The sequence below is a fragment of the Oncorhynchus masou genome, chromosome 30 (assembly GCF_036934945.1).
Source record: "Oncorhynchus masou masou isolate Uvic2021 chromosome 30, UVic_Omas_1.1, whole genome shotgun sequence".
Taxonomy (NCBI): Eukaryota; Metazoa; Chordata; class Actinopteri; order Salmoniformes; family Salmonidae; genus Oncorhynchus; species Oncorhynchus masou.
The window spans coordinates 25,464,482-25,524,803 of record NC_088241.1 but is presented as its reverse complement, the minus strand read 5'-3'; the positions used below and the strand labels follow the sequence as shown (position 1 = coordinate 25,524,803).

General features: G+C 46.0%; 1 protein-coding gene across 1 annotated transcript; it reads right to left on the bottom strand.

Annotated features, from left to right (window-relative positions):
• Window positions 1-10,952: 10,952 nt before the first annotated feature.
• LOC135522426 (forkhead box protein O6-like) lies at window positions 10,953-48,719 on the bottom strand. The gene is made up of 2 exons (XM_064948658.1): window positions 47,189-48,719; window positions 10,953-12,725 (listed from the first exon to the last, which is right to left on the bottom strand). The coding sequence occupies exons 1-2, from the start codon at window positions 47,687-47,689 to the stop codon at window positions 11,043-11,045; spliced, it is 2,184 nt and encodes a 727-aa protein (XP_064804730.1). The 5' UTR covers window positions 47,690-48,719; the 3' UTR covers window positions 10,953-11,042.
• Window positions 48,720-60,322: the final 11,603 nt, after the last annotated feature.

The window sequence follows — 60,322 nt, the reverse complement described above, 5'->3', positions numbered from 1 at the left end:
GCCACCCTTTGTCTTTGTGATAGCTTTGCACACTCTTGGCATTTTCTCAACCAGCTTCACCTGGAACGCTTTTCCAACAGTCTTGAAGGAGTTCCCACATGCTGAGCACTTGTTGGCTGCTTTTCCTTCACTCTGCGGTCCGACTCATCCCAAACCATCTCAATTTGGTTGAGGTCGGGGGATTGTGGAGACCTGGTCATCTGATGCAGCACTTCATCACTCTCCATCTTGGTAAAATAGCCCTTACACAGCCTGGAGGTGTGTTGGGTCATAAAATATATTTTGATTTGTTTAACACGTTTTTGGTTTCTACATGATTCCAAATCTGTTAATTCATAGTTTTAAAGCCTTCACTATTATTCTACATTTTTTAACTGATTTTGGGGATACCTAAAGGAGTACAATGATCAACAACCAATTTGACAGAGCTTGAAGAATTTTTAATAATAATAATGGGAAAATGTTGCTCAATCCAGGTGTGGAAAGGTTTTAGAGACCAAGGGGAAAGGGGGATACCTAGTCAGTTGTACATCTGAATGCATTCAACTGAAATGTGTCTTCCACATATAACCCAACCCCTCTGAATCTTAGAGGTGGGGGGGGGGGGCTGCCATAATCGACATCCACGTCTTCGGTGCCCGGGGAACAGTGGGTTAACTGCCTTACTCAGGGGCAGAAGGACAGATTTTTAGCTTGTCAGCTTGGGGATTTGATCCAGCAACCTTTCAGTTACTGGCGCAACACTTGAGCCAGAACCACTTGAGGTGCTTCTACAAAGTATTAACTCAGGAGTGTGAATAGGTATGTAAATGTTAACTTATGTAAATTATTAGATTTTCAATACATTTTCAAAATGTTTTATAAACATATTTTCACTTTTTCATTATAGGGTATTGTATGTAGATGGGTGAGAATTTATTTTTATTTAATCCATGTTGAATTCAGGCTGTAACAAAACAAAATGTTGAATAAGTCAAGGTGTATGATTACTTGTCACTGAGAATGGATGGGATAAGGAGAGCTGCAACAGGCTAACCAATAACCATTCAGTACAGTTAGAGGTCAGGCCCAGAGGGATCCCATGATTGGTTCTCCAGAGAGCGGGTCACGCTACAACATCTGGCAGTGAGTCCATCTCCCCTCCCCTCAGACACTCATCTTGTCTACCCTCAGACACTCATCTCCTCTACGCACGCACGCACCCACGCAACCCCCCACACACACACACACACACAAACACACACACACACACAAACACACACACACACACACACACACACACACACACACACACACACACACACACACACACACACACACACACACGGCGAGACGACCTTGAGAGTGGCTGCCGGATTTTCTCTTTTCTCTCACTGAGCAATTATCACTAAAGGGAGAGAGCGAGAGTGCTCTGGGGAGGTTCTTGGCAAGGGAGAGAGAGGTAGAGAGAGTGAGAGTCCTAAGTCAGAGAGAGAGATAGCGTGGGCAGGGTGGTTGGCTCTAAACCTACGGGGTCAAGGCCTCACACAGACAGCACTACTCCTTACGCACTGGAATAGCTTTAGCAGAGCGCTCGGGAGCTGGCCTGGGGCTAGGATTACTAACTCACGGCTGGGGCTTGGGGAGAGAGAGAGGGGTCAGAGGGGTAAGTGCGAGGGAGGGACTGTGTGCGCGCGGGTGCTGATATAAGCAAAGTGTAAATGGCGTTGGCTGGGAAAGGAGAGGGAGAAGGGAATCTGATCTGAGGACAGGGGTGATACATGGACACATTTAGAAAAAGGGTTCTCAAATGGTAATTTGTGGAGATTTAGGATTCTACATGGGACCTTTTTCATCTGATGAGCCCTTTCTGGTTCTATGTCGCACCTTTCTTTTATAAGGGCTCTATTTTAACAAAACTAACACAATGGTCATTCTTAGCGCTAGTGGTGCCATTATAGGTTCAGGTGTGTGTCAGAAATATTTGTGCTGTTTTCACATTTATTTGATGAAATAAGTTGTGGGTGTCGAGGCTTGGCCCATCACTGACCAATCAGAATGTGCTCCATGACTAAATATGTTGTTTCTTCAAGTTGTGTGTTTATCAAATCAAATCAAATCAAATGTATTTATATAGCCCTTCGTACATCAGCTGATATCTCAAAGTGCTGTACAGAAACCCAGCCTAAAACCCCAAACAGCAAGCAATGCAGGTGTAGAAGCACGGTGGTTAGGAAAAACTCCCTAGAAAGGCCAAAACCTAGGAAGAAACCTAGAGAGGAACCAGGCTATGTGAGGTGGCCAGTCCTCTTCTGGCTGTGCCGGGTAGAGATTATAACAGAACATGGCCAAGATGTTCAAATGTTCATAAATGACCAGCATGGTCAAATAATAATAAGGCAGAACAGTTGAAACTGGAGCAGCAGCATGGCCAGGTGGACTGGGGACAGCAAGGAGTCATGATGTCAGGTAGTCCTGGGGCATGGTCCTAGGGCTCAGGTCCTCCGAGAGAGAGAAAGGAGAGAATTAGAGAACGCACACTTAGATTCACACAGGACACCGAATTGGACAGGAGAAGTACTCCAGATATAACAAACTGACCCCAGCCCCCGACACATAAACTACGCAGCATAAATACTGGAGGCTGAAACAGGAGGGGTCAGGAGACACTGTGGCCCCATCCGAGGACACCCCCGGACAGGGCCAAACAGGAAGGATTTAACCCCACCCACTTTACCAAAGCACAGCCCCCACACCACTAGAGGGATATCTTCAACGACCAACTTACCATCCTGAGACAAAGCTGAGTATAGCCCGCAAAGATCTCCGCCATGGCACAACCCAAGGGGGGGGCGCCAACCCAGACAGGATGACCACATCAGTGAATCAACCCACTCAGGTGACGCACCCCTTCCAGGGATGGCATGAGAGAGCCCCAGTAAGCCAGTGACTCAGCCCCTGTAATAGGGTTAGAGGCAAAGAATCCCAGTGGAAAGAGGGGAACCGGCCAGGCAGAGACAGCAAGGGTGGTTCGTTGCTCCAGAGCCTTTCCGTTCACCTTCCCACTCCTGGGCCAGACTACACTCAATCATATGACCCACTGAAGAGATGAGTCTTCAGTAAAGACTTAAAGGTTGAGACCGAGTTTGCGTCTCTGACATGGGTAGGCAGACCGTTCCAAAAAATGGAGCTCTATAGGAGAAAGCCCTGCCTCCAGCTGTATGCTTAGAAATTCTAGGGACAATTAGGAGGCCTGCGTCTTGTGACCGTAACGTACGTTTAGGTATGTACGGCAGGACCAAATCAGAGAGATAGGTAGGAGCAAGCCCATGTAATGCTTTGTAGGTTTGCAGTAAAACCTTGAAATCAGCCCTTGCTTTGACAGGAAGCCAGTGTAGGGAGGCTAGCACTGGAGTAATATGATCAAATGTTTTGGTTCTAGTCAGGATTCTAGCAGCCGTATTTAGCACTAACTGAAGTTTATTTAGTGCTTTATCCGGGTAGCCGGAAAGTAGAGCATTGCAGTAGTCTAACCTAGAAGTGACAAAAGCATGGATTAATTTTTCTGCATCATTTTTGGACAGAAAGTTTCTGATTTTTGCAATGTTACGTAGATGGAAAAAAGATCAGGGTCCAGAGTAACGCCGAGGTCCTTCACAGTTTTATTTGAGACGACTGTACAACCATTAAGATTAATTGTCAGATTCATGTGTATGGTCTTTTATGTATTGCATTGTCATCAACTCCAATTTGAATGTTGGTCCGTTATAGCCTAGTCCCTTAAATAGCCTGCCCAATATTTGCCAAATATGTTGAACATGTTTGCAGTCTACATCGTTCTAATTGCGTTGCTTTAATATGGAAAATGCCCATGCGCCAGTTTTTACATGACAAAATTGCAAACTAACATGCGTTTGACTCCTTAGAGCCAGATGAAATTAGAGCCCTAAGAGTGCAGAGATTGAACGCCTAAAAGCCTGGCTGTGAGATGTATACGAACAGATCCAAGAACGGTCTGATAATTGACCAAGATTAAATGACCCGGCTATGAAAAAAAACAGATCTGAGTACAGTCTGATACAGGAACAGATTAAAAGTTATATAGCAAGAGATCTTAGAACAGTTGATACAGTCACATATTAAATACCCTGGCAGTGAGAGACACGATAAACAGATCTGAGGCCAGTGTCAGAGGTGGAGAGAAGAAGAGACGGGCTGTGGGCTGCAGCACTAACGAGTTCGAAATTTATTAAGAGTGAAACAGTGGTGTGTGAGTGGTGCGAGAGAGACAGAGAGAGACAGAGAGAGAGAGAGAACTAACTGTTCGCCTGAAGGAGGATCAAAACTATTATTGCCATTATCATTGTCTCATTTTCGCTCTCTCCCCCTCTCTCTCTCTCTCTCTCTCTTTCTTGCATGTACGCACACACGCATGCACACACACTCTCTCCTGGCGGTAAGACGGAAGACAGGCCGCTAGCCCAGTGGAGCTGTAGGAGATTCTAATGAGATGTCTATCGCCTCAGTCCAGACTCTCTCTCCTCTCAGCGAAGAAGAACCGACGCCACAGCCGCCTACGAGGGGGAATTGCAAGAGCCTGCGTGAGACGAGATATAGCAGTGTGTGTGTGCGCGCGTCGGTGAGTTTGAGTGTGTCCGATGCGGCCTCACTGCCTCTCAATATTGTGATGGATGGCCTCACCAACACAACTCCCTCCTCTACCCACCACCGATACACACACACACACACACACACACACACACAAACTGCTCCCCACCCTACACACACATCACTGTAACTGCCTGTTAAGGTATCCCTAAAAGGCTGACATAAAAATCTGCCCTCCAAATTCCACCACCCTTTCTCCCTCTCCCTCCACCCCCACCCAAGACCCTATACCCTCCCCTCCGCCCCTGCCAGGCTGGCCCTCAGTCGGGCACTACCACCAAAGAAACCTCACCCGTGGCAAAGTCATGACGACAGCTATAGCTGCATCGGTTCCCGTGCTCACCCCTCTCTGCTCTGACCTGATTCAGTATGAACACTGCTTCATGTCAACGCTCATTCATACAGAGAACCAAGGCCACACGAAGCACCGTTGTCTTCCGCAGTTATCGTCCAAGCCCTGGTCAAAAGTAGCACACCATTTGGGACACATAGCATGAATATTTCCACATGCACTGCTATCTTTCATTTGAGTTCAACAATGGAACACTTCTATTTTGTTATTTTTAACAATCAGTTGCTTGCTGTTACAGTGGTCCATGACTCCACATTGTCTGTGGAAGCAGACTCTGTATTGTTTGTCGACTGGTTGTTGACGGCTCGTCCCCAGCTGGTCCTTGATAAGCTGCAGCTTTTCTCTCCAGAGGGAGGGATGTTGACTTCTCTCTCTCTTCCTCTCTCCTGGGTTTTAATCAGTCACTTTCTTGCAAAGCGACTTCTCTGGTAGTCTGGACGCTTCTGTGTACACAAACTCTGTGGTGATTAAGGTAGCGGGAGGGAGGGAGGGAGGGAGGGAGGGAGGGAGGGAGGGAGGGAGGGAGGGAGGGAGGGAGGGAGGGAGGGAGGGAGGGAGGGAGGGAGGGAGGGAGGGAGGGAGGGAGGGAGGGAGAGAGATAGGGAGGGAGAGAGATAGAGAGAGAGAGAGATGCTGAGAGAGAGAGAGAGATGCTGAGAGAGAGTGAGAGTGAGAGTGAGAGTGAGAGTGAGTGAGAGAGAGAGAGAGAGAGAGAGAGAGAGAGAGAGAGAGAGAGAGAGAGGGACGCTTGTTAGCAGCCAGGTTGAAGTGCTGCTCCAGTTACTCGGAGTGAGAGGCTCTGCTTTTTTTTTCACTTTCACTCTGTCTCTCACTCTCACTCTTTCGTGTCTAGCTCTCTGAGGTCCTTTGGTACCAGGTGATGCTTACTGAGGGTCAGGGTGGACTGAACACTGGATAACGCAACACACACACACAGAGAGGGCTCTCCACTGCAGGCCTATTAACTACACTATGGCTGCCCTTGATTCAGAGCCTCTCTGTCTAACACACACAGCCTCTCCCTATTCCTCTCACTTCCTCAATTCAGTTCATTCAATTAAATGATCTCTCTGTTACTCTCTCTCTCTCTCTCTTTCTCTCTCTCTCTCACACACACACTCACACCAATGATACATGAACTACCAACCTGCAGTTGACCCCTCTCTCTGAGCTCCGCAGTCCCCAAGCCCAAATCCAATCCTCCCCTACAGCGTCACATGACCCGGTATTTAAGCAGCAGAACTGTCTCTGATCCAGAACCCATGTGCCTGCTCTTGCCCACGGGAGGCTAGTTGAAGCGTCGCTATCTCCTAGCGATCAACCCTAACATTCCAAAGCCGCAGCCATAAGCAACACTCGCTAATTACTGTCTCAGTGTCAGCCCGTAATTCTAGACACCAATCGGCCCTGTTCCCCAGAAGCTAATGCTACGCCAGTGCTGCGCTAGCTGATTCAGGCTACCGCACTTAACGCTTAGCCCCCATGTGGGATTAGGCCATGTGTGATAGAGAAGGGGGTGGGTGAGGGGGGATGGAGATTTGAGAAGGAGGCTCAGGGGTATTTACTTGACATTAATTGTGTCATCACCTCTGTAGCCCCCCCTCCCTCCCTCGCTCCCCCAGCCCCCACCTCCTCTGGATGTCTGACTTGGGATCTGCAGTAGTATTAGTAGGCTACAGGGAATAGCTGACTTCATCTATATTAACCCTTTAAACCGGGTGAAATAAGAACAGCAGGACAGCATGGACCTAAGTCGATAGGGCAATTTACGGCAGACCAGGACCGCCATTCCATCTGAGCAGCTGCATAATGTATCCTGATGACAGTTATATTAGCATCTACAATGAGAGTGAAATAAAGCTATATTCTATTCTAAGTAGAAACACATGGGCTCAGCATTAAATCAAATGTATCTGTCTTCTGTATTATATTCTAGTATTATATTAACCTATAGGTCCTGGTAAGCAGTGCCCTCCCCTGACAGCCTTTCGCCCTGTGAATGTTTTTCTATGCTATACCATCACCGGGCTCAGCGAAGCAGACCTGCATTGAGCTGTTTGAGTGGGAGAATAATGGCACCAGAATGTATAGCCTCTCTCTCTCCGATAGTGTGGCAACAGAAGACTGGTCCATCCCTGAGGCACAGCGCCTGGGCTGGGCCGTCTGCTTTCTCTTCTCTCCTCCTTCTTTCCTGTCTTTCTTTCGGTCTCTCCTCTCTGGCTTTTCTCTCCGTATGGTCCACCACCTCCCTCTTTTTCTCGCTCTCCCTCCCTCCCGAGAGCCTCTGCCGAGTGGAGTCAATTAAAAGCGCACATTTCAGTGAGAGGAGAGTGTGTGTGTGTGTGTGTGTGTGTGTGTGTGTGTGTGTGTGTGTGTGTGTGTGTGTGTGTGTGTGTGTGTGTGTGTGTGTGTGTGTGTGTGTGTGTGTGTGTGTGTGTGTGTGTGTGTGTGTGTGGAGGAGGCTCCCATGGGGCCTGGCAGTATTGCGCTGCAGCGCAGCACTCTCCTCCTGTGACAACGCCTCCGATGGGACTGGGACAGCTGTGACCAACCTACAGCTTCAGCGGGGATGACAAGCCTTATTAGACACTCACCCCCTCATCACCCACCCCCCGCCCCCATATCTCTCTCACACACAGGCTAACACGTTTTTGCTTTCGCACATACAGAAGGAGACACACTAGCATACAAGTACACGCTTTAACACCGAAGGGCACACATGCACAAACACACACAGACAGTACACACACACACACACAGACAGTACACACACACACAGACAGTACACACACACACAGACAGTACACACACACATTTCCTTTATGCACATACACCCATCAACATATGCATACACTCTTTCAAACTGAAAAAAAACCTGGTCGTTCACAAACACACACTTTGGAAGCGACGTGAGTCTGTGTGTGCTGCATGTACAAAAAGAGAACCTTGTTGGACAGATTACCCTTGGATAATATCAAATGAAAGACCAAATTCATATGCAACACAACACATGCATTCGCTCACACAGGTATACGAAAGAACAAGGACTCGAGGACACACCAGCACAAGACAATGGAAATGTCATCACACAATTGTGACAAATCCTCGCACGGAACCACACAAGCGTAGAAAGAGCATGAAACAGATACTTTCTTTTCATTTCATTTATTTAACAGTCACCAGATAAGATACATTCGCTTTAAAAAAAAGAAATAGACGACAAAATTCATATTTTCTTTTTGAGTTTAAAAACTATTATACAATATCCTCAATATATAGATTTTTGTACAAAAGAAAATCCTTACGACTGTAAAGGAAGTGTGACGCGGGAAAAACAAAGACCCCAAAAAATGCAAAGGAAATTGGAGTTGGCTCACAAACTACCACACTCAGGGTTGACAAAGACCCACCTCTTTCATAAATAAATATGTGTATGATAACGTTTGACATTATATATAACTCTATTTTCCAATATCGGGGCATCACTAAAACTTTTTAGAGCAGGCTAAAACATAGCCCTACCAAAGGGTCCTTTCGCCAAGACCTTCCACACATACTTCACAAACTGAGATTGAACAAGAGACGACATCCTAGAATAAGGATGTTGATCTCGAAGAATAGGGCCTGCTAGTCTGTGCCATACTTGACCTTTGGCTGTAATGATATGCCCCTTGTACGGTGTCCATGTTAGGAAATCCCCGGTACGGTGTACATTTTAGGACATTCCTGTTAGAATTATTCAGTACAGTCCACAGCAGAGTGTGTCTACTGAGGGAGACAGGAGAGCTGGTTCATGTTCTTTAGGCATCAAACAAACAAAAACTAACTGAATCAGAGTGGGACAACCTGGACTTTGTCCAATAAGAAACACACATTTTCGGTTTCCGTTGCAAAGCGCTTTAAGGTGGTTCGCAATGGTGTGCGGCGTGTGGCCTAATGAACATGACCCATGGCTCTCTCCTGTCCCGAAGCTTTGTATGGTGGCTAGAGCTACAGTAAAGAGACCGTGGTCCAATTCATGGGGGCTGGTGTAGCCTAGCGTATAGGGTGTGGATCCGGATGTCCGCCTTCACACATCACCATGCCATATACACCCTGTCCCTGAATGTCCCTTCAGAGCGTCAACATTTCAACGACAACAAGAGAGAACGACGAACAAAGGAAACGCGCTGAACGTGGACATGTGTGGAAGGAAGGTAAAGAAGGAACAACAACCCTGTTTGACAGAGATTAATGCCAATCTGATTGGCTGATTGTTTTCATCGGACTTTTCTACCCCTCTCTGCCTATATGTACAGTACCTTATATCAGAGAACCAGTCTCAACTCAAACTCCCAAAGGGCCCAAAACACAGCCAAGACGACCTCGTAACATGTGATAGGGAACACAAGATACAGATGATGACAACGATGCTGATGACTTACAACACAAACACACTACCCGTTGAAGACACGCGCCCAGAAGGGACGGGGAAAGGGACATGATCATGTGATTATATTGCTGTCGACCTACTATCAACCTGCGTTTACTTATTTTTTGTGTTTTTTTTTTTGGTCCCCCGCCTCCCCCCCCATCGGTGTCCTTTCCGAACAGACAAACGCGGACAGTGTTGTCTCCCTCCGGCCCAGGATGACTAGGTGTTAATCACGGCGATCAGAACAGCACATTTACGTTAGCGACAACTGCAGCGGTGAGAGAGAGAGAGAAAGAGGGAGGGGAGGCTGTTGCGTTTAGATCCCCGATAGTGATGCATGGCTGCAGCATCACTTTGGAGATTAAAAGCAAGGCGCTGAATTTCAATCAAGCACAGTTTAATGGGTCGGTCTGAGGGATGATCACTTTGTCTCTGTTGGTGGTGGTGGTTGGGGGGGGGGCAGAGACAGAGAAAGCAAAGTTAAAGAGAAAAGCGGGCGCCACAAAGGAAAAAATAAACCCTGGTTGAGGCAAGGTGATACGCCATTTTCCATTTTGTCTTCTGAATATTCCAAAGATTAATTCAATGAACATAATGCGACCAACTAATATAACACACTTTCACTTGCACAGTAAAGTAAAGCACCAGATTATAGTTTTCAATTAGGTCAGTGAGGAGGCACAGATCATTGTAAGTCTGTCCCAAAATGTATAATTTGATTTGACCGAATACGAGCCAACAACAAGGAGGCCAAATAACCAATCAATCACACATTTTTGATGACATTTTCGCTGCTTCCCACTGGCAGTAAACATATCAGCATATCAACCCCCATTATAAACATTGCAGCATAGCAACCCCCATTATAAATCTATGCCACAAATGTATCTATAGATCCGGATTCTTGCACTTTCTTGATTTGTTCAACAAAATGATATGTCAAATACCGTACCCACATCGCAAACAGCCAAACTCTGCATGAGATTGTCTGCTACAGTACGTGACAAGACCTGGGTCCAAATAACATTTGAGATATTTCAAATACGTTTAGCGTTTGCTGCAGTCTGCCATGGAGTGCAAGATAGGCGGGGTTTGCACGTTTGCGACAATTCTATTGGCTCCATTGCGCCAGGCAAACTCAATCAAGCCCAGATAAAGTGTCTGAAACGATTTTGAATAGTATTTGAACCCAGGTCTGTATGTGAGTGAGCTGTGGAGTCTGACCCACTTGTTTTAAAGTGCTTGGTGAGTTCAGGTCTCATGATAGTAGATGAGAAAGGGACATGGTGGGGCAACAACACAGTTGAGATTGTCATCACAGTATACAGCTGATGTGAGAAAAACCAATGTGACATGAGCTACAGTCTCCAGAGAGAGTCCGGGTAGGGAGAGATAGGACCGGGGCATTTTATAGCACAACACAGAAAGGTATGGGGGAGTGAGCGACTGAGTGTTTGTCCCATCTCCTCTGTTTTCAGTCCAGGAATGACACAGTTAAGCACAGTGCCCCAACATGTTAGTGAGGAGGGGTGGAGTCTGTCTATCTGAGGGGCAGTGAGGGCTGGCCTGCAGCACTCTCTGTCGTGGAGTCTTTTCTGAGGCCTGCCCTGAAGCACTCTGGGAAATGTCTCAGCCGGGCACCCAGCTCTGGTTGTTGTGGGCTTGCTGAGGGCCTGCCAGTCCACTCATGCCCATGCCAAGGCCCACCCCCATGCCCATCCCGATGCCCAACCCCTGCGCCAGGGAGCCGTCAAAGTTAAAGTCCATTTCCTCTCCGGAGTCCATGATATCGTGGAGGAGGATGGACTCCACGTCACAGTCCAAGCTCCCGTGGAAGATATCCAGGTCCAGATCGGCTGGTAGTCTCTCGTGGGGGTGAGGCTGGTGGTACGAGCTACCATGGTAGCTGCCTCCTGTGCAGCCTCCTACCATGCCCAGTTGGTGGTGGTACAGTCCACTGCCCATTCCCTGGTGTTGGGGGCTGGGGTAAGTGTTGTGGCAGGGGTGCGAGGGGTGGGGGGCAGTGGCCAGATGGCAGGAGTCCTGGGGCATCCCCAGCATGCCGGCCGGGTTGGGTGGCAGGGTGGTGGAAGCGGGGAGGTGGGCGTGGGATGGGGGGCTGTAAAGATAGGGGACTTTGTGGCTGTAGGGCTGGAGGTGGCCACTGCTGATGCGTGGGGCCAGGACTGGAGCTCGAGTCGGTGTGTGCGTTGTGTGGTTGCTGTGGTTCTGACTGAGGTTGTGGCCAAGATGAGGAGAGCTGTGGTTGTGGTTGTTGTGGTTGGTCACAGGGTTGAGGTTATGACTCTGAGTTCCGTTGTGGCTGTTGTGGCTGTGAGCTGCATGTCCGTTGTGTCCGGGGTGGTGGCTGTGACGGGTGGAGCTCACACCGTTCGTGGAGGGCCCCATCATTGGTTGGGCATCTCTCTCCTGGACCAGTATTATGTCCTTGGCACAGTACTGCTGTGGCCCTCCAGGGCCCCCTGTCAGCAGGCTCTGCAGGGCGTTGGTCCCTGAGTAGGCCGGCAAGGTGCCGCAGAAGCTAGCCGGCTTATTCTCCTGGATGGTCTGCATGGGCGAGTGGTGGCGCAGCATGCCCATCCCAGCCTGGCTGTAGACCGCGCCGCAGTACGACCCCTGACCTTTAACCCCAGGGTTGTAATGATAGACCGGGGGGAGTTTGTGGCCCGCTGCCAGGTGAGGATGATGATGGTGGTAGCCTTCCTCCAAGAGCCTCTCCTCCAGGCTGATCGCCCCGGTGAGATTAGCCAGCTGGGGAAGCTGCTCCACGGGTGGACAGTGGCCTCCCACGGCCCCCATGGCAGGGGAGCGGGCACTGGAGGAGGGAGAGGGGTAGAGGTGTGGCGAGGCCGAGCAGGACAGCCCGCTTTCCTCTGACTCCTCCAGCTCGCCCTCGGCCAGGATGGGCGACACACGCCCGCTCAGGGTCGACGTAGACGAACTAGCCCGGGAGTGGAGCTCCGTCCAGGCGTCAAACTCTCCTTCCACACCCCCAGCTCCCCCTATGTTGCCTGGGAGAACCTTCCCCGGTGGGCTACCTTGCTCAGGGGAAGCCTGGAGCCCCACTTGAGCTCCAGAACCAATCCCCGGCCTGCCCACCCTCTTGCGGCTGACCCGGCCCTTGCTCTTCAGGTACTTGGTGCTGTTGTCCATGGAGACGGTTCGCCGGCGAGGGGCCTTTCCCATCTTGCCCCCCTCAGGGTTGAGCATCCACCAGGAGGACTTGCCCGTGCCTTCATTCTGCACCCGGATGAAGCGCGTGTGGAGGGACAGGTTGTGTCGAATGGAGTTCTGCAGACATAGATAGATAGATAGATAGATAGATAGATAGATAGATAGATAGATAGATAGATAGATAGATAGATAGATAGATAGATAGATAGATAGATAGATAGATAGATAGATAGATAGATAGATAGATAGATAGATAGATAGATAGATAGATAGATAGATAGATAGATAGAGGGGGGCGAGAGAGAGAGATTGATTCATTTAGAGTGCACATTACATTGTTCATCATATTATGTATATTAGCATTTTCACTGTTTAACACACTGAATCCCACCACTGCCACCAAACGTCACACTTTAGCTCTGGGTGAGGACAGCGTGTGACTTTCAGGCAATGCCTTTGTGCGTGTCCCAGTGCGTCAGAACTCCTCATCTGTAGACATCAGCTGAATCAAGTATGCATATGCCCCTTTTTCAAATGAAACAACTGTCTACTGGAGAGGAAACTAGAGTTTCAGCGACTTTGACGACGTGCAACCTGCCAATCTGATCCCAAGCCTGCTGCTCCGTATTGATGACTGTTTAAAGGTTTCTCTCACACACATTGATGCCACTGGGGAGTGTGTGGATTCCCCTTCCAAGAAGAGCTTCGCTGATCAATATGTACCAGACAGTTTGTGTTCATGCTTATAGAGCTGCTATCAACTCACCATCGTGGGTCTACAAAATACTTACTGGTGCCTTGTCTGCCTACTAAACTGTAGACACCAGGGCCCAGTTTTTCTGAAGTTATCGATCTGAATTTCAACTATCGGATGTGATTGAATGCGTAGAAACAGAATGAATAGAATGGGTGTCTTTGTAGAATCTATCAGGTGAGAGTGCCAATGATTGTCTGAACTGAAGACACTACGTCCACTTTATCTCTGTGATGTGGAGGGTATCCCTCCCTCCTTCTTCTTCCCTCTGTCTCTTTCCTCTCCACTTCTTCTCCTCCGCCTGGTAGATGTACGCTAATCCCTGGTTCAATGTGCCTGGCTGGGGCTGGTGTTTGATGTGGCTGCCAGTCTGGCCAGCGCACCAGCCCCCTCTCCCATGGCCTGAGCGTGGAGATGGATCGGATAGATTGAGCTCGGAGCTACCAGGAATAATGGATGGAGCCCACCAACCACCTCCTACCCACACAGACTCTCTCTATCACCGAATTCTCTTTCTGTCTCTCTATGACCCTCGCTCTTTCGCTCCATCCCCTTCCCCCCTCCCTCGCCCTCTCTCTCCTTTTATCTCTGTCTCTCTTTTATCACCATTCTCTCTCTTTATAGCCTTCTCTACTCTAAGCTTTCTGCAACTTGTTGCTTCCCTTTCTTTTCATCCTCTTTCCTCCCTCTCTCCATGTCTCTTGTGTTTGTTAATATGCTGGAATCATTATTTACCTGCTGAGAGAATAGATTTTTTTTAAATTTTTGTCAATGCCTTTCCCACATTTTTTTTTGGGGGGGGGGGGACACTCAAATTCAGTGATAAACTCTCAATAGATGACTCTGTTCATTCCCTTTCTAATTCCAAAAACAATTTGTAGGTGTATTAGACTTTTTCTTCAAGGGCAAGTGAAGGCCAAGTGAACAGTAAGAAATATTGATTGATTGACAACAGTTGTTCTGTTCTGCTTTTGCTGTAGGCGTTATTCTGAAACTTGAACGGCAAAATGAAACCAAAGCACCTAGTGTGGCTAAGCCTTACATTGGTACTATAGTACTATATTCCATTGTTTCAGATTGAGGTACATGTGGTGTAATTTAAGCGTTCATACTTTCAACGGAACCGTTGTCGTACATCATTTGTATTCACGGCGAAGGGGCACAGTCTGAGTACACACAAATCAAATTGTGGGGCACCAACTGAAAAGCGGCGACTGACTGAATCCAGGTGATCTGTGAATGCCTCCCTTCGGTTGCCTCGCTGTGACACCTCGAGCATTGGGTAACCATGGCAACTGTTGGTAAACGTGCAGGAGAGGGAGTATATGATATTGTGGTGGGTAGAGCAGGGAGGCAGAGTAAGGGTAGCGGGGGGATGGGGAGAGACGTTGGTTGTTTGATGCTGCAGCTCTCTCTCTCTAACTCTAAACAGCCTTTCTTTCATCTGGGCCGTGCCAGTCTGTGGGGGATGCCCGGTCGGCGGTTAGGGGCGGGCAACTACGTGCCTGCGCCAACTACTACCCTTTTCACACTATCGTGCCAACTGAAACTGTACTGTGTTTCTCTCACATATTTTCTTTTCACATTGATCTTTTCGGCACAGTTCAAGCAACTACGGTGGATACCCAGCCAGCTCAAACAGCCTGGCTCAGCAAGGTTTGGTCCGGGTACACCTGTCTCTCCCACACCAGAACATTACCTTATCAGACCATGATGAATGCTGTCCATCAAGTTAGATGACAGACTGATTGAAGGCCGAATGAAAATGAACCTCCTTCAATGGGACCGGACCCGGTTGAAGCCGCTACCGCGTATGATCTCTGATCTGTTCCAAACGTAGCATGTATGATCAAAAAAAGTCCACCGCTATAGACTTGGGAGAGGGATTTGAACATCATCCCCAAGCCCTCTTTATCTGATGAATCCTGAATCCACCTGCTTAAGAGAGATTTAAGAGATTGCCTTCGTCCCAAATGGCTCCCTATGCTCTATATAATGCACTACTTTTGGCCAGGGGCCATAGGGCTCTGGTCAAAAGTGGAGCACTATATAGGGAATATGGCACCATTTGGGACTCAGCCATTGCGTGGGTAAGTCGACCATGATGGCGTAGTCAGCTAGCTGTTTGCTTCCTGTTTGTTGGCCTTTCTGTTTTGTTTTTAAACCCGGAGTTTCTCAGTAGTAGTCATCCTGTTTGGGCGTGGGTTTAGGGACTAAGAATAGCCCTGCCAGGTTACAGGTGTCCCTGTGTAGGAGGAGCCTAGCCCTGGCTTCTCGCCCAATCTTGGACTGAGTCAGGGTAAATATGGCCGGCCCATGCCCCTCTCACTCACGCCCCCAAAACAGGCAGTTGCAGGCAGCCGGTGCTAATCCCGCTTCATTCCGAGTAATCCCAGACAATTCCGGGCTAATCCTGGAGTTGATTCGGGGGCACTCCCAGCTGGGCGTCTCACACAGTCCACTGCCAGGTCATCGTGTGCACCGCGAGCAGCCTGGATACGGTATGAATCGATGGGAGGAGGAAGATGAGGGGGCAGACTAAGGAGATTCCTTTGTTAAGCAACCTGTCCATGTAAGACAATGAGAGGAAAGTCCATGATCTACAAGGCCATGTAATACAACCACCCTTTCAATTTCCTATCTGACAGAGCTAAGTGGAATGCCTCACTCTGAGTTTGTTTACAGCAGAATAGAATTTTAAAGAATTTTATTTTATTGTTATTGTAAAATGTTTCTGGCTTTCAGGAATAGACAAATGAAGGGGTAGCACACAAAAACATAGAATGACAACGGAGCACACACTCCAAACCCTTGGTCCGGCAGCTATCTCATATTGAAATCGTTGCCAATTTATACAATACATAATGGTGGAAGGCAGAAATAATGACGTGAGATAGAGAGCTAACACACAAACGTATTGCCAGATCCCACCCGACTTAAGTGAACAGGCTGTGCGGTATATCAAAGGTTGTCAAATCAAACTTCTATGAATATGTAACTATCACAGAGTGGGTATTTAAGCAACAACAACCAGCGTGCAGTAGCCTTGCACTGTTATTTGTGAAAAGGGCATCTGTCCGATTATAGAAAAATTGTAGCCAGTGGAAGACTGCGTAGCACATGCAAATATGATTAGTAGAATGGCAAAGCCACTCAGACCACATCAAGTTCACAGAACACTCATGGGTACATTCAATATGGCAGCCGGTTCACCCGTCACATACGTAACATTGACTTGAATGGGAATGTCCTTTCTAGTAAATCTATTTCTGTAGTGTGGCACCCCGGCGGCCCCAGACTCTCATTAGAGCCCACGATCCTGATACCTGACGTACGTCTTCTTCATTCGCTCTCCGCCAAGCCACTCCACCACAGCACTCTTTGCCCACAGATTAAGCTTAAAACCTATTAGCACCCTCAAATCTGACACGTTCACACTCTTTCCAACACAGGTGGCCTCAGAGCAGCAGAAAGGGATTTTTCCTTTTCCCGAGACCGGGTACTACAAGACTTCCTGTTTTGGATCGACCAAGCTCTGTTCATGTTCCGAGAATGAACAAAAACGGGCCCTGGTCATTGTCGATACTTCCCCTCTCTTTCAAACCCTTTAATTTGCCCCTCAGCATTCTGGCCATTCACATTGATTCCTGCTCAGTCCTCCCTCCACACACCCACTGAGTTTGATTTTGGATCTGGAGTAGGCAGTTCAACTTGGAGAATCGATTCAACTTAATAACCATCAATGGTAAGGTTTGGCTTTAGACACATCAAGGTCTGACTGTCTGTAGGAAGATATTTTATTGGACTAGATTTGTGAAGGCGATATGGCTCCCTTTCCAATGTCCTTGCCCGAGGGTACCCCCGGCATTGCGTGAGTAGGGTGACAGTGCCCAGTTGCCCAGCCTGGCACAATGCCAATGTGTCCCCTCTGCCTCCACTCCCAGGGTAGCAATCTGCCGTTGAGACTGTGGTGAGCGGGGTGGTGGGGGCAATAGACCGTCTGGGTTGGCTTGACTGGCTGGCTGGCAAGGCGGGCAGCTGGGATAGAGGGTGAAAGGGGGGTAGTGGGGTGTAAGTGTGGAGGCATAGCGTGGAGCCCAGTGTGTGAGAACCCTCCGAGCCACACAATGGGCTGCCCTCAAAATGGGGCCCCTCTACCCCCCACATACTCACAAGAGGGGATAGACGAAACAGGTCAAACTGTTTAGGGCCCATCTTGTGGAGAGAGGGTGTGCTCATTCAAACAGAACCAAGTGATGAGCCCAAAGACAAGAGGGCTCACGTGGGAACGCCAAAAGAAACCACTCACCCGGTTCAAATAACGTAAAGGGTTGGATGACTGGCATGTTCGTTCTGCAAAGACGAGAATCTGTCTGGAAGCTATTTACCGCCATTCGCCATGTACTCAATCGGTGTTTATGAATCCCATTTCATACAGAAAGAAGCCATTATGCTCCTCTGCTGTCTATGGGTATCTCTTCATGGCACGCCATTCATTAGATAAGCACAAATCAAGGGGGACCAGGAGAGGCTCTGGCTGTGTTTATTGTGATGCCTGTTTGTGCATCTACAGAGGAGGGGGAGGTGGAGGCTCAAACACAAGCAGTTTTGTTCAGGCAAAGGAATGAGTTTTGTCAGCTAAGCCTGTCTCCAGGCTATTGATGGAAATTAGCACCGGCTAAATATTCGCTTCCAGTGATTGATGTCACGGCTCGGCTTGTCCCCCTTTGAAGGGAAATAAAGAATGTAGAGGCGCATAGATTAATGGGAATAGGGGGGTTGGTGCATTCAGCATTCTCTGTCTGCAGGGGTGGGGTGGAGTGGAGGGATGGGAGGGCTTCAAGGGGACTGAAGGGCCTAATGGTACCTAAAATATGGCTCTATACGTAACAAAGCGGATACGGCACGCTATCCCAAGTGGCACCGGTACAGACAGGAACACAGATCTTGTTGCCTGCGAAGGAAGCCCAAAGTCAGACGATAATTCAAATCCCTTTAGAGGAGGAGAGCCTACTTTAAGGAGAGACAGATGGGCAGATGGACGAGCCTGTTTTCTGGACTGCGACCAAATTGAAAAGATTAACAAAAAAAATAGACCTCTTATTAGGAGGTGAGAAACTAACTTAGCCACCACACGCCAACAGGGGCGGCTGGTAGCCTTACGGTTAAGAGTGTTGGGCCAGTAACCGAAAGGTTGCTGGTTCGAATCCCCAAGCAGATGATGGTGGTGTGCCTTTGAGCAAGGCACTTAACCCTAACTGCTCCTCCTGTAAGTCGCTCTGGAGAAGATCCTCTGCTGAACGACGACAACAAAAAAGTAATCAAGCAATGCCATCATCATCGCCATGGTCCAATATATGTCCATAGTCATGGAACTATCAAGTAGGTCTAGTTGTGTAGTCACGGCAAGCCCTGTCAGAAACCTAGGCTAGGAACCAGGCTGAGCTACAGTACAGACCATTGGCTACTATCTGTACCTAAGACATAGAACCTTAGCCATTAGAGGCTGACTAAGGCAAGTTTCCCCTCTTACGACAATACAAATCACTTTCAGAATTTCTATATCATCCCATACACCACTCAGTGCCATTCCAAAGGGAAAAGAGGGAAAGTCAACTGAGAGTTTGAGCTGCCATGTGCCATGGTGCCCACAGTCAGGAAGTCTGTGGGGAGAGGGTGTAAGGGATTCCTGCTTGGCTGTGTTCTAATTGTAGCCAGTTCCTGGCAAATCACTGCCTGTATACTTCTTCAAGCACCAAGGGGGATGGTTAGCGGTTTGGAACTGCTGATCAAGAGCTGCACGAGCTTTGACGGCTAAAAATAGCCGCAAACAGATTAGCAGACCATCTGAGACCAGGATAGGGGATCGGAAAATCCACCAAGGAATGCCAGGATGGTCTTGGCGGTTTTCCAGTTGGCCGGTGTGAGGGGGACACGACATCTATGACACCCACGAGACGAAAGCCCCCGCCTGAGCTCGTAATCACATCTGACGACCACGCCAAACGTGGGTAAGACCTGTGCCGGGGAGGGCACAAGGCGGGAACGTGCAAGAGGGAATGGTTTTCCACAGGGGCTGTTGGAGGTAGACTTCGCTTTCCCCTGTGAGGGTTCACAAAACAGGTGGGCCACCTGTGGGGCATGCCACCTGCTCACAGCTCACACTTCGACCAGAGTCTGGGGATCCATCAGACTCACATTTTCCACTGGGCCTGCCATCATGCTATCATAAAGTCATGCACGTTTCTGGAGCGAGGCTTTTACAGCTTTTTTAATTTGATTTATTTTTGCAAGGAAGAGTAGGTGTGTGTGTGTGAGTGTGTGTGTGTGCGCGCATGTGCTTGTCTATTTATGTGTGTGCTTGAGTCAGGTCTTTTAACGGCCCACAGGCGGGCGGAGTGTGGATTTGATTATATAGAAACCACCCTCTGCCACATACAAAGAAACAGACGATGCAACAATGGACTCAATGCCGACGCGGTTATCTCCGCCTCTCGCTCTCCACCATAATCTCCTTCATAATAACAACAATCTCATTTCCCGCATTCTAAAGGTCAGTACACACCTCTGATCAGACTTTAATAAACAGCATTCTCAGGGTTTCATATCGGCAGAGCAGGAAACTCATTCGGCAGTGGGTTGCCTTATGGCACGCAAAATTCATTGAACGGTCCCTTCAATTGCTTGCAATTTCATAGCGCAGAGACTAATGATATCATCGCAATCAGATGGAAGCGTCCAAAGATCCAGAAAGACACACGCGTGTACATGCACGAATGCATCTTAAGCAGGCAGGCACGCTGGCAGGCACACAGGCAGGCACCCACACAGGCACACATAGTAGGGGAGCCATCATTACTTGTGAGGTACAGATGATCTGAAGACCAAAACTCAGCCATGTCTATACGTATATCGCATGTATCACAGTCACGCAATAACACATAGCTTCTCCATCACACGTTCATCTTCTCACATAAACTGGCAAACAAAATATTCACATATGCCTCACACACTCTCTCTCTCTCACACACACACACACACACAAAGAGCCTGGCACAGTGGGCACGCTCATTACCACAATGCCAAGCTACTAGTTGCTAAGGAGACCTGTGGGAGAGGGAGGCTCCTTGTTTCCATAGCAGCCAGCCTGCTCTCTGCCAACTATCCCCCGAGGGAAAGGCAGCTAGGGAGAGAGGAGGGAGGGTGGGGGGTGAAGTAGGGAGAGGTAGAGGGCACCCGTCTAATAGGGGAGAGGTGTTGGGGAACTTCATTAAACGCCCTGTGTACCACACCAACCACTGCTTCTCAACAATATACACCGCATGCTATACACTTACACTCAAGTCTACTTACTCAGAGATGCAGAGAGCTACACCCACGTATGGTGTAAGCCTACATATGACATTGAAAAGGGTAAGTGTATATGCGGAATCATAGGTCAAGAAAAGGCCGCTATAGAAGGAAGGAGGGAAAATAAGAAAATAGAGAAAGAGAACAAAGGAGGATCAAAGAAGGTCTTGCATCTTGGTGAATGGAGAACGTTGGGGATCTTAATTTTGGAGGCGTCTGTTAGCCATGGAGTCATCTTGAGACATTCCTTTATGTAAACGCATTGTTACGACCATCTCTTTGAGCCTATACGGCCGTCCAGTGTTCTAGATAACCTTTCGTAAGATAGGCATCGGATGATTGGTTGAGCCTTCACTCCGAGCCCATACCGAAACACAAAACAATGACGGCCAATTTCTCTCCCCTCGAATCTAAAACCAGTAGTAACCACCAACTTCACTGACCGTTATATCTAATATTCCCACACCCCAATAACATTGCCGCCGAGGAGGGCTTGTTAGCTAGTCACCTCAGCCATTCTCTTCTAAAACAGCTCAGCTATCAATGCTAGCTAACTAGCTAACATTAGCTAGACTGCGTCTAGACTCGGGAGTTCAAGGGCACATAGACAGGTCACATAGGCTTCAGGAGACAGCTGGATAGATATGATTCCACCATGGGCAACAACAACCGGCTACTAGTTAGTTTTTACCTAAATATGTTCAATTCATAGTTAGTTTATCCACTGACCACTGCATTCAGCAGGATAGCTAAATTACTGAAACGTAGCTAGCTAGCTCAGCCAACTAATCGCAAATTTCCTATTCATTGATAGATTTGGATCAACTTGCTCATATCAAGCAATGGACAGTTTGTTTAACGGTAAAAATAACATTTAGTGGACTTGTTTTATGAATGACCGGACAGTGAAACTAAAATAGATGTCAGCGAGCTGGTGAGACTTCAATTTATTTTTTATTTATTTTCATAATTAAGCTGAAGCTGGGTTTCCCCAAGTCATTCGGTGCTTACTGCTCATCCCGGTGAGCAAGCGCTAAACAGACAGCAAGAAGGCTCAGCCAATCACCCAACGTAACGCATGAATATGAATGACCTTGCCTCCGGCTATCCTACGAAAGGAAATGTCGCCCATTCCATCCACTTCCTGGAAATTCAGTCTATGAGAATGAACAAACAATAAATTATTTCAACTCCACATACTGTACAGCAATGCTGTATATCCAACCGTACAGTACAACGGCTCAATGGGAACCTACTACACAACATACTCAAGCAAACATACTGTAGCAGCATTTATGCACAAACCAAAAGCCAAACACTGGAGAGGAAGAGAGTGCTCGTTCAGGACTTACTCATTCCTCAAGAGGGGCCTCTGAGATTGCTGAAAGGGAATACAGATAGTGATATGGCCAAGCGATACTGCTGAATTCATAGGTACCTTCCTTGCCTTTTACACTAAAGTGCATTCACATACAGTAAGAGCGCTTTATATAGTGGACAATGTATGAACCATGCTGCTTCCATGGAAATGAAATGGATTCTATTTCTATGGTCGCTTGACCCTCAAGATTGGAAGTGCCAACCTACTGTATGAATGAGGGGCTTTATTGCCGAGTTTGATTCTCAACAAGGGGGGACAGGTGAAGGACACACAACACCCTGTCTGCTGGGGTAACTTGTCTCACTGTCTAGATTAATGAGAGAAGGAGCGATACCACTCTGCTGTGAGTAAGGAGGAAGAGAGGAATGGGGGATTTCACCCCTCCCCCTCTGTCTTCTCCATCCATTTCCCGAAACAAAAAGAGCCCAATTAGGTCAGTTTGAGTTGGTTTGAGTCTGGTGGTGAGTGTCTGTACATTTGTCTGTGCGTGTATGGGTGGGAAACAAGGGGGGGCGTTCTCTCTATCGCTCACTTGTGTGGGAGAGAGAAGGGGAGAGCAGCCGGCCACAGAGAGGAAGAGCGAGTGAGGCAAACACACAACTCTACAGCCTAAGCGGGGCACAACTTGCTCTCAGCTCGACGGGAGATGCTGAAATATTAATCAGTATGCTCCGGTCACAGACTCCTCTCCTCTGAATGCAATCGCTTCAAACCCCTTCCCTCCCTAATGAGTGGCTACGAGTGGGTTCATGAATGGCTAATGGACACAGATGGGGGGCTGATGGCGGGATAGATAGCGATGGGGGGGGGGGTAAGTGAGGTATTGGGGAGGGGGATGTAGAGACATGCCGTGACCTTTTAAGAGGCTCCTGAAAACTTCATTAAGGATATCCCCACTATTCCACTTCTCGTTCACTTTTTCATCCTCCCTCTCCATCTCTCATTCTCTATCTCTCTCTCTATTACGTTCCTCTCGTTCCTTCCTCTCTCTGTCTCTCCATCTCCCTTGCACTCCCTGTTGGTGCGTGCTGACTGATAACCCTTTTACCTTCTCACCCACACAACCCCCTCAGAGCTATACTGTACACTGAAGTTTCTGTTCTAGGGCTATTTAAGGGCACTACACCAAACGACACACTTGTGCTTTAACGACGTTCATGTCAAAATGTGCATACTGTACATGCAGGCAAACGTATAAATAACCTACCAACATTAAAACTGCAATAGTCTGAACGTTGTCTCCAAAACCCGTACATAGAAATGCCTCATATAGAATGTAAACATAGAAATGTCTCATATAGAATGTGGTCAGCTGTCGGGCTGTAGAGAGAACCACACAGGCCAGACAGTAGTAGCCCGAGAGTATCTGACAGTGATGCAGTTTTACTTCAAGAGAGATAATCTCTCAGTAGAAAACCAATGCACTATTCCGGCCTTGTTGATTAGATGCGTAAAACCAAAAATGGCTAATAGATTTGGGATAAACCCCCACACTGAAGAAATCTTTATGCTGAGAAGTTTATGCGCAATCCCGGATTCATTGAAGATACAAAATAAAGGGGAAAAGTAAAGCAAAAGGGAAAACATTTAAATTCAGTTTATTTTCGGGACTACTTATTGACTGTGAACCGTGCAGTAACGTATTGAAAGTAGGACCACTTCAACTACTAATGAAACCCTAACTCCCCCTCAACATTCTCCTCAACTCAAAGTGTACGACACACAATCAGCAGCACCTGAAGGTATCACATTTTTTTTTTTTTTTTTTTTTTTTTTTTTTTTTTTTTTTTTTTTTTTTTTTTTTTTTTTTTTTTTTTTTTTTTTTTTTTTTTTTTGGTGAAGTCAGGAGAGGATTAGTGAGCAGAAGAACTAGAAATGTGGGTTACTAAATCTTCCCAGGACCCAGGATTACTCATATGTTACGATAGAGGCCGTGGCCGGATTAGGAGCGCCTGGGGCGGGCCAGTGTGCTAACGCACATGCATACACGCCCCTGCGTAATCCACTCGCTAATTGGAGGAGTGGGCTCTTATTAGACCTATGACCTAATTCTTGACCTAACCTCTCCCTTTCAGCTGCAGTCATGGCTGGGCGGCCCACCGGATTACAGTTCGAGCGGGGAAATGAGACCTGGTTCATAGGGGACGTATAGTGTAGGTCCATGTAAGATTGCATGGGGCTGTATGAGACTGTACGGACGAATGGGGTCATGCTTCATGGGGACGTATGGTCTATCAATGGATCTGGGTAGGGACGTATGGTCTATCTATGGGTCTGGATAGGGACGTATGGGATTGTACGAGGCAGGCCGGATTAGGGCAGCAAAACGAGACCTGGCTCACAGGGGGTGTACAGGGCTGTATGGGCTCATGCTGCACTCATATGTCTATCAGTACTGTTGAATGTGCTTCTATATATTTGGGTTAGCTATATGTGGTTGTGCATGTGTGTGTGATGGTTCAAATACACTCTCACGTATTAATCAGCATCTTTGCGTGACATTGAATGTATGGTGCTTTCCATCTAGTGTGTGTGTGTGTGTGTGTGTGTGTGTGTGTGTGTGTGTGTGTGTGTGTGTGTGTGTGTGTGTGTGTGTGTGTGTGTGTGTGTGTGTGTGTTGCCTCTTCTCCTAGAAGGGGGCTGCAGAGTTTCCGCCTGAGTGGTACTGTCAGTGGGTATCACTCAGCCCGGCTGTGTGGCAAGACGCGTGGATCATTAGCAGAGATGGAGAGAGAGAGAAGGAGCAGAACGGAGGAGAGAATGAAGGGAGAGAGGGACTGAGTCGGGCAGCACGTCTTAATATCCGTCTTGAGAGCATTATACACGGCACTGCACTCTCCTCTCAGTCACGCAATCACCCCGCCGTAAAAGCAGACTCAGCCCCCCTTTTCTCCTCTGTCACTCTCTCTCCCTCCACCTGCCCCCCCCCCCCCTCGTCCTTTCTCTTATTCACTCTCTCCAAATCTCTTCCCACATCATTCACTCCGTTCATTCTCCTTAATCTTCATTATCTCTTTTTTTGTCTCTCTTGCTCCAAATCTATCGGTCCCACTTCTCTAGATTGCTGGCGTGTCATTTTCTTCTTCACTTGTTCCATGTTCTCCAACTCTGGAGCCTCCACATGTATTTATTCTCTTTCCCTCTCTCCATCAGTGTCACTTGCCTGCGCTTTCGTCCATGGCGCTATGTAGCTACTGGCCTATGTCTTCAGATGTAGACACAGACTGACACAAAGACACACATGTCTCTAATACAGACTTTCACTCCTCATCCGTTTTCCCAATCTTTCTCTGATCTCCTTCACTGGGCATAGCCCCAGTGCAGAGATGCCCTATGCTAAATATTGAAAACAACAGGGATGACATTTACTAGGATAATGGTAAACATTTGACTGTATCCTTCTACAGAGCTGGGTCGTGTTCATTAGGTACCAAATGGAAGAAAATAGACTGAAACAGGGAAGGACTACATGGAGTTATCCAACAAGAAACACTCATTTAGGTTTTCTGTTGCAAAATGCATTTTCTGCAGCGTGTCATAATGAACACTACCCATGGCACCATTTGTCCCTCATGCAATGGTGGCTTGCGTGCTTAGCGGGTTAGGAGGTTGAATAACTTCTTTGCGTACAACTGTTGCTGGTAGCGTTAGCATTTTAACACACAAACAGATGATGGGATGCTGCATTTGTCCCTACAAAGAATGTGTGAGACCAGCACAGAGCTGCCTAGCGTAGCTCAGTGTTAGCCTCGCTAACACGGGAGGATAGCAAGACTAAGCGATGCAAACTGGCCCGATGCCAACAGTGCTCTGAAACAGACTGAAGCCTCAGATGACATGCAGACAGAAATGAGACGCGTGTACGGCCCACTCACTGCTCGGGGACCACGTGACCGCACAGATGCAAATGGGGCTGGGTGGATAGAGGACAGAGGGTTTTAGCAAGTAGGCTATAAGACTGTTGGAACAGTGTATTTGAGGGATGACTGAGGAAAAGATGGAATGATAGAGTGGCTAGCGACGGAGTGTGAAAAGGTGGGTCAATGAAAATCTGAAGCAGCCTAGACGTCTCATGTACAAGACAGGCAATCACATTGAGATTGCACACACTCACATCCAAACACACACACACACGCATGCGCGCACACACACACACACACACACACACACACACACACACACACACACACACACACACACACGAGTAACACAACCCAACAACCTCTCCCTTATGACAGAAATGCCATAATCACACACACATACAGTACATAACGCAACAACCAAACAATCTCTTCCTTATGACAAACATACATTCATAACATTCAGACACACACGCACAACTTCAGCTACACACACACACACACACACCTTAACCTCAGCAATGTAGTCCTGCTCGCACGCACATACACACACACACACACACACACACACACACACACCAAACCCCCTCTCTTCTACACCACTGATTTATTTGCCTCCCCTGTTGGTCCGTCTGCATGGATCACTTGTAAGTATTTGAGAAAATAATTTTGCTAAGCTGATTGCTAAAGGGGGGGGGGGGGACAAATTAACGTTGCACAACTGCATAAAACCTTCTTGGGTCATGCTCTCCCTTATGTAATAGTGTGTGTCTGAGTTCCCGAAATACCACTCCCCCACCCGACACACACACAGCCCCCGCCTCCCCCCATTTACCCATCCTGTTCTAATTGAGGGATCTTTTTTCGGAAGCTGTTATTGCTCTCATTTAATTATTTATTTTGTCGGGAAGCACTGAGCAATCTGGTGGGATAAGATACGTTGTGTGTGTGGGTGTGTTTTGACAGTAACTGTAACATACAGTATGTGTGTGAGTGAGTCTAGACCAGAGTAGAACTTGAGTGAAATGAGGTATATGTGAAGGGAAGGAGGGTCTGTGTGTGCCTGTGGTTTTGTTTATTTGCACTAAAGTAGGCTATATATTGTGTGTGAATTTTACAGTGAACATGTGATTTTGCGGGTGTACGTGTCTATGCATGTGTGTGTGTTAGTGGGGACATTGTGTCGGTTAGGTTTATGGTTATAGGGTTACAATTAGGGTTAGGGGTTACGGTTAGGTTTAGGGTTAGGGTTACAATTAGGGTTACAATTAGGGTTAGGGGTTACGGTTAGGTTTAGAGGTTAAGGTTAGGTTAGGTTTAGGGTTAGGGTTACAATTAGGGTTAGGGGTTACGGTTAGGTTTAGGGTTAGGGTTACAATTAGGGTTACAATTAGGGTTAGGGGTTACGGTTAGGTTTAGAGGTTAAGGTTAGGGTTAGGGTTACAATTAGGGTTAGGGGTTACGGTTAGGTTTAGGGTTAGGGTTACAATTAGGGTTAGGGGTTACGGTTAGGTTTAGAGGTTAATGTTAGGTTTAGGGTTAGGGGTTAGGTTTAGGGGTTACGGTTAGGTTTAGAGTTAGGGGTTACGGTTAGGTTTAGAGGTTAAGGTTAGGTTTAGGGTTAGGGGTGAGGTTTAGGGGTTATGGTTAGGTTTAGAGTTATGGGTTACGGTTAGGCATAGGGTTAAGGTTAGGGGTATGGTTAGGTTAAGGTTTAAGGTTAGATTTAGGGTTAGGGAAAATAGGATTTTGGATGGGAAGCAATTCTTTGGTCCCCACAATGATAGCAATACAAAACTGTGTGTGTGTGTGTGACTGTATGAGTTTCTGAGTGCAGTGGGAGTGCACTAATGGACGCACACTTGAGCTGAAGTGCGCAGAGTAGCTGAAGTGCAGCCAAGTCTGGCTTCCAGTCCTGCTTGGAAGCTCTAATCCACTCATCTCCCTCTCCTTCTCTGTCTCTTCATCTGCTCTCTCTCTCTCACACACACACATTTATGGTTCTTTTCTGGGTACATCAGACTGGATACAGAGCTGAACCTACCGCTATATCAGCCAACTGTAACCCTAGCCTGGCTGTCCATCAATGATGGACACACCTGTGGTCACAGGCAACTATAGCAACCATAACTCCCCCCAAACTCCCTGTGGAAATGTCAGTCGGATACAGACAGAGACCAGAGACAACTCTAAGACCGACATTTCGGGAGAAGAAAAGAGAGGCGTTTATATCACGCTAGTTTTAGTAATAAAAGAATGACTGAAGGAGAGAAGGAAGGAGAGACGAAACAGGACATCAAAAGAGGATGAAAGGAGAGGGAATAAATGAGGGATGGCGAAATGAGTGGTAAAAGGTGGTACTTTTGAGAGAAGGAATGAAAGTGACTGAAAGTGTGAAATAGAGCAAGAGAGGAGGGAAGTGAAGGGATTGAGTGACAAGAACTGGGTGTGTGAGAGAAGAAAAGCCCAAAATACGAGAGAAAGGGAGTCAAAAGGAGTGGTAGAAAATAGCTAGAGAGAGAAACACAGGGAGATGGAGACAGAGAGAGAGAGAAAAAAACCTCTCCCTCAACCTGATCAAGACAATGGAGATGATTGTGGACTACAGGAAAAGGAGGACCGAGCACGCCCCATTCTCATCGACGGGGCTGTAGTGGAGCAGGTTGAGAGCTTCAAGTTCCTTGGTGTCCACATCACCAACAAACTAACATGGTCCAAGCAACCAAGACAGTCGTGAAGAGGGTACGACAAAACCTATTCCCCCTCAGAAGACTGAAAAGATTTGGCATGGGTCCTCAGATCCTCAAAAGGTTCTAGAGCTGCACCATTGAGCGCATACTGACTGGTTGCATCACTGCCTGGTAACTGCTCGGCCTCCAACCACAAGGCACTTTAGAGGGTAGTGCGAACGGCAGTACATCACTGGGGCTAAGCTTCCTACCATCCAGGACCTCTATACCAGGCGGTGACAGAGGAAGGCCCTAAAAATGGTCAAAGACTCCAGCCATCCTAGTCATAGACTGTTCTCTCTGCTACCGCACGGCAAGCAGTACTGGAGCGCCAAGTCTTGGTCCAAGAGGCTTCTAAACAGCTTCTACCCCAAAGCCATAAGACTCCTGAACATCTAATCAAATGGCTACCCAGACTATTTTCATTGCCCCCCCCCACCCCCTCTTTTACGCTGCTGCTACTCTCTGTTATTATCTATGCATAGTCACTTTAATAACTCTACCTACATGTACATATTACTTCAATTACCTTGACTAACAGGTGCCCAAGCACATTGACTCTGTACCGGTACCCCCCTGTATATAGTCCCACTATAGTTATTTTATTGCTGCTCTTTAATTAGGTGTTCCTTTTATTTCTTATTCTTATTCATATTTTTTAAACTGCATTGTTGGTTAGGGGCTTGAAAGTAAGGATTTCACTGTAAAGTCTCCAGCTGTTGATTTGAGCGAGACAGACAGACACAGAGAGAGACGCATGCAGAGAGACTGAAACTGAGGGAGACAGACGTGCTGGGTTCATTCTGGTCTATCTGCTGGCTCTGTGTTCAGCCCTCCTCATACGGTCAGAATTCTAAACATTGGGCCCCGCGTCCTCACCTACAATCATCCCCACCGACACACAAATCCTGCTGGCCACCGCTAACCTCCCTCACCACCCCTGCTGCTACAGTCCTGACTTGGGTTGGAAAATTCCCCAAAATGTCTCTTTTTTTTTGTTCAAAAGAATTCCAGGTTGGGGAATTCCATCAAGAGTTAATTCCCTGCCGATTCCAGGAATCCTTCAAAGAGGAAAAAACAGCGAACTTTGGAAACATTTTGGGATTTTTGCAACTATACCCCTACCCCCAGTGAACAGCACCCCAATGTAGTACCATAGGCTGAAGTTGGGCTTAGATACATATCCAAGATCCAATTTGTGCCCTTCTCCCCAGGTGCATAAAACTGTTTCTGAGGGCAACTTGTACCTGCAGTGACACAGCTGACCACCAACAGCCAAATCCATCAACTGCATAGGCGGAAGTGGGCTACATACAGGTGTACATGAATAGCCAGTAACCATTAGCATAACAAGCAGACTGTAATGGTTCTCAGCCCTGGTCTCCTCTTCACTCTCATATCCCCTGTCAACGATATGTCAAGGTTCTGTCAACGGTAACTACATTTCCCTTTGTGATACAGCCCTCTTCATCCCCCTTTAGAGCGGTTATCTGTCGAGCCACGTGGCTGCGGGAACCTTAGATAAGCTGATAGACGGCTCACACACACACTGATAGAAGACCCAGACACACGCACACACACACTGATAGATGGATGGCCCAGATACACACAGACACGCAGGCAGGCAGGCAGACAGGCAGACAGACAGACAGACAGACAGACAGACAGACAGACAGACAGACAGACAGACAGACAGGTTGAGAGGGGTGGGACAGATGGGGACACGCCCCCTCAAACTGGCCAAAGATGGGAGTGTCACCCACCCAGCCTCTACTCTCTCCCCTCCTTGCTCTTCTACTTTCCTCACTCACTCTCTCTCCCTCCCTCTCTCTTTCCCCATTCTCTCCCTCATCAATCACTGCATACAGGGAATGCAAAAAAATGGAGTTATGAAACATGACCACCCAGAATTTCTGCGCTAATTTTTTTTGTGGCTCTGAGAGAAATATGGCTTCCAGTGTACAGCATCTCCGTATGTAGACTGAAGAGAGAATCATACGTTTTTTTAATGTAACATCCTTTTCTTACTTACTTACTTTATTTATTAAATAAATGATAAACATTGAAAAAATGTATAAAGCAACACCACCCTCATGTCAGCAAATGTTGGATCATTCAAATGCAAATATGACAGGTTCATGGCCATCATTCGGTGTTCTCAATGGGGATTCCGCTCCACACAGTCATAAAGAAGGACAAAAGACTGAACAGAAAACCATCCGTGAGTACATTATGTAAATGACAGTGTTGCATTACAGAAAACCTAATTTCATCACACTGTACAATGAATACCAAGATAGTTTTATCATAACAACAATAAAGACTGGAAAAAGCCTTAATGGAACTCACATGGTCGAGTTGCCTTACATAAAACAATGTCAGCATTCTAAACATCAACACACTGTAGGCATGTATCACTAAATCAATCATAACAATGCATGACATTCCACAAACGTTGCTAGAGAAATATAGAAATGCTCATCTGATCTGTAAGTAAGTGTAAATAGTAGGTTTGTGACATTCCGTGCACAGTAAGAGGAGGTGTACAGTGTAGAGGTCGACCGATTATGATTTTTCAATACCGATACGATTATTGGAGGACCAAAAAAATGCTGATACCGATTAATCGGACGTTTTTTTTGTATTTATTTGTAATAATGACAATAACAACAATACTGATTGAACACTTATTTTAACTTAATATAATATATCAATAAAATCAATTTAGCCTCAAATAAATAAAGAAACATGTTCAATTTATTTTAAATAATGCAAAAACAAAGTGTTGGAGAAGAAAGTAAAAGTGCAATATGTGCTATGTAAAAAAGCTAATGTTTAAGTTCCTTGCTCAGAACATGACAACATATGAAAGCTGGTGATTCCTTCTAACATGAGACTTCAATATTCCAAGGTAAGAGGTTTTAGGTTGTAGTTAATATAGTATTTATAGGACTATTTCTCTCTATACCATTTGTATTTAATTTTCCTTTAACTATTGGATGTTCTTATAGGCACTTTAGTATTGCCAGTGCAACAGTATAGCTTCTGTCCCTCTCCTTGCCCCTACCTGGGCTCGAACCGGGATCACATTGACAACAGCCAACCTCGAAGGATCATTATCCATCGCTCCACCAAAGCTGCGGCCCTTGCAGAGCAAAGGGAACAACTACTCCAAGTCTCAGAGCGAGTGACGTTTGAAACGCTATTAGCGCGCACCCCGCTAACTATCTAGCCATTTCACATCGGTTACACCAGCCTAATCTCGGGAGTGGATAGGCTTGAAGTCATAAACAGCGCAATGCTTGAAGCATTGCGAAGAGCTGCTGGCAAAATGCACGAAAGTGCTGTTTGAATGAATGCTTATGAGCCTGCTGCTGCCTACCATTGCTCAGTCAGACTGCTCTATCAAATATCAAATCATAGACTTAATTATAAGTCTAAATATTGCTGTTACATTGTACAACCTTCAATGTTATGTCATAATTACGTAACATTCTGGCAAATTAGTTCTCAATGAGCCAGCCGGCCCAAACCATTGCATATACCCTGACTCTGCGTGCAATGAACGCAAGAGAAGTGACATAATTTCACCTGGTTAATATTGCCTGCAAACATGGATTTTTTTAAGCTAAATATGCAGGTTTAAAAATATATACTTCTGTGTATTGATTTTAAGAAAGGCATTGATGTTTATGGTTAGGTACAGTCTTTTTTGCAAATGCACTTTTGTTAAATCATCCCCCGTTTGGCGAAGTTGGCTGTCTTTGTTAGGAAGAAATAGTCTTCACACAGTTCGCAACGAGCAAGGCGGCCCAAAATCTAGGCATATACCCTGACTCTGTTGCAAGAGAAGCGACATAATCTACCTCGTTAAAAGAAATTCATGTTGGCAATATTAACTAAATATGCAGCTTTAAAAATATATACTTGTGTATTGGTTTAAAAAAAGGTATTGATGTTTATGGTTAGGTACACGTTGGAGCAACGACAGTCCTTTTTTGCGAATGTGCACCGCATCGATTATATGCAACGCAGGACACGCTAGATAAACTAGTAATATCATCAACCATGTGTAGTTAACTAGTGATTATGATTGATTGATTGATTGTTTTTTATAAGATAAGTTTAATGCTAGCTAGCAACTTACATTGGCTTCTTACTGCATTCGCGTAACAGGCAGGCTCCTCGTGGAGTGCAATGTTGTTATTGCGTTGGACTAGTTAACTGTAAGGTTGCAAGATTGAATCCCCGAGCTAACAAGGTAAAAATCTGTCGTTCTGCCACTGTACAAGGCAGTTAACCCACCGTTCCTAGGCCGTCATTGAAAATAAGAATGTGTTCTTAACTGACTTGCCTAGTTAAATAAAGGTTAAAACAAATGACGGCAGGAGGAGAACAGGAGACAGCTAGAGTGAATATTGGAGGCAGAGAGTCAAACCTGGGTTCAAATACTATTCAAAATAATTTCAAATACTTTAGCTGGGCTTGATCGAGCTTGCCTGACACAATGGCACCAATGAAATAGTAGCAAAATGACAAAACCCCAAACATCGCCCATCTGGCACTCCAGACAGACTAGCTCAAACGCTCTAAGTATTTGAACAATTTCAAAGTATTTAAACCCAGGTTTACTGAAGGCAGAGTGAATATGAGGGCTGTGCTAGGAGTCTATACACAGTGGGTCTGCTGCCTTGCCAGAGTGGAGCAGGCTGCCTGCAATTAAGGTGAAATCAGGGAGAAATCTGCACTGCCTTGATAATGAGCCTCGTCTGAATTATTAATGAGAAGCCGTTCCCCCGGGGAACTGAACTCCCACCGAGCTCATCAGACGCATGTGAGCTCTCTCTCTCTCACACACACACACACACACACACACACACACACACACACACACACACACACACACACACACACACACACACACACACACACACACACACACACACACACACACACACACACGAGTGAGCACAGACACATGCATGTAAGCGCACACACACCGAGGTATACAGTACGTGCACACATATACATAATACCACAGGAGGTTGGTGGCACCTTAATTGGGGAGGACGGGCTCGTGGTAATGGCTGGAGCGGAACGAGTGGAAAGATATCAAACACATGGTTTCTATGTGTTTGCTGCCATTCCATTTGTGCAGTTCCAGCCATTATTAAGAGCCACCCTCCCTTCAGCAGCCATCCACTGCATAAAACACATTGACACTCACCCAAACAGACACACATGTACAGAGCCACGCATGTATCCACAGACTCAAGCTCACCGACTCAATCATAGACAGACCATGTTACTCCCAAGCACCGGCAACATTTCATTGAACACAATAGCAATATGTTATCAGCTGCTGCGTGGACCTTTGTGATTTATCCATGTAGTGAAATGGGCTCTATTAATAAAATGTATTGTTTTTCATGTTAAAGAAAGAAGAACGGGAACGGATATCCAAATGAATAGCTCCCAAACCAACCCACGCGCAAGTCAAAGGGCTCGTCCGTAAGCATTTCACAGTAAAGTCTACACCAGTTGTATTCTGCGCACGTGACAAAATCAAATCAAAAAATCTAATCAAATTTTATTTGTCACATACACATGGTTAGCAGATGTTAATGCGAGTGTAGTAAAATGCTTGTGCTTCCAGTTCCGACAATGCAGTAATAACCAACAAGTAATCTAACTAACAATTCCAAAACGAATTTCTTATACACAGTGTAAGGGGATAAAGAATATGTACATAAAGATATGAATGAGTGATGGTGCAGAGCAGCATAGGCAAGATACAGTAGATGGTATCGAGTACAGTATATACATATGAGATGAGTATGTAAACAAAGTGGCATAGTTAAAGTGGCTAGTGATGCATGTATTACATAAGGATGCAGTAGATGATAGAGTACAGTATATACGTATACATATGAGATGAATAATGTAGGGTATGTAAACATTATATTAGGTAGCATTGTTTAAAGTGGCTAGTGATATATTTTACATCCTTTCCCATCAATTCCCATTATTGAAGTGGCTGGAGTTGAGTCAGTGTGTTGGCAGCAGCCACTCAATGTTAGTGGTTGCTGTTTAACAGTCTGATGGCCTTGAGATAGAAGCTGTTTTTCAGTCTCTTGGTCCCAGCTTTGATGCACCTGTACTGACCTCGCCTTCTGGGTGATAGCGGGGTGAACAGGCAGTGGCTCGGGTGGGTGTTGTCCTTGATGATCTTTATGGCCTTCCTGTAACATCGGGTGGTGTAGGTGTCCTGGAGGGCAGGTAGTTTGCCCCCGGTGATACGTTGTGCAGACCTCACTACCCTCTGGAGAGCCTTACGGTTGTGGGCGGAGCAGTTGCCGTACCAGGCGGTGATACAGCCCGCCAGGATGCTCTCGATTGTGCATCTGTAGAAGTTTGTGAGTGCTTTTGGTGACAAGCCGAATTTCTTCAGCCTCCTGAGGTTGAAGAGGCGCTGCTGTGCCTTCTTCACGATGCTGTCTGTGTGAGTGGACAAATTCAGTTTGTCTGTGATGTGTATGCCGAGGAACTTAAAACTTACTACCCTCTCCACTACTGTTCCATCGATGTGGATTGGGGGGTGTTCCCTCTGCTGTTTCCTGAAGTCCACAATCATCTCCTTAGTTTTGTTGACGTTGAGTGTGAGGTTATTGTCCTGACACCACACTCCGAGGGCCCTCACCTCCTCCCTGTAGGCCGTCTCGTCGTTGTTGGTAATCAAGCCTACCACTGTTGTGTCGTCTGCAAACTTGATGATTGAGTTGGAGGCGTGCGTTGCCGCTACAACTACAATTTGGATTGAATTCAGCAGAAGAGAGCTTGATGTGGAGCTTGAAATTGACTTGAAGGACATCGTTGCTAATATTTGAGTCACTCCCACTGGGACTCTTGTCCTACGGACAAACAAGATGGCTCCCAATGTACATACATACATTCTCTGAACCACATACAATGGAACTATAACCACAAATAAACTGCAAAAAAAGTCAATTAGACTGGACTCTGTATATCAGTGCAAAGAGTTGTCTTACCACCTTCACATTCACGTACACACACAACACACACACACATCTACATTCACCAAATCCTCCAAAACAAAGCCTTTTGGTGTGCGAACCCAAGCCAAGTGGAAGGATAAATATTTGGTTTGGGATGAAAATAGAGCTGAGGGACTGACCACATCCACATCCAGCTTTTATTGGGCACAATACAAAACCACCGAAAGGACTAGCACTCTCAGTGTCTCTTTCTACTTGTTGTTTCATTGGAATATAGGCCTAGTTGCAGATGCCTGCCGATAACTCATTGTGCACCCAGTCAGTTAGCTGGATGGTTGGATCATGATGTATACAGAGAGCAGGCCTCCCCCTCTTCCCTCTTTACTTCCCCATCCAACCCTGGCAGGGTAGAGAGAGAAATGTAGAAAGAGATGTGCTTTCTCAGAGGATCCAACATTGGCCCAATGCTGAGAAAAGAACCCCCCTCCCCCCTTCCTTCCCTTGACTGTGGACGTTCCAAACTCATAAAGTGCCTCGGCACACCAAGTCCCAGGCTGTAAAAGGCATCAGCAAAAGCATTTGACTCTTACCAAACAATGCCACACCTCCCCAAAGAGCCAATCCGCCATAAGTCCAGCAAGTTTCAAAACAAAGAAAACTACCACATCTACAATACTTTTCCCTCTCATCATACCCCCACCCCACCCCACAGGCCTCACCACCAAGAACACAGTGTTCTTCCATGGGTGGTGCTCCAAGGCACAGGGATAGTGTGTGTGTTTGCGCGCATGTAGGTATGCATGGTAGGAGCCAGCCCAGTCAGAGGGTGATGATGAGACGCTGCAGGAATGACGATCCACTGAGCCATATTTTGTATTTATTTTGAAATGAGCAGAGTCCACGTCCTAAAGACCTAGCCTGACTCACAACACTGCCTGAGAAAACTAGAGAAAAAGGGGTTTAGTGTGGTAAGTCTCAACATGGAAACCCTCCAAGTGAGTGACCCTTATGTAACTAGGGCTGCGTCCCAAATGGCAACCTATGCCCTACATAGTGTACTACTTTTGATCAGAGCTCTATGGGACCTGGTCAAAAGTAGTGCACTAGGAAGGGAATAGAGTGCCATTTCCAACATATTTTGAATGATACAGTTAAGGTTTGGGATAGTGTTCAAATTGAGGGCCTAGTAGGGTTGCAAAGGATCGGAAACCTTCCGGGGAATTTGGGAAATTTTGCTTAAATTCATCAAAAAAGTTAGCTTATAACAGTTAACATTTTTGTGGGATACACTTAAGGCAATTCTAGGTCTTGTTGCATATTTTGGATAAACTATCCCCAATTCAAAACCCTCTGCATTCACAGTGCATTCTTCCCTCACATGTGCAGTGCACTTTTCCATCACATGTACAGCTGATTCTCAAGATCTTGCACACTAATGAGATACTATTGAGCCCACATTATGACACTGTCTGAGCCAAGGACTACATACGTTCTGGTAAATTGTGATTACAATACTGGGTGGGGTGAATATATTTTATTTTATTTGACATACATTATGTTTTGTTCACTAGTAATTAGTAGCCTACAGCAAAGTGTATACAACAATTTCTGCTAGTTAGTTTTTACTACCATGTGGTTTTAGCTTGTTTGAGCCTGCTACCTGAGGAGTTAATCCACCTGTTTCCATACATATTTCCATACATATTTCATTTTAAAACATGTATCTTACAAAGGAGTTGTTTAATCTAACTGCTTAACTATTTATCTGTACATGGAATAGTAATAGGTTTTCTTTACTCATTTTTTTCTAATCTTTACAGGAAAATGCCACGGGCAAATTACACAGCAGCTAATGTAGAAGGAAAAGCTGTGCACATTTGCAAAAACTGTGCCAAATCATATGTGAAGAATGCAACAAAGATGCAGAATCGTCTGGCCAAGTGCATAAAGTTCCCTCAGCGCTCACAACAAGCAACATCTGACAAAAGTCCCTCTACTTCTATTCGAGGTGACAATTATGAATCAGACAAGTTATCGATAGCAACAGCTCATGGTCCTCCTGGAATCAGAAGTTTTTTTGACTCATGGGAGGAATGTAGTCAGAGAAATGCTGATGAATGTCTTGCTCAAGCTGTGTATGCACCTGGTTCACCTTGATGCTCACAGACAATATGTATTGGAAGAGATTTCTGAATGTCCTTTGACCAGCATACACCCCTCCAACCAGACATGCTTTATCTACTCATTTGCTGGATGCAGAGTAAAACAGAGTTTAAGTAAAGATCAAGCATATCACAGAAAAAGCAGACTGTATTGCAATCATCTCTGATGGGTGATCGAATGTTTGTGTGCAAGGAATAATTAACTACACAATCTCCACCCCTCAACCAGTATTATACAAGAGCACAGACACAAGGGACAACAGACACACTGGTATCTACATTGCAGATGAGCTGAAGGCAGTCATCAATGACCTTGGACCACAGAAGATATTTGCACTGGCGACAGACAATGCTGCGAACATGAAGGCTACTCGGTCATACCCTCACATCACACCCATTGGCTGTGCGGCTCATGCATTGAATCTGCTCCTCCATAACATCATGGCACTGAAAACAATGGATTCACTCTACAGGGGAGTCAAGGAAATGGTTAGGTATGTGAAGGATCATCAAGTTATAACAGCAATCTACCTAACCAAGCAAAGTGAGAAGAATAAGAGCACCACATTGAAGCTGCCCAGCAACACCCGTTGGGGTGGCGTTGTCATCATGTTTGACAGTCTCCTGGAGGGGAAGGAGACTCTCCAAGAAACGACCATATCAGTCTGCCGATATGGACAGTCCCATTAAGAGGATCCTCCTGGATGAAGTATTTTGGGAGAGAGTGGTAAGCAGCCTGAAACTCCTGAAACCTATAGCAGTAGCCATTGCACGGATTGAGGGAGACAATTCCATCCTGTCTGATGTTCAGACTCTGCTTACAGATGTAAGAGAAGAAATCCGTACTGCCCTGCCTACTTCACTGTTGCTCCAAGCAGAGGAATTTGCAGTTCTGAAATAATCAAAAAGCGTGAAGACTTCTGCCTGAAGCCCATACACGCTGCAGCATACATGTTGGACCACAAGTATGCTGGCAAGATCATCCTGTCTGGTACAGAGGTCAACAAGGCCTATGGTGTCATCACTACCATGTCTCGCCACCTTGGCCTGGATGAGGGCAAGGTTCTTGGCAGTCTGGCGAAGTACACTTCCATGCAAGGGCTTTGGGATGGAGATGCAATATGGCAGTCATGCCAACATATCTCATCAGCCACCTGGTGGAAGGGACTTTGTGGATCTGAGGCTCTTTCCCCTGTTACCTCCATCATCCTCCAAATCCCACCAACATCAGCTGCCTCAGAGTGCAACTGGTCCTTGTTTGGGAACACACACACACCAAAGCACGCAACAGGCTGACCAATACAAGGATTGAAAAATTGGTGGCCATCAGGGAAAATGTTAGGCTGTTTGAGCCTGATAACGAGCCATCCTCAACAAGGTTGGAAAATAACAGTGAAGATGAGGCCTCAAAGACTGATGTTCAAAAGGTGGACATTGAGGAGGTCCGGGGAGAAGACATGGAAGCCTGAGAGGAAGACAACCAAAGCTTTAGTTTCTAGACTATCATGTTGAAAACGTTTTTGGGAGATGCGATGGATCATTGGGGATAAATCAATATTCCCTTTCTTTTGTGTTTCAGTGAAATCATCCCATGTGAAGAATCAACTCATTTAATTGAAGTTCAATTCGTAACTAAAAAATTAGTTTTATTTCTATTGGAAGGGTTTAATCATTTGCAATTATGTCTACTTATGATAATGTAAAAAGTGTATGTTTCTGTCTCTTTATGATATGGTAAATATATCCAATGCAAAAAAACATCTACATTTAAAAGGAATTAATATTAATTCCCATATATTCCCGTTAATTACCACGGAAAGTTTCCACCTCTGAATATTGTCCAAATATTCCCAACCCTAGTGCCGAGTACTGTGATTGAACACGCGACCCTCGTTGCTCGCGAGCAAGTCACAAGCCTACTTGATGGTAATAGCGCTCACCATTGCCCCTATTGGATGGTTTTGAAAGCATCTCCCGACGTCATGGGGACCTGGACGAATGTCAAATGTCGCCTTGGATCTGGAGTGACCTGGCTGGTGTGTGCATGCATGTACATAACAGAGAGTGTGTGCCAAGAGAGAGATACTGTATAAGGTGTTCATAATCAGACATCATAAATCTATCCAGATTGTATCATCTGTGCTCTCATTGTGTGCATCACTCTCTGTCTCTTTTAAGTTACACAATTCCCCTGAGCCAAAAGAGAGGATAAAATATGAATCAGCTGAAGTCTAGGATGGTTTCCAGTCTTGCACCCTCAGACTACCCACCCGCAACACGGACGGACGCACACACACAAACACACACACTCACGCGCACACACTCACGCACAAACTCACACACACAATCAAAAGTTATCAGTCTCCTTTCTGTGCTAAGCTTTTACACACAAAGTCATAGACATACCCTCTCACACACAGAGACAGCCATATCCCACTTATTTCCCAACTTGAGTGTTTCTCTCCCTCTTCTGCTAAGGCCTGTGTGTACTGACAGCACTGTGAGTGTCTGTACATCTCTCCACAGACGTTGGCACACATGTCAGTGTCACGTTTGTAGAAATCAATAACTAAACAGATATTATCCAATTGACTTTATCCCCTTTAAGAGTGAGGACTATCGTAACACTGTAATGTGATTGTGTGATCGTCAGCGGACACCAGGGTCGTGTTCATTAGGGCAGGCAACGGAAAATGTTCTACAACGTTTCACAACAGAAACTTAGAATGAGTCCCTCCCTGTTTCAGTCATTTTCGTTAATTTGATGCCTAATGATTACAACCCTGTCATTCCAAAATGTCAAACAAACAGCCCAAACTCAATCAGATGTCTTCACTCTCCCTCTCCTCCTGTCTCTTTCTATTTCCCCCTTTTCTTCTCTCCACTCTCTCTGATTTGGCTGATTTCTGTCAAGCAACTAGCTAGCGGTTGACCCTATGCCCTCTTGGTCCGCTTGATACCTAAAGACACATTATAAATAACAGTCTGGTCACTTCAGATTAGACCGTCAGACTGACGCACTCGCTCCGACCTGCCTCGCAATCCCTTGGCATCTGACTGCCTGCAGCTTACACACACACTGACACACACAGTGCGACACACACACACACACACATATACCCTAAGTAGCACATAGAACAACACCCATTCAGAGACACCCCCCCCCCCACACACACACACACACACACACTCCTTTGAACCTCCTTGAACTAAATGAATATAGTAGCACCTGCAGGCATTACACACACAAGCACAGTTAAAACACACCGTTATAGACATTGGGAAGTCAGCAGCAAGGATGTGCCCCATTCTCTGCAGTGACACGCTGTCACACCAATCAGAGGGGCCAAACACACATGTCTACAGAATGAGACAAACGCTTCCCCTGCAGTATCCCCCACATAGACACAGCACCACCACTCACTGTTGACCCTGTGTTGTGTGTTCTCAGCATCATGTGTGTGTATGTCCTGCGTATGCTTGCCCTCATACGTGCGCGCGTGTGTGTTCGTTTCTATGCCTGTGTGTGTTTGCGTACGTGCGTGTGCGTGGCCAACACCACAAAGCACCACAAAGCCCACGCACTACAGTAGCCTCCTCGATTGAGATGATTAGGTTCAGGCCAGGGCCTCAGATTCCAGCCTTCCTAGAAGTCAGAGGAGCAGGTATTTATAGTCAGCAGTTGTTTGTTGCCAGCACTGTCTAGGACCAAGAGGGAATCCGGTGTCCATTCCAGACCAAGAGAGAGAGGAACTGGAAGCTTAAAAGACTACCTGCTTTTGGACCAGATTAGAACTACTACATACAGACATCTCTTAATAGCCGTCTGCCTGTGCTTCTGGGTTTACCCCGACCCCCCCCCCCATCCTCCGCAAACCATACCATTTCATTTCATTTCATCAGCGGCTTACCAATATTTTTGTCTTTTATCTTTTTTTCCTTCTCCCGCAAACAAAACAAATAACAAACTTGTTCCCATATCAAATGCTTTCGCCTTTTGATTGAAATGGGAATGCAGCGTATGATTCAAGAAATCTTATCCAACTCTCACACTCGCACGCACCTTACGGATAATTTGGGAGCCTGATATTATTGTGTAAGTATGCGAATGTGTACGGGGTGGGAGATAGCATCTACAAACAACTGACTCATAATTTGGACTGTGCTGCGAGTCTGCGACAGTATTCGCATCAAAAGCAGTTGGCCAACAACTGGACGTTAAGCCCTTGCACAGTCCATCATTTAAAGTGATTATTGACTATACCATACGTTTTTATTACATACAAACGGCTGCTGTACGGACGATGGGGTTGTGTCGCGTTAAACACTGTCTCCTCAGGCCTGAGTACGCGAGTGCTTCCTCTAAGTGTATGTTTTCATTACCTACCACGTATCTCAATGAAACCAGGCCAAGGCTATTACTGCAATTACGCCTTGCTTTAAAACAACTTTCCTAAACACCTTCATTACCTGGGACGGACCGCGCCTCTCGCCTCGCACCGTTCATAATAAACCTGTGTTCATAATAACCCTGGTCCTCAGACTTTCTCAATCTTCCAGGGAGTCAAACCCCCTAATTTGCCCGTTTCGTAACTGTCGGGCTCGCTGACTGGGTGACACTAGTGCTAAAGATAAAGTTGGGCTGTCGCTTAGCGGTTAAAGTCTGTTAGCTATGTCAATATGTTACTATTCCCTCTGCTAAAATGTACTGGAATGGAGCCCTAGGACAAGTGTACTGGAATGCAGCCCTAGGACAAGTGTACTTGAATGCAGCCCTAGGACAAGTGAACTGGAATTCAGCCCTAGGACAAGTGAACTGGAATGCAGCCCTAGGACAAGTGAACTGGAATGCAGCCCTAGGACAAGTGAACTGGAATGGAGCACTAGGACAAGTGAACTGGAATGGAGCCCTAGGACAAGTGAACTGGAATGGAGCCCTAGGACAAGTGAACTGGAATGCAGCCCTAGGACAAGTGAACTGGAATGGAGCCCTAGGACAAGTGAACTGGAATGGAGCCCTAGGACAAGTGAACTGGAATGGAGCCCTAGGACAAGTGAACTGGAATGGAGCCCTAGGACAAGTGAACTGGAATGCAGCCCTAGGACAAGTAAACTGGAATGGAGCCCTAGGACAAGTGAACTGGAATGGAGCCCTAGGACAAGTGAACTGGAATGGAGCCCTAGGACAAGTGAACTGGAATGCAGCCCTAGGACAAGTGAACTGGAATGGACCCCTAGGCCAGGGGAACTGGAATGGAGCCCTAGGACAAGTGAACTGGAATGGAGCCCTAGGACAAGTGTACTGGAATGGAGCCCTAGGACAAGTGAACTGGAACAACGTTTTGTTGTTATCTGGTAAATATTGTATATCTAATAAGGTGAAAGAAGTATCATACAAACTCATTCATAGAATCGACCCTGTAAATACCTTTATTATACAGAGGTTTAAAATAGCTATTGATAACAAATGTGTATTTTGTGGTTGTGACCCAGAGACTATTGATCAATTATTTTGGGACTGTTCTTATGTCAGAAGATTTTGGTGTGAGTTAAAAGATTTTATTTTAAAATAAACAACTATTAATGTTAATTTGAAAGATTCTGATATTACGTTTTAATTTTGATCCAAATGATATGGACCCTGATTTAACTTTCAGTGTTCATTTGTTTATCTTTCATGGAAGATTCTTTGTCCATAAAAGGAAGTGGGCAGAGACCAAACTCGTCTTCACAATATTTAAGATAGAATTGAAATATTATTTTTTGAAATAAGCAGTAAACGTAAAAACAAAAAAGCAATGCACACTATAAAAGTATGTAGCAAATTGAAAATTAATCTTGATAGGTAATACCCCTGTCTGTTAGGTTTATGTACTCTTGTTTGTATATTTCAGTTTTTTTGTTGTATTTGTTGTGTATTTGTTGTGTACATAATTTAAAAAAAGTGTCTGTTAGCGGTGCCACTGCCGTCGAGGTACAGGGCGGGGATAACAAGGGCTAAGCCACCTGCAGACACACCTTAGCAGTGCTCACTTAAATGGGCTGGACTTAGAGAGTTAAGAGTCAGTCAGGCGCTTGGTGATTAAGGCTAAGCAGACTAAAGGACTGAACTCGACATACTCCTCAACTCGTGACTACCTAAGTGCACCCTGCTCCCTATGTAGTGCACCACTTTTGACTAGGGCCCTTATGGGATTGGGCACCATTTGGGACACACGCAAAGGCCTCTTTTAGAACCAGACTACAACAGGTGTTTATGTGAAGACGACCGAACTCCACAAAGAGAGACATACAGATACAAGTCGGGTTTAAATGGAAAAGAAACACTTAAAACCCCAGGCCTCCAAGCATTTCTCACATGTACACCAATAAAGTGTTGGTTCATTACTATGAGCCTGGTTGTGAAAGAGGTGATGAACTGACATGTGCGACTTTCACTCTTTTATGGGGTGGTATCAGTGTACTTCTGAATCCTCTGTCTACGTGTTCTGGTGTTGATTACTAGCTGTGGTCCTTTCAAAGCTGCTTTTTGGGCTCGTGTTCAAGGCTAGCTTAGTTGAATATTGCAATGTCATGAACAGAGCCCACATTATTACTGATTCTACATGTCACAGAGCTATGTTAGTTCTACATAAGATCGGAACGCTCCACAACGTTGTGCCCTGCTTAGCACGCCCCTTGTGATACCCTGCCCTAACCATGTCGATTCACAATAAGTAGTAAGCAATCAAACTAGCCCTGACGATTTTCTCATATGTTTTGGAGGATCTCACCGTTAAATTGTGAAGGTAAAGCCATCACAACATAGCCTACATGTACAGTGGATGTGTTTTTATGTATATACTGTATACACCTGTTCTATTCATTTACTGTCCATAATGGGGCGGCAGGTAGCCTAGTGGTTAGAGCGTTGGACTAGTCATTGAAAGTAAGAATTTGTTCTTAACTGACCTGTCTAGTTAAATAAAGGTAAAACAAAGTACTATAATAATAATATGTCTATACACGCCATCATATAAATATACACTGAGTGTACAAAACGTTAGGAACACCTTCCTAATATTGATTGCACCTTTTTTTGCCCTCAGAACAGCCTCAATTCGTCGGGGCATGGACTCTACGAGGTGTCGAAAGTGTTCCACAGGGATGCTGGCCCATGTTGACTCCAATGCTTCCCACAGTTGTATGAAGTTGGCTGGATGTTATTTGGGTGGTGGATCCTTCTTGATACACACGGGAAACTGTTGAGTGTGAAAAACCCAGCAGCATTGCAGTTCTTGACACACTCGGTGCTACCATAACTACTACCATACCCCGTTCAAAGGCACTTAAATATTTTGCCTTGCCCATTCACTCTCTGAATGGCACACATACACAATCCATGTCTCAATTGTCTCAAGGCTTAAAAATCCTTCTTTAACCTGTCTCCTCATCCTCATCTACAGGTGATATCAATAAGGGATCATAGCTTCACATGGATTCACCTAGTCTGTCTATGTCATGGAAAGAGCAGGTGTTCTTAATGTTTTGTAAACTCAGTGTATATTCCGGACTCTGACATTGTTCGTCCTGATATTTCCTATTTTTTTGGGATTGTTAGGTATTACTTCACTGTGGGAGTTGGAAACACAAGCATTTGGCTGCACCTGCAAAATATGGGTGCACGACCAATAAATATTGATTTGATACGATCACACATAGCTTTCAAAACAGCCTCTTAGGAGGGAACCAACAGGAATGACTGACAGCGAAGAGGGGAGGGATAGTAAAGTCAATCCCACTGCATGCACGACAACGGTTCAAACTGCTGTGAATTTCACAAAGGTTCTAAAAGGGTTCTTCTGATCTTCAGGGACGAGGGTTCTACATGGAACCTTTTGGAACCTTTATCATACAAAATGTTTCTTTGGAACCTTGTGTCTGTGAAAGAAAGGATTCCAAAAGTGTTCTTCGTTGGGTGAAAACATTCTATCTGGAACCATAAAGGGTTCTTCTACCTGGACAAGTGTTGTGGTGTGGGTTTATAAAAGTCTCCCACCTGTGACCTCATTAAGTCTGGCCCTCAAGATTAAGTCTGGCCCTACAATATCAACAGCCACACTTGTGCCTCTAACCTTCCTTGTTACTTTGGGATTTTATGTTCTTAACATTAGCTTGTGTTAATGAAGAACAGCGATAGGAGTGAGACGGTATTATAATGAGGCTGGTACAGTAAAATGGGCAGACATCCTGGAGAGGCTGCTCTAGGCTGGTGGCGAGACAGGTGGTAGGTGTGTGTGTGTGTGTGTGTGTGTGTGTGTGTGTGTGTGTGTGTGTGTGTGTGTGTGTGTGTGTGTGTGTGTGTGTGTGTGTGTGTGTGTGTGTGTGTGTGTGTGTGTGTGTGAGTGTGTGTGTGTGTCTGTGTGAGAGTGAGAGATGAGAGAGAGAGAGAGAGAGAGAGAGAGAGAGAGAGAGAGAGAGAGAGAGAGAGAGAGAGAGAGAGAGAGAGAGAGAGAGAGAGAGTGTGTGTGTGTGTGTGTGTGTGTGTGTGTGTGTGTGTGTGTGTGTGCGTGCGTGCGTGAGAGTGCCTGTCTGGAGAAAAGCCCCTTTTGAATAGCCTAACCCCTGGGCACAGATGTCAATTCAACATCTATTCCATGTTGGTTCTATGTAATTTAATTGAAATGACATGGAAACAACATTGATTCAACCAAGTGCCCAGTGGGTATTTACACCATTGACAGCTGACCAGCTACAACTCTCGCAAGTGACACCTTAAAAAGAGAGTATAAAGTAGGTGTAGAACAAATATTTGAAGTGAAAATATATATTTAATTGGCTATATGCCTCTGTCTAGGGCCTATTTCTCTGTCTCACACACATGGAGATAGTGTGAGAGAGAGAGAAAAAAAAGGAGAGAGAGAGGAGTGAAACCAAAGGAACCAATATAAAAATGCATGCCATGTGTGCATTTTCATGATCATAGGCTGTGGAATGGGGGCGGTTACTCATTTACTGTATACACGTAGCCAAACCAAAGATGGAATTATGGAGGTATATGCACCGTGCTTTTCCAACCTCTACCCAGCTCCATTCCATGTTGCTGTCAATGGTAGGCTACAGTCATTTATTGATCAGTGCCATTGACGCGAGGGATAATTACATGGCACCATTCATGCGTAACGACCCTAAAGTGTGACATGTGGCAATGTAATATACACTACATGTGCAATAATGTAGCCTATAGCCCAGGAATAGCATACCCAATGTTGCCTTGGCTGAGACTTCTGTGTGTTTAATATCGACATAAATTATTTCATATTATAACAATTGTTAGACATGCGCTTACCTTCCATCCAGCTGAACTATTACTGTCGCCCTTATCCTTGAAATAGGGAACATAGCGGACCATCCAATCATAGACCTGTGAAAGCGTGAGTCTTTTTTCAGGGGTGCTTTCAATGGCTCGTGTGATAAGGTCCGCGTACGACTGGTTACCCCATGCGTTCCGCCGCGAGGATTTGGCTTTGCGCAATTGTCCAGTCACATCAAGTGCCGCGCTGGCCAAGCATGGGTGCGTCGCCCGGATGGGAGCCGGGGCGACTGCTGGATGCTTCAGCTCCGTCGGCGTGCCACCCATTCTCCCCGCTCTGCACGCTGAAACGGCTAGATTGTCATCTGGTTCCACCTTGATGGTGGTCAGTGGAAGACCCCCATTGACCTCCTGCACTTCGGGGAAATCCTCCGGACAAGGCAGTGGCCAAGTGCACGAGCGAGGCCGGCTTTGCGGCTCGAAATCCGAATCGATATCAACCTGATGAGCCAATTCGTCGTCCTCCATCATCAACATTTATCCTTAGTTGTGAAGGAATAACCGGGTTAGAAAGAAATACAATACCTCCACTATTCCGGTATTGTCTCCAATACTAGGCCTACTTCAAGCCGAAATCCGTCTCGTGACGAGGATATTACAGTCTGATTCAATAAAGTAACGATCAAATCTCTGAGAAGCCGGCTGCTGTGGAGATGGATGATTTTGAATGGCTCGTCTGCAGTGGGCTATCACCGACCCGCATGTAACGATAAGAGTAGCAATAATAGTAACAATAATCGTTCTCCCATTTTACCTGAAATAAAACATGTTCAATTGGGGGAATTGTGAATTGCCTACATCTCCAGCAGCTAGAGTCAATCCAAATGCATGACAGTGTCAGTTCATCCGGCTGCAGCAACAGATGATACCTCATATAACGAGAATAGAGATGCAGAGAGCCGTCGAAAGGATCCGAAAAAACATTAGACAATAATAATTTTAAATCAACAGGATTGTGCAGACAGCACAGACAATCGATGATGTGTGATTATCGCAAATTATTAAATATTCCAGTCTTCACGGAATAGGCTGGCAAATGCAAATCCATTCACAGTCACACACAAACGATTCCGAATTCAATTGCAATACTTTTTTTAAAATCGGGTCGCATGTGTCTTTTAAAAAAGCGACACACTTCCAGACATTGCACAGTCCAGCATCAGTCTGTTGTTGTCCACTTGATAAATAATTGTAACACACGTATCGCTCGCTACTAGTATTTCTAACATGTAGTCAGTCTATCTCCAATCTCCTTTTCTTACTCTCAGATCCCCTCACATGTCCTCATTTAATAAAACTCGTTTCGTAAATGGGAACTGATGACGCGCTGACGCTGTGGTGTGGAACAGATGCTGCCATTGGATGGCGCGCACATTACTCCCAGAACATGTTTAGAACACCCCGGCCAGAACTCTCTCACATATCATATCAACCCCACCATAAAGCGGTATGTTGTTGCAACATGAAAAATATGCATAATGTTCTTCATCTCTGGAAAAGCGGCTGCTGCGCGTTTTAATGCGATATTTGGTCTCCAGATTCCAATTAGCCTAACTTTCACTCTTAAGAGAATTTGGTGCAGATATACTCTCTTGTTGTACTTATGATCCGTCTTGGAGAATCAGTTGATAATCTCCTTTTGGCGGCACGGTGTCCAAAAAGACCCACTGATGCGCAAAGCGTCTCTGGTGGTGCACCAGAACAGCGGGAGTGTAGTTTTCTACCACAATTAGATAGATTTAGTTCAGATTAACAGAGATTAGGTAACCCCAGATTCTAATCCGATGAGTGAAGAAAAAATAAAATAGCTACATGCTGTTCAATTATCTCTGCTCTTTTCCCTCCATCACCGGAAGAAAATGTAGGCGTGGCACATAATTTTCTAAATTCGCTTTTGCCAAGCTTCGATGCGTTACAGCACCCTGTTTCTTTCTACACTTGCAGAAATGACCGTTGATTATGTCAGACTCCCAGTGGCAGCCCCTGTTTGACCCGTGTGTGGAACAACCACATTGCTACATTGACCGATGGGATTCCGCCCACTGTATGGCGCCGCCTCCTCATGTGTCAAAATTGACAGCTGGGCGGGCGCATTGCTCAGGTGCTTAGACGCGATTGGCTACCGCAATTCAGACCACGTTGTCCATTGGCTGATTAAATGGCCGAAGGGGTTAATTCAGATGAATAATGTAATCAATGTAGTGTCCTTTACTTTGACTGAGAATTTATCATTTTATTGGTGGTAAGTCTGCATCACATATTTGTCATTGACAGTAATAGTCAAAGGTGAACAAAAGCAAAGAGTAGTCACAGTCGGGGTATTTTGACACCATGTTAGTCTAACTCAAAACACATGGGTCAGTGGTTTTCGAAAAACAGACATGAGCCCTATAAACTACATAAAACAAGAAAAGTAAAAATAGACATAGGGGGCTGCCTAACCCATAATGCATTTTTTGAACCACACAGGAATGGAAAACATATACCCAAACGCTGACCTATACTGTACTTTCCACCAAATAAATAAAACTTGCTTTACAATCCTATTACACCGTTATTACACACATGGAGACATCTAATTTACTGTACATGGGTTGCTCACTAACACAGTGTTCAAAATAATACAGGATAGATTCAGGATCAGGGCAGTGACTTTTAAATATTTGTTTTTATATGTTTTTCATTCGTGAGGAATAAAATGTAATCTTCCATCTTGAAAGTGTTTGGGGTGGACCCTTAGACTGCATGTTGGCTTGCTGCCCATTGTCTAGTGAAGTAACCAAGCCAGGATCAGGTGAGCAATGTCGTGGCCATTACGGAATGTCTGCACGCACCAGTTATGAGATAGGTAGGCCTACACTACTAACCCACAGTCATTGCCACACACACACACACACACACACACACACACACACACACACACACACACACACACACACACACACACACACACACACACACACACACACAGACCTTACTTCACATTGCATTATTTGTTCTGCGAAAGGGGTTGTCAATGTTCTACATTATTTTACCCATGATTGAAGTTTTTGGCTGAAGCTTTTGTTCTGAGGACAATACTAGATGGTGGATCGAATAGCATTGTTTAGTTGAGGGACTGGCAGCACACACAAAAAACAATGGGCGCTCACATATTCCTTGAGTGATATAAGTGGCCACAAAGATCCCAAACCACAAAAACATCTATTTAAAGAACAAGCTGAGATTGTCTACCAAGTCCCCACCCATTACACCTACTACAGTAAGTACAGTTAAAGTTGCACAATATGACTACAAAATGCAGTAAAGTCTCAGTTGTGAAATTGTACATGTCAAATATAGCACATGCGTGAGGTGGAAGAATGTGTCATAGTGTGTCATGGTATGACCAAAAAATATATCGCTTGAGAAACCCTTCACAGAACAACGCAAACTGGCTAGAAAGATGAGTGGGAGGCCCCGGTGCACAACTGAGCAAGAGGACAAGTACATTAGAGGGTCTAGTTTGAGAAACAGACACCTCACAAGTCCTTAACTGGCAGCTTCATTAAATAGTACCCGCAAAACACCAGTCACTGTTCTGTGAAGGGAGTAGTACACAGCGTTGTATGAGATCTTCAGTTTCTTGGCAATTTCTCGCATGGAATAGCCTTAATTTCTCAGAACAAGAATAGACTGACGAGTTTCAGAAGAAAGTCCCTTGTTTCTGGCTATTTTGAGCCAGATACTCATCTAGTCTAAAGAAGGCCAGTTGTATTGCTTCTTTAATCAGAACAACAGTTTTCAGCTGTGCTAACATAATTGCAAAACGGATTTCTAATAATCAAAAATGAGAAACTTGGATTAGCAAACACAACGTGCCATTGGAACACAGGAGTGATGGTTGCTGATAATGGACCTCTGTACTCCTAGTTATTCCAAAAACAATCAACCGTTTCCAGCTACAATAGTCATTTACTACATTAACAATGTCTACACTGTAATTCTGATCAATTTTATGTTATTTTCATGGACAAAAAATGTGCTTTTCTTTCAAAAACAAGGACATTTCTAAGCGACCCCAAACTTTTGAACGGTTGTATACTTCCATAAATATTTTGAGATGGTACTGGTCTACCTTCAGATGAGTCTTGTGGGCATCCTAGAGGAAATCAACCAACGCATTCGTGGGAGTCTCACCTTTCAATAGAGGGGTCATATTAGTGTTTAGGCCAAACCGTTCAGACACTACAGATGTTTTTGTGAGAAGACCGATTTTTAGGATGTCTCCTGATCTGACAAATACCACACTAGCTCTGCCACCTTTCACAGCAGATGATGAAGGCCGACATCAACGGATGTGGTTGATTGAGATGCAGCCCATGCAACAACAATAAAAGATACTGTATCTCTAGTTTAACAGACCGTTTTTTATTACTATGCTAGTTAGATTTTTGCAGGGCGCTCTTCACACTCTTCACAGACATTGAAAAGTTACAATTTCCAAGCTATGGAGTTTCGGCCAGCATTGCATAACATGTCTCGGAACAAGAACTCCTACTGAGACAGAGAACATGTAAAAAAATAACTAATCAGAGGTGATGAGAGACAGTGGACCCAATCCAGAGGCTTGGAAGAGGACCACACCTCAGGAGGGAGAAAAGGGGAGGCGAGGAATAGGTGGAGAGACAGAGGGAGGCCCTGTCACTGTCAGGAGACGTAGCCTAGCGCCGAGAGTGTGTGTACGGCCCGTCCAGGCAGGCTGCTTTACACTGGTCCCCATACCAGACATTCCGAGGCAGGAGGGCTGGCTTAAGGCGCTCTCTGTGGCTGATCTTCGAAAAGCCCTTCACCACAGCGAACCACTTCAGCCACAAGCGGGGCAGCCGCAGGCTGGGCGAAGAGCTGCTCCACAACAGCAAAGTTGCGCCTGTAAATTGGAACACCGAAAAAGCACTCAGTGGAATTTCATTCACCTACAAAAAATAAAGGGTTCCCTCCCACTTCCCCACAGCCAAGACCCACCCATCATTCCTCTCCCACCTCCAGTAACCTCACATCTTTACTTAAGTAGGCCATGTACCCGTGTCGCTCTGGTGGTACTGGGATGAGCGGAAGACTGGAAGTTGGAGGAGCCACAAGGAGGCCCTGGGGAGACCAATGTCCGTCCTGGGAAAACGCCTCCCTCCTCTTCAGTCACAGTTCGCCTCCCTCACCAAGCATATGGGCTCCCAATGACACAGGAAGGAGAGGCTCCTTTCCAATTATCAAGAATGTTCCTGAGTAGGCAAGTCTGGATTTCACCCCCTCCGTGGCACCAGCCCAACTTGGGCTGACTTAAATACTTCCTGCCCTGGGCAAAGAGTCAGGCTTGGCACGGGCCCTACCTGGTATGAACACAATGTTCAGAGGCACAAAGATGAGTGGATCCAAGAGGCTATAATTACGACGGAATGCAGCGGAGTGGGATGAAAGTGGTTTGCAGGTAACAGTTTCTTTCCTCTGTTGTTTTGAGGGCTCTGACAGTGAGAGGTTTAACTAATACAATACTGGCCCGCTTAATCCTATTTACAAGTTAAACAATGTCTGGATGATAAAAATCTCCTTGACAATTCTCCTGTACTAGGCTGTTTCTTTGGGTGACAGAAGATGGTTAAGGTGGCATAGATGTGTGTTCTGTTTGTCAAATACATGAACATGACATTGGGGAATACACATTGATTTCCCACTTATTAGAGCCATGGCGGGTGAGATGAGGAGTGGGAAGGTCAGGGTTATGTCCATGCCCCTCTACAAGGGGCATATAAGTACATTATCTGCAAGTACATTATCCTGACAATCCTCGATTAATACGATTCATATTTCTTAATAGGGGTAGTCTATGAGATGTCCATAACCTTCTTCTGAGCCAAAGATCGCTTTACTACTGACTGCACATGATGAACATTACTATTGACTGTGTGCAACCCAAGAGGTCATGTTACAGCATTTACCTCATTGTTTAATCTGGTTTTTAGGAGGAACTCTGAGCTCTATTTTCTAAGAAACTGAGGCACCATCGCTTGGCCTCTGCCTCCGGCAGTGAGTTAAATCACTCACTCGCACAAGAAGAACCCATTGGTTGGCTGGATCCACAATGGCTGAGAGGGCCCGATGCCAAGCAGCTGATTAGCCTGGCTGGGTTCCTCAGGCAGCACGGAGGAGAGGTACACAGGGCGGGGGGGGCTCATGACCAGAGATCAGGCTACTAAACACAAGTTTAAGTGGAATAAAGCCAGCAGAATGTTGTGTATGATGGGCTGGACATAAACAGCCCTGGGCAAGAGGCATCTGCTTCTTTAATATATAATTCACTTTACAGGCAGCTAGGAACATCAGACTCAGTCCTTGTCCTTCGGGCCATGAGTCTGGTTTTGGTTGTTGGTCAAAGTGGTAAGAAGGGCTGTGTCTCTATCTTGTACTTTCATTGATAAATCAGCCACTATGGAATTCTGTGCACAGAAAAGGGCTGTATTTGAATAATTAAAAGCAGACTTAATGGCAATGGGACAGACATGTTGTAAGGCAGGCCGGAAGTGAGGGCAGGTGAGCCCATGTTGAAATAAAGTAGTCCTCTCTACCAATGAGCAAGACCTCGCCAACCAAAGCATTGCAGAGTGGTGACTAGCTGGCACAACCACAAAGTTATAAAATCAGATTTGAAACCTAATCTTAACCACACTGCTAGTAACCCTAATGCCTTACCTTAAATTCATTTTTACGAGACTATTTAGACTTTGCAGCTGGCCCATCTGGCCAAAATCGCTCAGTTCTGATTTATGACAATAAACGTCAAACTGTTCACCAACCCTGACATGCTAACAAGTCAACGAGAGATAGCCACCTGCTTCCCAGCCCCTCCTTTCAGACACAGTCGCCACTTAACACACCAGGGTCACTTGACATTGAACTGCCAGCTCAGTCAATGCAGGGATACTGCGAGATTTCACAATTTAGGTCATTATTCTACTTACCTACTTTTCCATTACCTGTCTCAATGGCACTGGCCGTGCGCTCACAGACACCCTGGTGGGACAAATACAACTTTGCAATCTCTATACGACATCGGAGAATGAATAAAGAAGTGGATAGAATCGTATTTCTTATGTTCAGTAAAAGTAACACATTTATAAAATATCGATGACGACAGTATGTTTAGCTTTGTAAGATTATACATGACCAACCACCCAGCTTTGGAGTAGTTCCCTAAAGCTTGCTACTGTACCGGGAGACTTACAGCAATTGTCCTAAGCTAATGATATGCAAACTAAAAATGGTATCCATTCGTTCGTCTGACTATGGGTAAGTATGAAAACAAAATCTCGCAGTATCCCTTTGAGCATTGGGCATGATGTGCACTTGCAGCTACAGTACATTCGGGAAGTATTTCAACCCCATTGACTTTTTCTACAATTTGTTATGTTATAGCCTCTTTTTAAAATGGATTAAATTGACCCCCCCCACCCCCCATGAACACACACACATCAATGTACACACACATAATGACTAAGCAAAAACATTCAGAATGAAATATCACATTTACATACAGTAACAGTCAAAAGCTTGGACACACCTACTCATTCAAGGGTTTTTCTTTATTTTTACTTTTTTCTACATTATAGAATAATAATGAAGACATCAACACTATGAAATAACACTTATGGAGTCATGTAGTAACCAAAAAAGTGTTAAACAAATGAAGGGATACACTGCTCAAAAAAATTAAGGGAACACTTAAACAACACAATGTAACTCGAAGTCAATCACACTTCTGTGAAATTAAACTGTCCACTTAGGAAGCAACACTGATTGACAATACATTTCACATGCTGTTGTGCAAATGGAATAGACAACAGGTGGAAATTATAGTCAATTAGCAAGACACCCCCAATAAAGGAGTGGTTCTGCAGGTGGTGACCACAGACCACTTCTCAGTTCCTATGCTTCCTGGCTGATGTTTTGGTCATTTTTGAATGCTGGCGGTGCTTTCACTCTAGTGGTAGCATGAGACGGAGTTTACAACCCACACAAGTGGCTCAGGTAGTGCAGCTCCTCCAGGATGGCACATCAATGCGAGCTGTGGCAAGAAGGTTTGCTGTGTCTGTCAGCGTAGTGTCCAGAGCATGGAGGCGCTACCAGGAGACATGCCAGTACATCAGGAGACGTGGAGGAGGCCGTAGGAGGGCAACACCCAGCAGCAGGACCGCTACCTCCGCCTTTGTGCAAGGAGGAGCAGGAGGAGCACTGCCAGAGCCCTGCAAAATGATCTCCAGCAGGTCACAAATGTGCAAGTGTCTGCTCAAACGGTCAGAAACAGACTCCATGAGGTTGGTATGAGGGCCCGACATCCACAGGTGGGGGTTGTGCTTACAGCCCAACACCGTGCAGGACGTTTGGCATTTGCCAGAGAGCACCAAGATTGGCAAATTCGCCACTGGCGCCCTGTGCTCTTCACAGATGAAAGCAGGTTTACACTGAGCACGTGACAGACGCAACAGTCTGGAGACGCTGTGGAGAACGTTCTGCTGCCTGCAACATCCTCCAGCATGACCGGGTTTGCGGTGGGTCAGTCATGGTGTGGTGTGGCATTTCATTGGGGGGCCGCACAGCCCTCCATGTGCTCGCCAGAGGTAGCCTGACTGCCATTAGGTACCGAGATGAGATCCTCAGACCCCTTGTGAGACCATATGCTGGTGCGGTTGGCCCTGGGTTCCTCCTAATGCAAGACAATGCTAGACTTCATGGACTGGCCCGCCCGTTCCCCAGACCTGAATCCAATTGAGCACATCCTTGGACATCATGTCTCGCTCCATCCACCAACGCCACGTTGCACCACAGACTGTCCAGGAGTTGGCAGATGCTTTAGTCCAGGTCTGGGAGGAGATCCCTTAGGAGACCATCCGCCACCTCATTAGGAGCATGCCCAGGTGTTGTAGGGAGGTCAATACAGGCACGTGGAGGCCACACACTACTGAGCCTCATTTTGACTTGTTTTAAGGACATTACATCAAAGTTGGATCAGCGTGGTTTTAGTTAGTGTGGTTTTCCACTTTAATTTTGAGTGTGACTCCAAATCCAGACCTCCATGGGTTGATAAATTTGATTTCCATTGATAATTTTGGTGTGATTTTGTTGTCAGCACATTTAACTATGTAAAGAACAAAGTATTTAATACAAATATTTAATTCATTCAGATCTAAGATGTGTTATTTTACATTTACATTTACATTTAAGTCATTTAGCAGACGCTCTTATCCAGAGCGACTTACAAATTGGTGAATTCACCTTCTGACATCAGTGGAACAGCCACTTTACAATAGTGCATCTAAATCATTTAAGGGGGGTGAGAAGGATTGCTTTATCCTATCCTAGGTATTCCTTGAAGAGGTGGGGTTTCAGGTGTCTCCGGAAGGTGGTGATTGACTCCGCTGTCCTGGCGTCGTGAGGGAGTTTGTTCCACCATTGGGGGGCCAGAGCAGCGAACAGTTTTGACTGGGCTGAGCGGGAACTGTACTTCCTCAGTGGTAGGGAGGCGAGCAGGCCAGAGGTGGATGAACGCAGTGCCCTTGTTTGGGTGTAGGGCCTGATCAGAGCCTGGAGGTACTGCGGTGCCGTTCCCCTCACAGCTCCGTAGGCAAGCACCATGGTCTTGTAGCGGATGCGAGCTTCAACTGGAAGCCAGTGGAGAGAGCGGAGGAGCGGGGTGACGTGAGAGAACTTGGGAAGGTTGAACACCAGACGGGCTGCGGCGTTCTGGATGAGTTGTAGGGGTTTAATGGCACAGGCAGGGAGCCCAGCCAACAGCGAGTTGCAGTAATCCAGACGGGAGATGACAAGTGCCTGGATTAGGACCTGCGCCGCTTCCTGTGTGAGGCAGGGGCGTACTCTGCGGATGTTGTAGAGCATGAACCTACAGGAACGGGCCACCGCCATGATGTTGGTTGAGAACGACAGGGTGTTGTCCAGGATCACGCCAAGGTTCTTAGCGCTCTGGGAGGAGAAACAATGGAGTTGTCAACCGTGATGGCGAGATCATGGAACGGGCAGTCCTTCCCCGGGAGGAAGAGCAGCTCCGTCTTGCCGAGGTTCAGCTTGAGGTGGTGATCCGTCATCCACACTGATATGTCTGCCAGACATGCAGAGATGCGATTCGCCACCTGGTCATCAGAAGGGGGAAAGGAGAAGATTAATTGTGTGTCGTCTGCATAGCAATGATAGGAGAGACCATGTGAGGTTATGACAGAGCCAAGTGACTTGGTGTATAGCGAGAATAGGAGAGGGCCTAGAACAGAGCCCTGGGGGACACCAGTGGTGAGAGCGCGTGGCGAGGAGACAGATTCTCGCCACGCCACCTGGTAGGAGCGACCTGTCAGGTAGGACGCAATCCAAGCGTGGGCCGCACCGGAGATGCCCAACTCGGAGAGGGTGGAGAGGAGGATCTGATGGTTCACAGTGTCGAAGGCAGCCGATAGGTCTAGAAGGATGAGAGCAGAGGAGAGAGAGTTAGCTTTAGCAGTGCGGAGCGCCTCCGTGATACAGAGAAGAGCAGTCTCAGTTGAATGACTAGTCTTGAAACCTGACTGATTTGGATCAAGAAGGTCATTCTGAGAGAGATAGCGGGAGAGCTGGCCAAGGACGGCACGTTCAAGAGTTTTGGAGAGAAAAGAAAGAAGGGATACTGGTCTGTAGTTGTTGACATCGGAGGGATCGAGTGTAGGTTTTTTCAGAAGGGGTGCAACTCTCGCTCTCTTGAAGACGGAAGGGACGTAGCCAGCGGTCAGGGATGAGTTGATGAGCGAGGTGAGGTAAGGGAGAAGGTCTCCGGAAATGGTCTGGAGAAGAGAGGAGGGGATAGGGTCAAGCGGGCAGGTTGTTGGGCGGCCGGCCGTCACAAGAAGCGAGATTTCATCTGGAGAGAGAGGGGAGAAAGAGGTCAGAGCACAGGGTAGGGCAGTGTGAGCAGAACCAGCGGTGTCGTTTGACTTAGCAAACGAGGATCGGATGTCGTCGACCTTCTTTTCAAAATGGTTGACGAAGTCATCTGCAGAGAGGGAGGAGGGGGGGGAGGGGGAGGAGGATTCAGGAGGGAGGAGAAGGTGGCAAAGAGCTTCCTAGGGTTAGAGGCAGATGCTTGGAATTTAGAGTGGAAGAAAGTGGCTTTAGCAGCAGAGACAGAGGAGGAAAATGTAGAGAGGAGGGAGTGAAAGGATGCCAGGTCCGCAGGGAGGCGAGTTTTCCTCCATTTCCGCTCGGCTGCCCGGAGCATTTCCGCTCGGCTGCCCGGAGCACTGTTCTGTGATCCCTTTATTTTTTGGAGCAGTGTATTTTATATTTGATATTCCTCAAAGTAGCCACCCTTTGCCTTGATGACAGCTTTCCACATCCTTGGCATTCTCTCAACCAGCTTCATTAGGTAGTCACCTGGAATGCATTTCAATTAGCAGGTGTGCCTTGTTTAAAGGTTAATTTGTGGAATTTATTTCCTTCTTAATGCATTTGAGCCAATCAGTTGTGTTGTGGGTGGTATACAGAAGAAAGCCCTATTTGGAAAAATACCAAGTCCATATTATTGCAAAAACAGGTCAATCAAGCAAAGAGAATTGGTTTAATGACGCTTTGCTGGTGACACTGTGTGTACAAACTTTTGACTGGTACTGTAAGTATTCAGACCCTTTACTCTGTACTTTGTTTAAGCACCTTTGGCAGTGATTACAGCCTCAAGCCTTCTTGGGGATGATGCTACAAGCTTGGCACACCGGGGAGTTTCTCCCATTCTTCTCTGTAGATCCTCTCAAGCTCTGTCAGGTTTGATAGGGAGTGTCGCTGCACAGCTTTTTTCAGGTCTCTCCAGAGATGTTCGATCGGTTTCAAGTCTGGGCCACTCAAGGACATCAGGGAGACTTGTCCCGAAGCCACTCCTGCATTGTCTTGGCTGTATGCTTAGGGTCGTTGTCCTGTTGGAAGGTGAACTTTTGCCCCAGTCTTAGGTCCTGAGTGCTCTGTAGCAGGTTTTCATCAAGGATCTCTCTGCACTTTGCTCCGTTCATCTTTCCCTCGATCCTGACAAGTCTCCCAGTACCTGCCGCTGAAAAACATCCACACAGCAAGATGCTGCCACCACCATGCTTCACTGAAGCGATGGTGCCAGGTTTCCTCCAGACGTGATGCTTGGCATTCAGGCCAAAGAGTTCAATCTTGGCTTAATCAGACCAGAGAATCTGTTTTTTCATGGTCTGAGAGTCCTTTAGGTGCCTTTTGGCAAACTCCAAGCGGTCAGTCATGTGCCTTTTACTGAGGAGTGGCTTCCGTCTGACCACTCAACATAAAGGCTTAATTGGTGGAGTGCTGCAGAGATGGGAGTACCTTCCAGAAGGACAACCTCCACAGAGAAGCTCTGATTTTTGCTCTGACATGCACCGTCAACTGTGGGACCTGTGTGTCTTTCCAAATCATGTCTAATCAATTGAATTTACCACCGGTGCTCTAATCAAGTTGTAGAAATGTCTCAAGGATGATCAATGGAAACAGGAAGCACCTGAGCTCAATTTCGAGTCTCATAGCAAAGGGTCTGAAAACTTATGTAAACAATATTTTTATTTTTTAATAAATGTGAAAGCATTTCTCAAAACCTTTTTTCGCTTTGTCATTCTGGGGTATTGTCTGTAGATTTAGGAAAAACTGTATTTAATCCATTTTAGAATAAGGCTGGAACAAAATGTGGAAATAGTGAAGGGGTCTGAATACTTTCCCGAATGCACTGTACATGGAAGGGCATCAGAGGAAAACTGATCTCTAGCCAAGAATGGACATGATGACACAATGAAGACAAGACCATTTTGAAATTATGACTGTAGATTAAACAACCTGAGGCCTCAAGTCTTGTACTCACAAGAGCCTCCCTCCACACAGGTTGCCATTGAGGTAGTAATGGGTTAAGAGAAATGAGAGGGGAAGGGAAATCAATGCTTTTGTGAGAGGAAGAAAGGGAAAGCTTTCACAGGTATATATATCATTAAGCAATTGAAAAAGCTAATTAGAGTTGTGGGATGAGATGTGCAGATCTCGTGGCTAACTATTACCATGGCAACCACA

Excerpts from the sequence above, each read along its gene's own strand:
- LOC135522426 (XM_064948658.1), bottom strand. The coding sequence starts at position 47,689 with ATGTTGATGATGGAGGACGACGAATTGGCTCATCAGGTTGATATCGAT. Across the intron at positions 12,726-47,188 it reads ATAGTTCAGCTGGATGGAAG|AACTCCATTCGACACAACCT; the intron begins GTAAGCGCATGT and ends CTATGTCTGCAG.